Genomic DNA, 72,089 nt, shown 5'->3' with positions numbered 1-72,089 from the left:
ATATTTCCTCAGAAAGCTGAGACTCTGCCCCACAGAAATGGAGGGGTCTAGTCGAGTGTCCAGGATGACGAACCCTAACTTAATGCCTGGCAGTATCTTCTGCTCCTGTCCATCAGAGACAACAAAACATTCAGGCGTTTATTCAACTGTAGCCACCAGCTAATCTAAGGCTAAACCCGTGTTGTGTATTCAACTGTAGCCACAAGCTAATCTAAGGCTAAACCCGTGTTGTGTATTCAACTGTAGCCACCAGCTAATCTAAGGCTAAACCCGTGTTGTGTATTCAACTGTAGCCACAAGCTTATCTAAGGCTAAACCAGTGTTGTGTATTCAACTGTATCCACAAGCTAATCTAAGGCTAAACCCGTGTTGTGTATTCAACTGTAGCCACAAGCTAATCTAAGGCTAAACCCGTGTTGTGTATTCAACTGTATCCACAAGCTAATCTAAGGCTAAACCCGTGTTGTGTATTCAACTGTAGCCACAAGCTAATCTAAGGCTAAACCCGTGTTGTGTATTCAACTGTAGCCACCAGCTAATCTAAGGCTAAACCCGTGTTGTGTATTCAACTGTAGCCACAAGCTAATCTAAGGCTAAACCCGTGTTGTGTATTCAACTGTAGCCACCAGCTTATCTAAGGCTAAACCCGTGTTGTGTATTCAACTGTAGCCACAAGCTAATCTAAGGCTAAACCAGTGTTGTGTATTCAACTGTAGCCAAAAGCTAATCTAAGGCTAAACCCGTGTTGTGTATTCAACTGTATCCACAAGCTAATCTAAGGCTAAACCCGTGTTGTGTATTCAACTGTAGCCACAAGCTAATCTAAGGCTAAACCCGTGTTGTGTATTCAACTGTATCCACCAGCTAATCTAAGGCTAAACCCGTGTTGTGTATTCAACTGTAGCCACAAGCTAATCTAAGGCTAAACCCGTGTTGTGTATTCAACTGTAGCCACCAGCTAATCTAAGGCTAAACCCGTGTTGTGTATTCAACTGTAGCCACAAGCTAATCTAAGGCTAAACCAGTGTTGTGTATTCAACTGTAGCCAAAAGCTAATCTAAGGCTAAACCCGTGTTGTGTATTCAACTGTAGCCACCAGCTAATCTAACGCTAAACCCACAGTGTTTCACCCTAAGTTGGCTAAGTTAAAAACAATCGTTTGTCTAAGTTAAGAACTATCATTTGGCTAGGGTCTTCTTCTTCTTCTTTGTTCTTAATTTTTAGTGCTGAAAGGGATCGAGCCTCATCTTCAAGGAGGTTAGAACTCGATACTTTTTGTTCCGAATTTATCAACCATTAAATTTTGCCGACTCGACCACGCCTCCAATACAATTAAATATACGTGTCAACTGTTAATGCGCCATTGAGGCTATGTCAGCCTGCTTTTCTTTTTGGATTTGCTTCCATAGCCTTTGTCCAACCAAGAACAAACTACAAGGCAGCAGTTGTTTGATTTTGGATTTGTCTTTCCTAGAAGAGGAGCTGTCCCCAGCTAACGAGCCTCGTCTGCCCGAGGGTTCGAACTCGAGACTTTTCGGTTTAGCAACCATGAGCTTTACCGACTCGACCACGCCGACCTCTAGTGCTAGAGTAAGAACAACCATTTGGCTAGGGTAATAACAATCATTTGACTAGGGTAATAACAATCATTTGACTAGGGTAAGAACAATCATTTAACTAGGGTAATAACAATCATTTGACTTGGGTAAGGGTAAGAACAATCATTTGGCTAGGGTAAGAACAATCATTTGGCTAGGGTAGAACAACCATTTGACTAGGTTAAGAACAACCATTTGGCTAGGGTAGAACAACCATTTGGCTAGGGTAAGAACAATCATTTGGCTAGGGTAGAACAACCATTTGGCTAGGGTAAGAACAATCATTTGGCTAGGTTAAGAACAATCATTTGACTAGGTTAAGAACAATCATTGGGCTAGGTTAAGAACAATCATTTGTCTAGGATAAGAACAATCATTTGGCTAGGTTAAGAACAATCATTTGACTAGGTTAAGAACAATCATTTGACTAGGTTAAGAACAATCATTTGACTAGGTTAAGAACAATCATTTGACTAGGTTAAGAACAATCATTTTACTAGGTTAAGAACAATCATTTGACTAGGTTAAGAACAATCATTTGGCTAGGGTAATAACAATCATTTGACTAGGGTAAGAACAGTCATTTGGCTATGGTAAGAACAATCCTTTGACTAGGTTAAGAACAATCATTTGGCTAGGGTAATAACAATCATTTGACTAGGGTAAGAACAGTCATTTGGCTAGGGTAAGAACAATCATTTAACTACGCTTGGAAGAATCATTTCATCAAAGAGGCCCTTTTACATTGAGCGTTTTTTTTTAAATAATTATCTTTAAATAAAAAAATCAATTAAGTAGTTAAGACAGAAGAAACACAGCATGTTCAAATTGTAATAAAGAAATAATATTATATAGTTATAATACACCGTGCGATTGAATGAGAATACAAAAGTTGAATGAGAAATGTTGCAATGAGTCAGATTAGGAGGTCATAAAGTAATTGTTTTCGTATCGTTTTGTATATATTTTCACGCATAGATTGTTTTATTTTATTAGGAAGATTGTTCCACAAATTAAAACCAGAGTAGGTGAAGCTTTATTTTTTTTTTCTGTAAAAAAAAAATTGAACATGGGATGGGTAAACTAAAGGTTAGGTTCAACCCACCTGGGTAGGACCAGTGTGGGGGGTGGGGGTGTAGTGTTGACAATCTTACCTTGTTTATAATGTTGAAAATGTGATCGACGGTCTCTACCAAGCCAACACTATTGAACGGGTGCAGCGTGTACACTTTCCTATCCTCGTTGAAGTAAGTGACGGCGAAGAGACAGCCGATGTTCAGGTCGCCAGGCTTGGCCCATTTGACCTTGGGCAGTCCGGGCACGATGTCTGAGCCCAGGGCCATCTGGGGGGCCAACATCACGCAGCCCAGGAGCGACACGGTGAGCCGCAGGGCTGGCATCGCTGGCTCAAGGCGGTGCCAAGTTCCAGCGGTCATCTTGGACAAATGGGGGCAGTCTGGTTACACACGACACACAGCTAGGGATGGTCTGGTTACACACGACAAATATTTGGTTTCACACAGCTAGGGATGGTCTGGTTACACACGACAAATATTTGGTTTCACACAGCTAGGGATGGTCTGGTTACACACGACAAATATTTGGTTTCACACAGCTAGGGATGGTCTGGTTACACACGACAAATATTTGGTTTCACACAGCTAGGGATGGTCTGATTACACACGACACACAGCTAGGGATGGTCTGGTTACACACGACAAATATTTGGTTTCACACAGCTAGGGATGGTCTGATTACACACGACAAATATTTGGTTTCACACAGCTAGGGATGGTCTGATTACACACGACAAATATTTGGTTTCACACAGCTAGGGATGGTCTGATTACACACGACACACAGCTAGGGATGGTCTGGTTACACACGACAAATATTTGGTTTCACACAGCTAGGGATGGTCTGGTTACACACGACAAATATTTGGTTTCACACAGCTAGGGATGGTCTGGTTACACACGACACACAGTTAGGGATGGTCTGGTTACACACGACAAATATTTGGTTTCACACAGCTAGGGTTGGTTTGGTTACACACGACAAATATTTGGTTTCACACAGCTAGGGTTGGTCTGATTACACACGACACACAGCTAGGGATGGTCTGGTTACACACGACAAATATTTGGTTTCACACAGCTAGGGATGGTCTGATTACACACGACAAATATTTGGTTTCACACAGCTAGGGATGGTCTGATTACACACGACACACAGCTAGGGATGGTCTGGTTACACACGACAAATATTTGGTTTCACACAGCTAGGGATGGTCTGGTTACACACGACAAATATTTGGTTTCACACAGCTAGGGATGGTCTGGTTACACACGACACACAGTTAGGGATGGTCTGGTTACACACGACAAATATTTGGTTTCACACAGCTAGGGTTGGTTTGGTTACACACGACAAATATTTGGTTTCACACAGCTAGGGTTGGTCTGATTACACACGACACACAGCTAGGGATGGTCTGGTTACACACGACAAATATTTGGTTTCACACAGCTAGGGATGGTCTGGTTACAAACGACAAATATTTGGTTTCACACAGCTAGGGATGGTCTAGTTACACACGACAAATATTTGGTTTCACACAGCTAGGGATGGTCTGGTTACACACGACAAATATTTGGTTTCACACAGCTAGGGATGGTCTGTTTACACACGACAAATATTTGGTTTCACACAGCTAGGGATGGTCTGGTTACACACGACACACAGTTAGGGATGGTCTGGTTACACACGACAAATATTTGGTTTCACACAGCTAGGGATGGTCTGGTTACACACGACAAATATTTGGTTTCACACAGCTAGGGATGGTCTGTTAACACACGACACATATTTGGTTTCACACAGCTAGGGATGGTCTGGTTACACACGACAAATATTTGGTTTCACACAGCTAGGGATCTGGTTACACACGACAAATATTTGGTTTCACACAGCTAGGGATGGTTTGGTTACACACGACAAATATTTGGTTTCACACAGCTAGGGATGGTCTGGTTACACACGACAAATATTTGGTTTCACACAGCTAGGGATGGTCTGGTTACACACGACACACAGCTAGGGATGGTCTGGTTACACACGACACACAGCTAGGGATGGTCTGGTTACACACGACAAATATTTGGTTTCACACAGCTAGGGATGGTCTGGTTACACACGACAAATATTTGGTTTCACACAGCTAGGGATGGTCTGGTTACACACGACAAATATTTGGTTTCACACAGCTAGGGATGGTCTGGTTACACACGACAAATATTTGGTTTCACACAGCTAGGGATGGTCTGGTTACACACGACAAATATTTGGTTTCACACAGCTAGGGATGGTCTGATTACACACGACAAATATTTGGTTTCACACAGCTAGGGATGGTCTGATTACACACGACACACAGCTAGGGATGGTCTGGTTACACACGACAAATATTTGGTTTCACACAGCTAGGGATGGTCTGGTTACACACGACAAATATTTGGTTTCACACAGCTAGGGATGGTCTGGTTACACACGACACACAGTTAGGGATGGTCTGGTTACACACGACAAATATTTGGTTTCACACAGCTAGGGTTGGTTTGGTTACACACGACAAATATTTGGTTTCACACAGCTAGGGTTGGTCTGATTACACACGACACACAGCTAGGGATGGTCTGGTTACACACGACAAATATTTGGTTTCACACAGCTAGAGATGGTCTGATTACACACGACAAATATTTGGTTTCACACAGCTAGGGATGGTCTGATTACACACGACACACAGCTAGGGATGGTCTGGTTACACACGACAAATATTTGGTTTCACACAGCTAGGGATGGTCTGGTTACACACGACAAATATTTGGTTTCACACAGCTAGGGATGGTCTGTTAACACACGACACATATTTGGTTTCACACAGCTAGGGATGGTCTGGTTACACACGACAAATATTTGGTTTCACACAGCTAGGGATCTGGTTACACACGACAAATATTTGGTTTCACACAGCTAGGGATGGTTTGGTTACACACGACAAATATTTGGTTTCACACAGCTAGGGATGGTCTGGTTACACACGACAAATATTTGGTTTCACACAGCTAGGGATGGTCTGGTTACACACGACACACAGCTAGGGATGGTCTGGTTACACACGACAAATATTTGGTTTCACACAGCTAGGGATGGTCTGGTTACACACGACACACAGCTAGGGATGGTCTGGTTACACACGACAAATATTTGGTTTCACACAGCTAGGGATGGTCTGGTTACACACGACAAATATTTGGTTTCACACAGCTAGGGATGGTCTGGTTACACACGACAAATATTTGGTTTCACACAGCTAGGGATGGTCTGGTTACACACGACAAATATTTGGTTTCACACAGCTAGGGATGGTCTGGTTACACACGACAAATATTTGGTTTCACACAGCTAGGGATGGTCTGGTTACACACGACAAATATTTGGTTTCACACAGCTAGGGGTGGTCTGGTTACACACGACAAATATTTGGTTTCACACAGCTAGGGATGGTCTGGTAACACGACAAATATTTGGTTTCACACAGCTAGGGATGGTCTGGTTACACACGACAAATATTTGGTTTCACACAGCTAGGGATGGTCTGGTAACACACGACAAATATTTGGTTTCACACAGCTAGGGATGGTCTGGTTACACACGACAAATATTTGGTTTCACACAGCTAGGGATGGTCTGGTTACACACGACACACAGTTAGGGATGGTCTGGTTACACACGACAAATATTTGGTTTCACACAGCTAGGGATGGTCTGGTTACACACGACAAATATTTGGTTTCACACAGCTAGGGATGGTCTGGTTTCACACGACAAATATTTGGTTTCACACAGCTAGGGATGGTCTGGTTACACACGACAAATATTTGGTTTCACACAGCTAGGGATGGTCTGGTTACACACGACAAATATTTGGTTTCACACAGCTAGGGATGGTCTGGTTACACACGACAAATATTTGGTTTCACACAGCTAGGGATGGTCTGGTTACACACGACAAATATTTGGTTTCACACAGCTAGGGATGGTCTGGTTACACACGACAAATATTTGGTTTCACACAGCTAGGGATGGTCTGGTTACACACGACAAATATTTGGTTTCACACAGCTAGGGATGGTCTGAGATTTAAAAAAAAGGTATTATTAAAATATATAAAACTTGTAGTGTGTAACATTCATATGCAAATTGTAATGTACCATTTTTATACATCTTATTTCTAAGTTATCGTACATCTGTTAAATATATAGAAACACTTTTGTTTCTTCAAATGTAAGCTAACACATGTAAAATAATTAAAGAAACCGCTTTAGACCCAGCGATTCATTGGGCAGATGAAGTAGAGTTCAAAAGTTTCTTGGCCTCGGTATATGAAGGTTCGTTTAATACTTTGACCAGCCGCCTTTACTTTCCCTAACATGAGTTAGGTACCCATTTGAGCTGGGTGGACTCAAGCTACCACATTTAGCAGTATTCACTTACTCGACCCATCCAGCCCCACCCCCACATATTCAGCCCCACCCCCACATATTCAACCTGCCAATACATCCATTCAACGTGTTCAAATTGTCTATTTTGCCCCCCCCCTCCCACAATCTAATTGTCTATACAGCCCCCCCCTCCCACAATCCAATTGTCTATATAGCCCACACTTTTAAATTGTCTATAAAGCCACTCATATTCAAATTATCTATAAAGCCACCTCCTCTCCCCTCCCCCCCCCCCCCACGCATTCAACGTATCCAGCCCTACATCAAATAACAATGAGCTATGCTTGGACCTTTCCCTTCCCATTACCTTCTGCCACCAACTACAGAATCTTGTACATAATTGTAAATCGTGTAAATGATACTTTAATAGAGGCGCCTCTGGTTTATGGTGTATCAAATGGTGTATTTATGATGTATTAAAGGAAATCAAATTCTGTAGTTTAAACTACCTTTCGTGTTGTTTTTCAACAACGAAGTTTAAAATCACATGGGACACTATACCATAGGCCAGGGGTTCCCAACCTTTTTTTACTCTAAAAAATATCGGTAGGTTGGCGGGATCCACCTTTTGTAAATCGAAAAACTCCTTCCGTAACTTGTCATTTTACCATAATTTATTTTCTTATTTTCTTATAGTCATAATGTATTAATAAATAATAAACAAAAATGTTTCAAAATAATAAAATTATTTGGCATTTTTTTCAAATTGCATACACAGAGAAATGTAGTTACAAAACGTAAAGAAAGGTTTTCTGCGTGTACAAGGTGTGATGTGCAAATGGCACTAGCCGTTCCAGGCTAGCGTAAATAGTGCAGTCTGGCCCGCCGCTAGACAAGTTGGGACAAGTATCGAACATACTTAATAAACCTAGGCAGTCAAAAAAAATTAAAACTGTAACAAATAAATGAAAATAAATCATATTTTAAAATAATGTTTATGAAAAAAATTCTGTCTCTGTCGAATAGTGAGAATCGTTTAGCGGGCGCCATGGCGCCCGCGGGCACATGGTTGGGAACCCCTGCCATAGGCGGTGTAGAGTTTAATGTTGGTAGGGTCAGTTGTAGTAATTTAATAATACCACAGGATATTATTAATGTATGTTGGTTAGGTTTAGTAATTTGGTTTAACAGTACCACAGAATTTGATTTATGTAGGTTGGTTAGGTTTAGTAATTTGGTTTAACAGTACCAGAGAATTCGATTTATGTAGGTTGGTTAGGTTTAGTAATTCAACACTACCACGGGGGATTACTTACTATTAAGAACACAAACAAGTATAATTGACAACAAATTTACTCATAATATTACTGAGAAACCGAGCAGGAAGTCAACTTTCCGGACAGTTGAGTTTTATATTTAGTTACTGTACTCTAGACTAGACCTACCGCATGAGACTCGGTCGAAATTGATTTTACAAGCTCTATGGTACATGATTCTACAACTAAATCTAGATCTATTTTTTTTAATAGCAGAACAAACTTCACACTATAATCTATTTAGAAGATATAGATCTAGATCTAGTATCTAGACTCTAAATCCTTATCTAGATCTTGATTTGTATCTAAACCCTAGATTTCTTAAATTATCTACCACAAACTCACCTTACTAGTATACTTATGAAAATGACTACTTTAAACAAGACTGGTAGGGTAAGAAATATACATCAAATATTTATCATTTTTAAATGTTACGTCACTTCCGTTTAAGAGATGTTTTTTAATGTTTAAAATTTGTGAAAATTTGTCGTTCTTTTAGCTTTGAAATGAATAGATCTTTACCATGCAGATAAATACAAATCGAATTTGTATTAATCTCCCGATAAACATAGTTTGGAACCAGAATTTATCTTCAAAATCTGACATTTTTACGAAATTGTTTTTCATCTTTTATAACCCTATTGTCTAGTTAAATCATTTTTTAATGGAATCAATCGCTTATCGTTAAAATATATTAAAGCTTTCTTGGAAGCTCAACGATTTTGCTCTCGATTTAAATCTTTGTTTACTGTATGTTGATCCTTATACTTTAAAATTGGTCTCACGAAGTCACGAAGACGTTGTTACGTTTTTCATTTTCAACCTATTCGTATATGTTCGTTGTCAGCGATCCATTGGGCAGACACAGTTCATATGTTTCTTGACCTTGGCATATGTAGGGATGGTGTGGTCAGGACTATGTCCAGCTGCCTAAACTCGGCTCTCTGCTAGTACCTAGCACTTAATTCGCCATTCTATATCTGCTAGTAATGTAAAAAATTCCTCCTTAGACCTATCGATCCATTGGGCAGATGAAGTGGCGTTCATATGGTTTTTACTTTTACTTTCCCTTCGGCTTGTATTTTGCACTTACCTCGCCACTTTAAATCTGCTACTACTATGGCAAGAAAAGTAATATACTGCCACTGGAATTATGGATCACACTACCATATTTGATTCCTGATTTACGTATTGAATTATACTCTTACAAAAATTCTAAATATGATACAATCGCTGAAACAAGTAGAGGCTACAAGTTTTGTACATTGAGGTCTCAGCAGCACAGACATACTGTTTCATATAAACACACAAACACAGACACACTGTTTCATATAAACACACTAACACAGACATACTGTTCAAGATAAACACACTAACACAGACAAACTATTCAAGATAAACACATTAACACCGATATACTATTTAAGGTATACTCACCAATTAAACCAACACATCAATATTTTGGCAAATTTTGTTTATTCTAATTTTGCAAATGATGATAATGTACATATAATGGAATAAAACATCATTTAAAATCATTACACTTATGTACATAACGGTTGATGAATAAATAGCTTTGGGCGTAACGACTATGTACATTTAGACCAGTTGGCTTATACAGACATAGAGCAAGAGATCTTTGATCAAATGAAAAACCTTGCATTCAGCCTCTAACACAACCAAGAGAAGAAATATAAACCTGCTTTCCAATTCTTAGGTAGGTATATAAAAAAGTTAAACCAGTTTTCCGGATGTCCAAATTATAAACAATTTAAACCGGTTTTATGGTTCTATAATTTAAAAAAAATTCAAACCGGTTTTTGTGTTTGTTTATCATTCTCGCATTACCGTGGCATTTAAAAAAAATTCTAATATATTATAATAATTTAGCCCTGGCTGTAGTTTTAATGTAGTATCCTACAAATTTGTTTATGTCTGTCATTCGAATGCCACACAGTCAGAGATCTATGTTGTCATTCTAGGGTTAGACTAGAGTTCTTGCAGTTAAAAGTAGGAGATCTATGTTGTCTTTCTAGGGTTAGACTAGAGTTCTTGCAGTTAAAAGTAGGAGACATATGTTGTCATTCTAGGGTTAGACTAGAGTTCTTGCAGTTAAAAGTAGAAGATCTAGGCTGTCTTTCTGTGTTAACACTAGAATTCTTGCAGTTAAGAGAGATCTAGGCTGTCTTTCTGGGAAATTACTAGAATTCTTGCAGTTGAGATCTACGCTGACTTTCTGGGGTATGACTAGAATTCTTGCAGTTAAGAGAGATCTAGGCTGTCTTTCTATGTTGGGACTAGACTTCCTGATGCTAGACACTACGATATCTAGATAGTCTTTCTGGGGTTAGACTAGAATTGTTAAAGTTAAGACAATAAAAGTTCTCGATTGTCACTCTGGGGTAAGACAAGAATTCCCGAAGATCAGACTGTAAGAGATCAAATGAAATCGATTAGATATTGAGATCATATTTCCATATTAATTCAAACGTTATTCGCTGAATAACGCATACATACGATTTAAGTATACACTAACATAACACACATTTTAGTTCAGATATCCTCGTAATTTGTAAAACTTATCAAGTGATATTCGTTAGATCATTGACGTTAATCTCATTATCACGTCATCATCACAAAATAATCACATTTGTAAAAACTAAAATATTCTGTTTTTTTTTCCACTTTACAGTAAGTTTTGCTTTTCTGCGGCTGTATACAAGACATGTTTATCTTGGTTTCTGTGTCATACTTCTTCTCCAAATAGATTCGCCCTATAAGGCCTATATGCGCATTTTCTCATAATAGTGTTTTGAGTTCGCATATATTTCTATTGTCTCCTTTGCACCAGATAAACGTGAAATGTTTTTTTTTTCGTACTTGCCCTTAGCCTAATCGAAAGGGCCAAAATAGTCTTCTTACTTCAAATACATGCGTTGTATTTTTTGGGCTGTTCTTTATTTTCCTAAGTAATATTTACATTTATATTTTTTTTCAAAACGAATCCGCTGAATTTTCTCCACTTGATCCAAATAGATGCATACAGTATTTATAGACAGTCACTCGATCCAAATTGGAGAAAGTATTTGTTCAGAAAACTGCTAATATTCCACGCAATTAGTGGGGTTATTTCCCCTTCCTTCAACCGCTTGTGTGAGTCCACAACATAACTCAAAGCTTGTAGAATAGTCGGTCAAAAAATTGACCAGTGTTCACAGACGGGGGTCACACCATCACACTAGCAGAGTATCACGTTTTTTTTCTATCACTTTACTCAATTAATGAATCATTTTCCTCAAGCCCGGGTTGAGTTGCTGTGAAGATTTGGGTAGCCGTTTTGTAGCAGTGTCGATGTGTGGGGGAATATCCGATCATTTTGGTACCCCAGGAAACCTGCTAGGTAGAGAAATAAAATAATATCAGGTTCCAGCTTTGAATTGCATGACGACATAAACAAAATGGCGAGAATAGGCCCATGCAAGTTAATGTCTAGTGTTGTAGAGAGTTAACATATTGCCATTAACTTAACTAGATCTATCTTACTGGTAGGGTTAGAGATTAAATGTAATTAACAGCAGAGAGTATGTTATGGCAGGGGTTTCCCAAATGGGAGGTGCTTATCGATAGGGAGGGGCGGACACGTGCCAGTACAGATGCGATATAGTGCCAGAGCAGGTGCGGATTGGTGCGAAATGAGGTGTGTACACGTGTGTGAAGAGTTTGCCCTTCCAGTGTTTACATCAACACATGTATTTGTAAGACTGACCACTATAAACAGGTCAACGATCGTCTCCCTTACAATATGTTAGAATAAGAATATCTCAGAATGATTGTCTCCCTTATCTTCTTTATGAGTGGGGCTCTTTAAAATGGTTGTGTCCCTTGCTTTCTCTTAAATGGGTGTGTCCCTTACCTTCTCTAAAAATGGGACTCTCTAAAATGATTGTGTCCCTTACATTCTCTAAGAATGGTTGTGTCCCTTACCTTCTCTAAGAATGGTTGTGTCCCTTACTTTGTCTGAGAATGGTTGTGTCCCTTACCTTCTCTAAAATGATTGTGTCCCTTACCTTCTCTAAGAATGGTTGTGTCCCTTACCTTCTCTAAGAATGGTTGTGTCCCTTACCTTCTCTAAGAATGGGACTCTCCGCCTCTATGTTGTTCTTGTGCCTCCTCATGTTGATGTAACACATCAGGATGATGACGAGAGTGAACACGACGACGGCCGCCAACGTCACGATAAAGGCGAACACAACTACATCCATTCTGTTGGTGTACAAGACTTACATCAGAATTTACAGCTACACTAAGTAGTTATTTTGTACAAATTATGTATATATATATATATATATATATATATATATATATATATATATATATATATATATATATATGCATAAATATATGTATGTATATATGTATATATATATATATATATATATATATATATATATATATTTGTATGTATATATGTATACATGTATATCTATATAAGTTTATATATATATTATATATATATGTATATATATATATATATATATATATATATATATATATATATATATATATATATATATATATATATATATATACACACTATGCATGTAGAGTTCGATATACTAGTATCTCCTAGCACACTATCTAGCAGGTGCCAACTCACGGGAAAGAGCAGCAGACGTCATCCTTCTTGTCCCAACAACAGCCCCACGTGCAGTCCTTGAAGGCCATCTCTGTGGGCAGGGCCAGACCACGGCCAAAACCACTCTCCCATCTCAGGTCAGATCTGGCGCGGTAACTACAGCGTTCGGCATCGGTGTCTGGGGAGAGGAGGGGATAGGTTGGTGGGTGGGTTCTATAGCAGAGGGTGGGGTGAGGGGGTAAGGTAGGGGTGGTGAGGTAGGGGTGGTGAGGTAAGGGTGGTGAGGTAGGGGTGGTGAGGTAGGGGTGGTGAGGTAGGGGTGGTGAGATAGGGGTGGTGAGGTAGGCGTGGTGAGGTAGTGGTGGTGAGTTAGGAGTGATGAGGTAAGGGTGGTGAGGTAGGAGTGGTGAGGTAGTGGTGGTGAGTTAGGAGTGATGAGGTAAGGGTGGTGAGGTAGGAGTGGTGAGGTAGTGGTGGTGAGTTAGGAGTGATGAGGTAAGGGTGGTGAGGTAGGAGTGGTGAGGTAGTGGTGGTGAGTTAGGAGTGATGAGGTAAGGGTGGTGAGGTAGGAGTGGTGAGGTAGTGGTGGTGAGTTAGGAGTGATGAGGTAAGGGTGGTGAGGTAGGAGTGGTGAGGTAGGGGTGGTGAGGTAAGGGTGGTAAGTTAGGGGTGGTTAGGTTAGGGGTGGTGAGGTAGGGTGGTGAGGTAGGGGTGGTGAGGTAGGAGTGATGAGGTAAGGATGGTGAGTTAAGGGGATAAAGTAGGGGTGGTGAGGTAGGGTGGTGAGGTAGGTTGGTGAGGTAGGGGTGGTGAGGTAAGGGTGGTGAGGTAGGGGTGGTGAGGTAGGGGTGGTGAGGTAGGGGTGGTGAGGTAGGGGTGGTGAGGTATGGATTGCTAGGTAGTGATTTAGAAGTAAGTATTGTGGGGAATCGATTGTGAGGTGGAGGTGGTGAGGTAGTTTGGTAAGGTAGGGGTGGTGAGGTAGGGATGACAAGGAAGTGATAGTGAGGTATGCGTTTAATATGGGATGGTAAATGATATACTGATATGAGCAGGTGTGGGATAATTAGTGACAGTTAGGTGTGAAATAATTAATGACAGTAAATAGTAAGATAATTAGTGACCATAAAGTTTGAGATAATTAATGACGGTAATAACAAAAAACACAAGGGGATATTTTCATGAGAATCCCTTATCTTCTAAGACTGCCATTGGTCAAGATGACCCTAGACTGACCTAACTTTCTGACCGCTGCTAGACACGTGACACCAACGCTTTAACTCAATGAGCTTAAATACTTAACATGCCTGCGTCATCAGACAAAATATTCTTGTAATGATCGCTCAATAAAAAATTATATTCAAAGGTTAATTAAAATATTTTTATTAACACTCGCGTTTATAACAAAGTATCAACAATTGGCATAAAACGGATTCTGTTTTCTTGTAGTTTAACATTTCTGCGGGAGACATTACAGTCGCAGGGTTCTGATTTTAAATTAGATTAAAATAGCTCTCTCCTACGGGAGAGGATTGTGTTACTGGGTTGGGGGGGGGGGGGGGTGTTTGAAAATGTTATATTGGATGTTGAAATCAGATCTCGTGTGGGGGAGCTGATTGTCCTGTTGTGTGTGTGTGTTGTCCTGTTGTGTGTGGGTGTCGGTTCTCCTGTTGTGTGTGGGTGTCGGTTCTCCTGTTGTGTGTGGTTGTCGGTTCTCCTGTTGTGTGTGGGTGTCGGTTCTCCTGTTGTGTGTGGTTATTGTCCTGTTGTGTGTGGGTGTCAGTTCTCCTGTTGTGTGTAGGTGCTGTCCTGTTGTGTGTGTGTGTTGTCCTTTTGTGTGTGGGTGTCGGTTCTCCTGTTGTGTGTGTGTGTTGTCCTTTTGTGTGTGGGTGTCGGTTCTCCTGTTGTGTGTGGGTGCTATCCTGTTGTGTGCGGGTGTTGTCCTGTTGTGTGTGGGTGTCAGTTCTCCTGTTGTGTGTGGGTGCTGTCCTGTTGTGTGTGTGTGTGTGTTTTGTCCTGTTGTGTGTGGGTGTCAGTTCTCCTGTTGTGTGTGTGTGTTCTCCTGTTGTGTGTGGGTGTCGGTTCTCCTGTTGTGTGTGGGTGTCGGTTCTCCTGTTGCGTGTGGGTGTCGGTTCTCTTGATATGTCTGGGTGTTGGTTGTCACGATTTTTCCTGATTCATCATTTGCACTAATTCGTCCTAATTGGTCCTGATATATCATGACGCGGCATGCAACATATTTCAACATCCGGTGTAATTTAAGACAGATGCTACATTGTAAGACTGACATTCTAGACATGGCGGATGGGGTTAGGTGGAGGGAGGGGGGGGGCAGAGATATTGAGAATTTTCTGACATCTCCGAGTGTCACATGACAGTAGAATGTCTATATTTAGGCCTTGTTTGTCACGTGACTTTCGCGTAGCATGTCACCAGCTAGTAGCCTCGTTATATATATATATATATATATATATATATATATATATATATATATATATATATATATATATATATATATATATATATATATATATATTCAAATTAAATTTTTTTAAACTATTTATTCAGATATATAATGTTGAATTTCAAAGAACATGAAACTTTCTTCAAACTAATATTTGACATGCCGTGCGTTTTAAAAAACTCAGTGCTGAAATCAAATGAGAACACCAACTGATTCAGGTGAGATGTTCCATCTTGTCATTCGCTCAACGATTAGTAGTTCCATTATTTATATACTTGAGTTATCTCTCTTGAGCCTAACTACCTGAGTTATCTCTCTCGTCTGTAGACCAAATGTCATTTTCACTCACGACTGTAATATCCATTTTAGTTCGACATTACTCCTAATCTTATTTCTACTTGTTATAAAACATACGGTATTTACCGAGAAAAACAAATATTTAGCATATTAGTTTTTTTTATTATTGTCCAATTATATCCGTAACGGATAATATGGCTTTTGATCATAACAATCATTAATTACTATTGTTAAAGTAATACATTATAGAAAAGAAACTTACATAAAACCAGAGTATAGAAAACTGCCAGGGGAAGTAAACAGGAGATCATTTTTATCCAGAGTTATGTTCGCTACACACGGATGATCCTTTTAATCATGTAAATAATCATCTAACACAGCAACAGTCTATTGTTCAAACCATTCCTTGATATCTTAATCAGCAAATTAATCCTTTAAATTCCACACGAAACATCCAACCTTGCGCGTGATATAAAGATATTCTCCAAAAGACTTTCTTCTCGACTAAGTTTGTTACAAGTCCGGTCTTCTTTTATACCTCAACAATGAACTCTGTCCTTGTGTTATGTTAATTACCTCCCTCAACGAGTCAGGTAATGTGTTTGGGAGTTCAGCCCCCCTGTCAAGGTAAAACAAATGACCCAGGTCAGGCTTTAAGCCGTCAGGTAACTCTCGACCGTCCAGTCAAGAGAATGAATGAGCCTTCAAACCGTGGCACCTGACATCCGCATCAGAGTTCGCGGTTTTTTCGCAAACAGGAAACTCTCTCCGTTGCGGATTTACAACATTGCGGGTATGAATATGCCTATGTGGGAATAAAACCAGGATCGTCAATTTCGTTGTGACACAGTTAATTAAAATGTCAGATCACCTCGAAGATACGAAACAATCCCCGCCGAAAACGTAAATCCAATATTTTGAGTTTTGTAAATGATAAATGAAATATGCCGACATAACTTATTTATCTCTTCGTAATTATAAAATGATTACCTTAAAGGTAAAGCTATTAATTGCATCTAATTAGTGCGAATTTCCCGAAGGATCAAACCGGATATGGTTCAAGAAATTGTATCCGGTAAATGTTTATGTTGGAAAGTTTTGTCTAATGTTAAACGTAGCGTCGATTCTGATTGGTCAATAATAAGAGTCATTGGCTTAACTAGCTAATCCGGTACAGGTCAAAAAGGCGGATTTATTTGTTTCGTGGTCGTTGTTTCTTCCTTTTTACATTTATATAAAACTTGAACCGGTGAGGAAGACGCACGTTTACGGAAACGAATCACAAAAGCAGAAGTTAATAGTTTCAGTTGCCAGAAATCGAACAAAGTTTGCTGCCTCATCCAGATCAACCCCCACTTGCGCCCCCTTCTCTCGTACAAATCATCCAAAGTTTGCTAGATATATGCATATATACATGAGTGTGAGTCTGTGTAGTTGAGTGTTGGTGTGTAGGCTTGTGAGTGTGCTTCTGTGTGTCTGCGGGTATGTGGATGTATGCGTGTTTCCATTCTTCTCTAGTTAAAAACGTCTCAGCCTCATTTGATATAAAAATTCATACGTGTGTGAGTGTATGTGTGTAAGAATAAGAATTTGAGCGTGCATTTATATGTGTAAGTGAGTTTGTGTATGTATGTGTGTCCACCCTTCTCTCGTTTTCTTCTTCTTCGTTCTTATTTTTTTGTGTTGGAAGGGAACCCCCCAATACCAATTTAGGATACGTGTCAACTGGTTATGCGCCATTGAGGCCATTGACTCCGATTTCAGCCTGCTACAAGGCAGCAGTTGTTTGATTTTGGAGTTGTCTCTCCTAGAAGAGCGGCTGTCCCCAGCTGGCCTCACCTGCCCGAGGGTTCGAACTCGAGACTTTTCGGTTTAGCAACCCGGAGCTTAACCGTCTCGACCACGCCGAACCCCTTCTCTCGTTTAAAACGTGTCACTTTCATTTGATGTAAAAATACATACGTGTGAGGATCTCTGTATTTTTATGTTGGTGTATATGATTATGTGTCTATATATGTGTGTACGTGTATCATTGTCGGAATGAATATCAAACTTCGACATATACTTCTCAAGCTCAAGTTAAAATAAACATATAAGTCTCCATAAGATTGTAAAAAGTGTTCATGCGGCCATCTTGTCGCATCGGTCGTCTGCTAGAGCAAGTCTTCAGACACCTGGCGCCTTAGTGTCAGCAGACGATGTGAGTCTTGCTCATCACGTGACACGTAAGTACGTCACCATTTGTTGTGGTTAAGTCCCAGCTGTAAACCACGTTTCTTGGTCGTGAAACTAGGTCCTTAGTCGACTTGTATCTGTCACCTATCTGTTATGGTGTCGCATAAAGGTCCTTTGTTCGTCCAACTAGGTCATTAGTCGACTTGGATCTGCCTCCTCTAGACAGTAGCGTATTAAGGATTGTGTGCTTGAGTTCAAGGTTTTACGAGCAATCGATTCACATATTAAAACCAATGTTTACGTAAGGCTGAAGTATTAAAATATGTAACCTCATCTCTAAAAAGAATAATTTGAAATTAAACGAAAACTAGAATGATGGGAATGTAACTTTCCTACAATGTGGAATGATCTTCAAAAATGTGACTTTCCACCATTAGGGATATACTTTTAGAAATGTGACCAACACCAATGACAAAAGATCTTTAGAAATGTGACCAACACCAATGACAAAAGATCTTTAGAAAATTGACCCGGCAAAAAGAAGTTAAATCGTATTGCACCCAACTTCAGACGTTCCCTAAAAAGCCGGACAGACGCAAAAGGGGTTGGGGGGGGGGGGGGGTATTTGTAATAATGGGAATTTATTTCATTTTAATTATTCAATTATTCATTCATATATTATGCACTTGCCATTGTGTAGAATCGTTTTACATTTCACCTTCAGCACGGAAAACTATATATATATATATATATATATATATATATATATATATATATATATATATATATATATATATACATTATAGTTAGTATTTATTTAGGCTATTTATTTATATATTAGATGTACTATAATAAGCATGTAATATATGTACTGATGCGGTGTTCATTTTTTTCTATATTCGCCACTGTAAAATGTATGTCACACGTCTGTTGGATATAAATACATTTTTAAAAAAATTGATATTTGACGACAGCAGTTGAAAATAATTTCTTGTGATACATTTCGCGAGGCAGGAAATTGCTGACAGAAAATGTGGCCCCACATGATTTAAATATAGCACTCGACAACATAATTTAATTCACGTAAATCTTCGCTTTCCGCTCGGGACAAATAAAATTACGCCCAGTGCAATTCAAACATTTTAATAAGATTATTTTTATCTACAGTTTGGAATTCATTTTTTAATGCACTTTTTTCTATGAAGAAAGGGAAAATATTTTTTTTATGTCTATTTTTGTATTTAAAAACTCGGGATGTTTTCTTTGTATTATTTAAATGTAACTTAAAATACTAATTGTTAATAAAAAAAGTGTTTTTTTATAAAAGGTTTATTTTAATAAAAAGTTTTTTTTATATGTTGTTAGCTTTCGAAACTTGATACTTTAAAAAGTAAACATTTAGATCTACTTCTACTTTGATTTATATCTGTAGAAAAATCCTTTAAATTACTATTTTTAAAGTTCAATTTTCAAACGTCATGTTTTGTACTTGACGCGGATTTTTAAAAATCGTATTCTTTTAATTCTCTTATTCTATTCCAAGCTATTAGCTAAATTTAGCTAAAGTCGAATCTAAAGTTAGTGTAGTTAATTGTTTGTATAAAACACATAATTTTGTTAAGAAAGGAAAGTCTAGTCATACACGCTATCAAAGTTTGGACTTGTCTTTTAAAACAACACTGTGCGAACACATTACCATTGACTCGATGTGCGAACACACTATCATTGACTCGATGTGCGAACACACTAGCATTGACTCGATGTGCGAACACACTATCATTGACTCGATGTGCGAACACACTAGCCTTTCACTCGATGTGCGAACACACCAGCATTGACTCGATGTACGAACACACCCTCATTGACTCGATGTGCGAACAAACTAGCTTTGAATCGATGTGCGAACACACTAGCATTGACTCGATGTGCGAACACACTAGTATCGACTCGATGTGCGAACAAACTAGCATTGACTCGGATAACGAACTCTGTTTCTACATTAATGTTTGCCTTCTCCAACAATATTGCAAACTGTCTTTACATCGCTACATTTGTGAACTTCCATGCGTATGGTTTTATCTAGTAAAAACCTCACATAAGCATTCACTGGTGAGTTTTATTCATCATGGAATGTTGAATGTTTGCTAACACTTACCAAAAGCGCTCCCCTAAAGTACAGGAGGAACTAGTCTTGAGATTCATTGCCTTGAGACCAAGGCTTTCAATCTATCAAGTAAAAGTACAATGGTGCCTTCACGTCCAACAAAGGTCAGTGTCAAGGTCGTGCTTGTGTTAAATGTCACATAAAATGTTTCTTGTGACGAATTACTAAGTTGAATATATTATACCAACATACCATCAGTAAATTAGTTGACGAAAACAGTCAAATGTTTAGAATTTCTCCTACTTAAAAGTACAAACTCCTTTTTTTTTTTTTTTTTTTTTTTTTTTTTTTTTTTTTTTGTAGTTATAGAAATAAACTGTGTGTCCTTGAGTAAAAATATTTTATATTTTAAATGAATTCTAATAAAGTGGAACATTTATTTTCTGTACTTTTGTCTAAGTCATGAAATTACCTTTTATTTTTTCCTTTAAATAATGCAAAATATATCTTACTAGCTCTAGTCATGTCCTACTACAACCATCAAAATAGTCGTGAATAAAAAAAATATATAAACTTCTTCTAGTTAGGGTTAGCACAAAAGTCAGCAAAATTGCTAGACAGATCTTCCAGAACCTCGATATTAAAATCAGTGTTTCTTCCAGACTTTTTTCACCGAAGGGGGGGGGGGGGAGGCACTTGAAATTTTCGGGTGGGGGGCGGTAGACTTTTTTTGGGGGGGGGGGGGGGCGGACACTGTTAAAAGTATATATTTTCTGATTAAAATGCCAAGTTTTGCGGCCACGAGTCGATGTACTGACCAGACTTGTCCATACTTTGTGTGGCCATACTTGACAATACTTTGTGTGGCCAAACTTGTTCATACGTTATGTCGGCCACACTTGACCATACTTTCAGTGGGCCAAACTTGTCCATACTTTGTGTGGCCAAACTTGTCCATACTTTGTGTGGGCCACACTTGACCATACTTTGTGTCGGCCAAACTTGACCATACTTTGTGTGGCCAAACTTGACCATACTTTGTGTGTGCCATGCTTGCTACCCTTTTTTTTAATTTCATGTTTTTTTTGTTTTTATGATTCTGCTTTCGGTTAATATGTTTACATTTTGATATGTAAATAGAGGTATTAAATGTTTTCGTAATACAGCCACATATTAAATTTAATGTAGAGAAATAAAGAATTTTTTTTTTGGCAAAAATTTATTTTCAAAAAATAATTAAGCATACAATCTGTCAGTCAACAACTTTATCTGGCCACTTGATCGCGTGCTAAACCAGCTTACGTCTACATTTTCATGTGATTGTCCTTCAGCTGTCGTCGGCACATGACTCACTGTGTCATTCTGACATCCGCTCTTACGCAACGACAGGAAATTATAAAAGTTTGGTCTACTTTTGCTGTTGCAACTTAATATGTTATACAAGTTTGGACTACTTTTGTACTTGCAACTTTACATATTTATACAAGTTTGGTCTACTTTTGTTGTTGCAACTTTAATATGTTATACAAGTTTGGTCTACTTTTGTTGTTGCAACTTTAATATGTTATACAAGTTTGGTCTACTTTTGTTAGTGCAACTTTAATGTTATACAAGTTTGGTCTACTTTTATACTTGCAACTTTAATATGTTATACAAGTTTAGTCTACTTTTATACTTTCAACTTTAATATGTTATACAAGTTTGGTCTACTTTTATACTTGCAACTTTAATATGTTATACAAGTTTAGTCTACTTTTATACTTTCAACTTTAATATGTTATACAAGTTTGGTCTACTTTTATACTTGCAACTTCAATATGTTATACAAGTTTAGTCTACTTTTATACTTTCAACTTTAATATGTTATACACGTTTAGTCTACTTTTATACTTTCAACTTTAATATGTTATACAAGTTTAGTCTACTTTTATACTTGCAACTTTAATATGTTATAGAAGTTTGGTTTACATTTGGACTTTCAAATTTTATATGTTATACATGTTTGGTCCACTTTTGTACCTGCAACTTTAATATGTTATACAAGTTTGATTAACTTTAGTACCTGCAACTTTAATGTTACATAAAACTGGGTTAAGATTCATTCATTTCAATGTCATACAAAGGCTAATGTGAAGTTCATTGCGTTTATTTTGTGCCAGTAGATAGAAAAATGCTATTGGGTTGTGTTTCACATTGCCTTATTTATCAATAAAACGAGCTTTAAACAACAAGTACTGAGGCGATAGTTTCTGAAGTTAGACTAAAAAAGAATGGGATAAGTTGCTTAAATGAAATCAAATCTTTACAAGGTCATCGGGATATGCTTTTGAACGCTTATTTAAGAAAAATGTTTCTGAGAATGATATAAACAAAAACGTCATGTTTCTGAAACTGAAACCAACAAAAATGTGATTTTTCTGAAAATGAAATCCAAAAAAAAAAATAAATTGTATATGTTTCTGAATGTGCAATTCATTACTTGAAATTAATTTGAATTAGTTTTAATTAACTAATTATTAATTAAAAATCAAAAGCTCAAAGGGAGAGGGGGAGTGCACAGCAATGACGGTCATATGGATGGAGGATAGCACTGGTGTAGCACCGGGTAACAGTCCCTTCTCCATTCCCCCCCCCCCACACACACCACCACCACCACAATAGTTTAGTTTTTTTAACAAAAAACCTTTGCTGGAGTGTGATTTTAGCTTTCCAAAGTTTCTTGGCAATCGAAGTAATACATAAAAAATGTCATGCTTCCAACTTTATCTCTAACTGTAAGCAATAAAAAGTAGATCAGGTTAGCAGAAACATGTTTAGCTTGGTAGATCTGTTTGCAAAAAATAAATATTACTTAGGCCTACGCGCTCACTTATGGAATCTACAAGTATATATATATATATATATATATATATATATATATATATATATATATATATATATATATATATATATATATATATATATATATATATATATATATATATATATATATATATATATATATATATATATATATATATAGGCCTATATATGTTTATTTATTTATTTTTTTTTTTTTTTTTTTTTTTTTGCAGCAAAATATAATTTTTTTCATTAAATTTTAATAATGCATTTATAATGTCTAATCAGATCATTCACATGGTATAAAGTTTAATTTTCTGTGACTTTATTTCAACTGAAACTTGCCTGTGGATTGTCCTACATCGAATCGAAAAGCGGATAAGTGAATGTGGATATCAATCAGCGAGTATTTTGCTTTGTCATCACTAGTTCTCTAACATTGTTTTTGAATTTTTCCATATTTCTCTGATGGTATTCTTTGGATGACTCTAGAACTTTAATTTTTTCAGCAAATGTCTGTTGTTTATTTAATAAATCTGTAATTATTTCATCCTTGCTTTGAGACAAAAACATTTTCCCAATAGTCTTGTAAACAGGAACATCAGATGGTAGACTGGTCACCTCAGATTCAACAAGCTGGGAATGCTGAATTTTCCTGTTTAAGCTTTCAATCTGTGCATTGGATAGGCGGATCTGATTCTCTGCTTGAATCTTTTTCATGGACAACTCAGCAAAAGCGTTAGCAAGTTCAGGATCTGTGATTTGGCCGGTTGCTGCGATTTTGGCTGAACAAGTATATATTATCCCTTCATGGGGAGTTCATTGATAGGTTTATATTGCTCCAAGAACAATCTAAAATAAAAACTGCAGTTTCTTTTTAAATTTTGAGTTTTCTCTCTTGGGTTGTTGTCCCTAACTATGGAGACTCTTCTACCGGGTGAGTTCGAACTCACGACTTTTTGGTTTAGCAACCATGAGCTCTAGTAACCCGACCACGCCGACTCGTTCTAGTGAGTGAACGTCAACTGAGGTGGATGAAATAAACGCGGTGTCTCGTCATAAACCTCAGGATATAATGTCTGCGCGTCATTGTCTCCCTTTCCCGTGGACACAGTAAGTAGAAGGGACGTAACTCTTCCATTATTCAGTCTAGTGTGAGGGGTCATAACTCTCCCATTATAAAGTGTAAGATGAATTGTTGTCCCTGAACTGAAAACTCATCTGCTTTAAAAAAAAAAATGAAAAAAAAAATGCTAAGGAATAATTAGTTTATGTTTGTTTTATGATGGTGTTGTTTGTGCGTTGGTCTGTTTTTGTTAATCGTGATTTTGTTTTTTTAAGTTTTTTTTTGTGTTGTGTTATTACATTTCTATTAGTTATATTTTTGTTGTTTATTTTTATATTCTTTGTACTTTTTGTTTCTCTAATTGTTTTGCTGTTGAATAATTCGTTGCATAGCAACAAAAAACAAAACAATAACAAGCACATATACTATTTGACACCCCTACAATACAGAACGTTCAAGTACAAACAAACAAATCTCGGAATGGCGCAAATGTTTACATACTGGCTTTCACCAGACAAAAGTGTCACCGGTTTATTTTATTTTTCTGTGAATAAAACGAAACGAAATACCGTTCTATCTCTGCCAACCTTTCAACCCCCGCCATAATTCAGCCTTGACCCACCAGCGGGCTGCATAACTTCCTGTCTACCTCGACCCAGATTACAGCTACAGCGGGGCTGGTAATGGATGACGTCGAGCCACTTCCTGTTTCAGGATCTTGTTCACTTGACATAATTATTATTTCTTTATTCTCGAACATCACATCGTCCCTCCTACATCAACTAGACATCTTTTTTAAGATCATCCTACATAAAAAACGTCCCTCCAACATCACTCCAAAATCTCTCCAACATCACCTCAACATCCCTACAACATCACCTCAACATCCCTACATCCCTCCAACATCAACTCAACATCCCTCCAACATCACCCCAACATCCCTCCAACATCCCTCCAACATCCCTCCAACATCCCTCCAACATCCCTCCAACATCCCTCCAACATCCCTCCAACATCCCTCCAACATCCCTCCAACATCTCTCCAACATCCCTCCAACATCCCTCCAACATCCCTCCAACATCTCTCCAACATCTCTCCAACATCCCTCCAACATCCCTCCAACATCCCTACATTATCCCTACACCATGACTTCAACATCCCTCCAACATCTCTCCAACATCCCTCCAACATCCCTCCAACATCCCTCCAACATCTCTCCAACATCCCTCCAACATCCCTCCAACATCCCTCCAACATCCCTCCAACATCCCTCCAACATCTCTCCAACATCCCTCCAACATCCCTCCAACATCCCTCCAACATCCCTCCAACATCCCTCCAACATCCCTCCAACATCCCTAGAACATCCCTAGAACATCCCTATAACATTCCTGCAACATCCCTCCAACATCCCTCCAACATCCCTCCAACACCAACTTAACATTCCCCCAACATCCCTCCAACATCCCTCCAACATCCCTCCAATATCCCTCCAACATCCCCCCAACATCCCCCCAACATTCCCCCAACATCCCCCCAACATTCCCCCAACATCCCCCCAACATTCCCCCAACATCCCTCCAACATCTCTCCAACATCCCTCCAACATCCCTCCAACATCCCCCCAACATCCCCCCAACATTCCCCCAACATCCCTCCAACATCCCTCCAACATCCCCCCAACATCCCCCCAACATTCCCCCAACATTCCCCCAACATTCCCCCAACATCCCACCAACATCCCTCCAACATCCCTCCAACATCCCTCCAACATCCCTCCAACATCTCTCCAACATCCCTCCAACGTCCCACCAACATCCCTCCAACATCCCTCCAACATCCCTCCAACATCCCTCCAACATCCCTCCAACATCTCTCCAACATCCCTCCAACGTCCCTCCAACATCCCTCCAACATCCCTCCAACATCCCTCCAACATCCCTCCAACGTCCCTCCAACATCCCTCCAACATCCCTCCAACATCCCTCCAACATCTCTCCAACATCCCTCCAACATCCCTCCAACATCTCTCCAACATCTCTCCAACATCCCTCCAACATCCCTCCAACATCCCTCCAACATCCCTCCAACATCTCTCCAACATCTCTCCAACATCCCTCCAACATCCCTCCAACATCCCTACATTATCCCTACACCATGACTTCAACATCCCTCCAACATCCCTCCAACATCCCTCCAACATCCCCCCAACATCTCTCCAACATCCCTCCAACATCCCTCCAACATCCCTCCAACGTCCCCCCAACATTCCCCCAACATTCCCCCAACATTCCCCCAACATTCCCCCAACATCCCCCCAACATTCCCCCAACATCCCTCCAACATCCCTCCAACATCCCCCCAACATCCCCCCAACATTCCCCCAACATTCCCCCAACATTCCCCCAACATCCCTCCAACATCCCTCCAACATCCCTACAGCTTCACTTCAACATCACTCCAACATCCCTCCAACACCAACTTAACATTCCCCCAACATCCCTCCAACATCCCTCCAACATCCCTCCAACATCCCTCCAACATCACCTCAACATTCCCCCAACATCCCTTCAACATCCCCCCAACATTCCCCCAACATCCCTCCAACATCCCTCCAACATCCCTACAGCTTCACTTCAACATCACTACAACATCCCTCCAACACCAACTTAACATCTACCCTCCACTATTTACACATCATGACTTTCTACACCTCCTAAATACAAACCTAACCTCCAGCACCCACAGACCATACAGCCCCGAAGCGCCGTCACATATCCCACTTGCATCCTTTATACAGCCCCGTAGCACCATCACATATACCACTTGCATCCTTTCATCACCTTATCCTCGACGGTAGGCACAACAGAACCTGACAAAATGCCCGGATGTTTATATTTTAGAAATTAGCTAATTATGAAACTGTCCCATTGAAATCTTTCTTGTTATGTAATATTGTATAAGATTTCTTTGACAATATATATACATATATATATATATATATATATATATATATATATATATATATATATATATATATATACATTTAAGTATATATATATATATATATATATATATATATATATATACATAAATGTATATATATGTATATATATATATATATACATTTATATATACACATTATGGAAAGACATGAGAAACATAAAACAATAAACGCAATCAATTTGTAGCTTATATTTATTTATTAGTGATAGCTAACAATTAAATATTAAGGTTGTATAAATTTAGAGTAGTATTTTTAATTAGGGTGATTATGTAGGAAATAAACCTGTGTAATTTATGAAATATTACATAACAATTATTTTAGATGTTTCGAAGACGAATAACAATTTCCAAACAAAACAACTTATGAAATGACTTATTATTAAAAACAAACAAATGTAAAATGAAAGAAAAATTAAGATAAAAAGACATAATTGAAATAACTGCTTATACTTATTAAACGAATAAATTCCATAATTAATATTACAAAATACTTTAAAATGTAAATGATATCACATTAAGTTTAATTCATTAGAGCATTTAACAAAATAATATTAAATCAAATTAACATTCTATTTTTAACTTAAAGAATTCAAATAAGCAATAAATAAAACAGATTAAGCACATGATAATTGCACATGTAAATTCTAATGCAAGATAAAATAGATTTGTAGTGTAAATAAAACAATCGTGAATGTATTAACATAACAACGTTGCATCATTATAAATAAATTAACCTATAAAGATTTGATGATGATACATTGTGAAAGCTATTGTATAATCATGTGTGAAATATTTTCTTTTATTACATAAGGCCCTACTTCACGTTCTCGGGCGATTTAGTTGTTTAATGGAGGAATTGGTACATTTGCACACACAAAAATGAATGCCAGTAGTGTTAAACACCCTCCCCCTTCCACACACTACACTATACACATTAACACACACACACACTCACACCAGCCCAAATCTATAATGATCGTTTTTGTCTCCCATGGCTAACTGTTTACGTTTATTCTGTCTCACAGAGTAAACATTTAGAAATGTCAAAGGTTAAATTAATCAGACCATCTTATCAAAGTCTGTGTTCAATAGGCAGACACATCTCATCAATGTCTGTGTTCAATAGGCAGACACATCTCATCAAAGTCTGTGTTCCATAAAACAGACACATTTGATAGATGTGTGTTCAATAGGCAGACACATCGCATTGGTGTCTATGTTTCTATACACGGACACATCTCACCAAAAGAGTTTCTTCCAGGCATCTATAGGGGGGGGGGGGGTTCCGTCCCCCTTCCCCCCCGCAGAAGTGTACGTCCCCCCCCCCCCCAAACGAGATGGATTGTATATAATAAACATACACTTTTACTAGTGTCCGCCCCCCCCCCCCCCCCTCCATGGAAATTTCAAGTGCCCCCCCTCCCCCCGGAGAAAAAAGTCTGGAAGAAACACTGCTCACGAATGTCTTGAGTTCAATAAATAGACATCTCAATATTCGACCAATGCTGTCTTTCACTTAACTACAACTCCTAAAGTAAGGTTTAGCCGACAATAATTATTTCCAGTGATTGAGTTCGTGATATCTTTATTTCTAATACAGACCTACACAAACACACGCATACACATAATACAACCATTATACAAACAGTAACACATTGTAAAGTAACCATACACAAACATACATCCCACATAGTTCACAATCCGTACACATGTACACACATTAAAAAATCAGTATACGCACAATCCAACCGGAGATTCAACATAATCGGAGATTTTAAGCGCATAAGTTCAATGTGTTAAAATCAATAAAAAAAACTCTTACATTGTGAATATTTGTTAGGCTAGAACTCTTTGCAGTCTGTTGGAGCGGCTTTTATCTTTGTTTACAATTTTTTTCACACAAGATTTTTTTTCAGCAAATTAAAGCTTTTAGCATGCTTTTAGCATGTAAACCTTTAGAGAGTTAAATAATGAATTTTTAAAGTTGCACAAAGAACGCTGAAGTATTTGTCTTAAATGTAATTTTAAATTGTGTTCTAAACAAATAGAGTAAGACCATTGTGACAGATGGTATTTTTGGAAATAAACATGATATTGAACAGTTGAATGGTAGTTTTATATGCTATACTCCTTTTTATTGAGTAATATTTAATCACACACACACGCATATATATATATATATATATATATATATATATATATATATATATATATATATAATATATAGATATAAATATACATATAAGTGTTTGTGTGTGTGTTTGTGTGTGTGTGTGTATGTTTATGTGTGTGTAAAGATGTTACGTTTCTGGCCCAGGATCAACACATGAAAACACGTGACGTAAAGTACTGTTGTTTGTGAGTGCTGATCATATAAACTGACGAAAAAATGTTGATACTGTTTTACTTATTTTCTTGTTTACCTACATTAACTAATATGTTGTTTGTTTTTATTTTGTTTAGTGTTGATTCTAATTAGCCGTTCATTTGTTTATTTTGTTGATAAAATGATACTAACAATGTATTGTTGTTTGTTATTCGGGAATTTTACAATAAGTATTATGCAACAAAATTGTTTATCAAAACTGACAAAAATTAATTATACTTAATTAACGTGTGCTGGTAGTAAACACTAAACACGACGCATGCGGTATTGGGAGGCTGTAATGTAAACGCGCAATAGTCGCTTTGTATTTTTTTTGTGTCCGTGTTTTATCCTGGCCCTGACGTCATCGTTGTACAAACGTCACTGTACGTCAGCTCAGGTACACTAAGTGGACTGCATGTACACTAACACCTGCGTAGAGCACCTGTGTTACCTGTTTACCTACAGCTTGCCAGGTGATACGAACTAGACATGTATGTAGACCAGCTTTTGCAGCCGATGACTGTTATTAGGAGCTGTTTACAATTTTGGAGATGGATACACGAACTAGATTGACTTGTATGTAGACAGACCGACTTTTGCATGTGATGACTGCCATTAGGAACTGTTGACAATTTTGGAGCTGGAGACACAACCTTTTAAAAACACTTAAAACTGTTATGCACATTCTGCACATGATGGGAGAAACGTATCACAAAAACTTCTCTCCTTACAAATAACAACCACCCCTTCCTTACAAAAATATGACAACCACTTCCCTCCTTACTAACAAATGACAACCACCCCATCCTTACAAACAAATGACAACCACCCCATCCTTACAAACAAATGACAACCACTTCCCTCCTTACTAACAAATGACAACCACCCCATCCTTACAAACAAATGGCAACCACTTGCCTCCTTACAAACAGATGACCACCACTTCCCTCCTTATAAACAAATGACAACCACTTCCCTCCTTACTAACAAATGACAACCACTTCCCTCCTTACTAACAAATGACAACCACCCCATCCTTACAAACAAATGACAACCACCCCATCCTTACAAACAAATGGCAATCACTTCCCTCCTTATAAACAATTGACAACCACTTGCCTCCTTACAAACCAATGAAAACCACTTCCCTCAATACAAACGAATAACAGCCAACCCCCTCCTTACAAACGAATGACACCCCCCCCCCCCCCCCACCCACACACACCTACACTCACACACAAAACCGAGCTGCTCTAAGAATGCACATGCATAATGAGACGAGCAATATTCCCTAATGGCGTGAATGAATTCAATGGACGGAGCTGAATGATAAGGATGTGTTTTCATGAATGAATTCAGTGAATTACGAGCTCATAACTCAAGCTGTGAATTCTTCTAGTATAAAAAAGACCCTGTTCGATGTGTATTATCCTATTAGGATATGTAGTTGCCTGATACACATAGTGCTGTCTGGGAATTAGTTTAAAATAGTAGGATATTTATTTACAGTCGACCCGATAGTCTGACGATACCATGAAGATCCAGGGTTCGAGTCCCGGCTAACCCTATTTAGGCATGACATAGATATTTTGTATCTACAATTTTAGTTGCACTTTTTACAATAACAGTCTTCATTTTTCATTTCTTCTAAGGTGTACATGTTCAAATTCATGGTCTATATAAAAATATATCATATATACAACATAACCAACTAATATACTTAGTATTTTTTTTGCTGTATATTATAATGAATATAGTCTAGTACACTATATTTAGATATAGAAGCAATAGTTAAAGCAATAAACAAACATAACTTCAAAATTAAAACTGTATGACGTAATACTTTGAGAAACAAATATTGTTTAACATCTGTAGTGATAAATTAATGGGAACCAGTGTCAAGTTGTAGGCTGGTAATGCGCATGTCACTCACGAATAACTGGCTTACATATCAGGTAAACATGCAGCACACCTGACAGGTAAACTACAGGTGTGAGGATACAACAATTGTGTTGTTGTGTGTGCAGGTGATGACATTTGATATGATTGGCTCAAACATTACGGTAAAGCTTCTAACAGAACGGATCATTTTTTTCACAAAAAAATGATGCTGCAACTTTACTGAGATTGGAAAAATACACATATAGTTCGGTATACGTTTGGTAGGATACAAAGAAACATCGGTAAAAATTTTGAAGAATTAAAAAATTGTCGGTATAAGAATGGAAAAAGATAAAGAAACGTCGGTATAACATAAAATAAACGTCGGCAAATCCTACAAGAAACGTCGGTACAACATAAATAATGTGTAGATGTATGTTTGTATAAATAAATGATGGTGTAAATTAAAAGCTGAATTGGTGGGTGTTAAAACAAAACAAAGATATACATTATAAAAAACAGAGTGGTATTTTTAAAAAAAGAAACGTCATTAAAATAGAGAATCTGTACCGTTGAATAATACAATGTCGGCTTTTATAGAAACAGAGTGTATGTATCTTTAAATAATGAAATAATTTCAGTAGGCCTATAACATCATTATAAAAATGTGTGGATCTACTTTTAAAAAAGTAAATATCATATAGGCCTATAACATAAAAACAGAGGAACTGTACCGTTAAATAATACAATGTCGGATTGTATAAAACAAACAGAGTGAGAATATCTTTGAAAAAAGAAATGCCGGTCTACACAAAAAACAGAGTGGGTGTAATTTGAATAAAGGATTCAAAAGCTGATGGATAAATGTGGACTTGGGGGGACAGATGGACATTTGTTTTAACGGCTCTCTGATTGTCAGGAGTACGGTAATCGATGGGACTTCATTTAAATCCTGCGAGATTCCCAAAGTAACGAGATCTTCTACGAGATTTCCAACGTAACGAGATCTTCTACGAGATTTCCAACGTAACGATATCTCAAATTTCGACCAGATGAAATATACGCAACATGAAGCTTTCTTTTAGCCTTCCAAATAAAAGTGTGTGCAGGTTGTTTTTTTTTTTTTTTTTTTTTTTTTTTTTTTTTGGGTTTCTTAAAATAATTTCATGCTTCATGTTGAGCGGCAATCTTGTAACGATTTTAAAATATTTTTGTCTAGATTGAAGAGTTGGGGGGGGGGGGGGGTTAGGCCGATTATATCAACAAGAGGGAGCGTATAAAAAAACCCTCACATTTCCAACGAATATGTGTGTGGTTTGCTTGTGTGTGAGATAGAGCTGTATGTGTCTGCTCGTGTGTGTGTGTGTGTGTGTGTGTGTGTGTGTGTGAAGGTGTTCTTGTGTTGTATAAGATATTTATGTACGTTTGAGTGTTGTTGGTGTATGAGTTGGTGTGGTTGTGGGTGTGTGTAGGTGTATGTGTTCTTGTGTTGTATAAGATGTTTATGTAAGCTTGAGTGTTGTTGATGTGTGTGTTAGTGTGTGTGTGTGGATGTGTGTTAAATAGCCAATTAATAAACACAAGAAAATTATTGTGGAAATGGAAATCGAATAGCAGCTTTAGAAATTTGAAAAAAAAAAAACTATTACAATTTTTAGACAGAGAAGTGCAGAAGTAGAATACTCGGGTTGTGAAAAAAAAATTATCAGCGATTCCGCTTGAATAAAATTAATGATGTAATGTTGTATGACAAGCGGACTTAATAACTTAAAAATCAACAGAATAAATTAAAATCTTAAGCTCCAGAACATGTAAATATTCGAGTGAAATTGACAAGTAATGCAAGTTAAATTTAGGTGACTAAGTCGAAGGCTGTGTGTGAATGGTTTTAGTGTATGTGTGGCTGTTTCCTGTGTGTGTGTGACTGTTTCCTGTGTGTGTGTGTGTGTGACTGTTTCTTGTGTATGTGTGACTGTTTCTTTTGTATGTTTAACTGTTTCTTGTGTATGTGTGACTTTTCGTGTGTATGTGTGACTGTTTCTTGTGTATGTATGACTCTTTCTTGTGTATGTGTGGCTGTTTCTTGTGAATGTGTTACTGTTTCTTCTGTGTGTGTGATTATTTTTGTGTATGTGTGACTGTTAATAGTGTACGTGTGACTTTTAGTTGTGTGTATGTGTATTTCTTGTGTGTGTGTGTCGTTTCCTCTATCGTACCCTACGTCATTGTTAACGTCATGTATAGTTCCTTCCAAATGCTCGACTTATTTATCTAGTTACTAAGTCTCTAGTGTGTATGACGTCATCAGCAAACATGACGTCCACAGTTACGTCAGCATCACGTGCGTCACCACATGGTTCACCACGTTTTGAAAGCTTTAGATGTCGGTGTGTAAGCAGCTATATCACATGATAGCTATAAATAAATCGGTGTCAGCTAAAAATGGAAACAGAAGAAATCTATTCTTGCGCATAGAACAACCGCTTGATTTCAAAGTAATGTTTCACAATACATTTTAAGTAGGTATCAATATAGGCTTTTTCCTGAATATTATATTTGCTAAGTATTTAATACTGTATTGGTATCGTTCTGAATTTTGTATTCGATAATGATTCGGTACGTGATCGAGTAGATGAGGTATCGGGAGACAACCCGTCCTCAGCTAGACTTGCTGGTATAGCTGACCTGTGTACTAGGGCCAACCTGGGAGATTTGAACACAACTGACCACAGTTGACCCGTCGGGACTAGAAGCCTGCACGCCTTCTGCAGACGGTTCCACATTAACGGCGTGGACTTTGTTCTTTTTCCCGCCAATTTTTCCTCTCTTGTTCTCGTCCAGTTTCCTGGCTCCGTCAGATTTTTTGGCGCCTTTTGGTTTGGATGGCCCCTCGACGTCTGACTCTTCAGACTCCGGCTCCTCCACGGCCTCCTGCTCCTCTTTGAGGAGGGAGGCCTTGAGGCCCTGACAGGGTAGCATCTCGTACAGGGCCGTTCTCATTTGTTTGTTGGTCGCCACGTAGATTATAGGATCGAGGAGGCCTGGAATAGTTAACATCAACCCATCAAACCATCAAAACATCATAAAAGTCAAAACATCACAAAAGTCAAAACATCATAAAATTAAAAACATCATAAAAATAAAAACATCATAAAAATAAAAACATCATAAAAAGAAAAACATCATAAAAAGAAATAAAAACATCATAAAATAAATTAAAAAATCATCAAATTTCTTCACGTTTTCCAATTTTTAAAATTTACGCCTACAAAAAAATTAAATAATTAATTTCTTTTTTTTTCTAAAAATATTCTGTTCTACTTTTTAAAAGTTTAAAATGGTGTTAAACGAAGCCACATAGAACACAGAACATCCGAAGCTAGCTTATAAAAAAAACGATAATTGGAACGTTAATACAATAATGACATTTTAATTTTTTTTTTTTTACATTTCTGTGCAAGGCCCATAACATACAAAACACAGACACCCATATATGTGAAATCTACTTTAGACATAGCGAGCTAGACCACACCTATACAATAAAAACAAAACTAATTTTATTATGTTAATAATTTCCCTATTCAAAATTCCCGTTCAACTTTTTATTGCCTGATTTTAACGAGATGTCAAATGTTGATATTTGATGCCGGCGCAAACGTCAGCTTTTAAACCAGATATTTCAGACACAAAAATTATATATATTTTTTCTTTCTTCTGAAGTTTGTTTCAAGTTTGCATTGTGATTTGAAAGTAAGACAATATGTTGATTAATTTGCTCTCGGAATATCTGGCAATAATACAAATGTATGGCGAAGTTTAACACCCAGAAACTTGACCACCGCGAGACGTACGTGACAAATGACGGTCATAATACATTCCTACCTGCTCATACGACGCGAGGGTCAGTAAAGGAGGGGGGGGGGTAAAATACTGGTCTATTTACAGCTGGTATTAGTGCCAGGTATAATCATAACTGGCTCATGCAATATGCCATCAGTAAGAGGTCAGCTAGAAGAAATATGAGATGACATTTGAACCATAGCTGAAACAATCTTCTCGATGAGTTTGAAGCGCGATAGTACACTGAAATATAATAAACAGGCGGGTCATAACCTATTCTGTAGAAGGTGAGGTCAAAGATTCGACCAATGAGATGTAGTTTTACTGTACTAGTCGGGGCGCTGCTAAATATCTGACAGGGGAGGAATTATGACAGGGGCGTTGCTAAATATGTCATGGAGGGAGAAACTATGACAAGAGTGCTTCTAAATATCTGCAACAGGATGTGGCGGGTAGGAGATAGAGCTATGTTAAATACACAATTCCTCATCATCACCATCCCAAAGAAACACAACCTACCACTTGCCTAAACTGCCGCACCTATGACTTTCAAGCCATTCAGAGGAATTCCAGGCAAAAATCAAATATGATAGATTTAAGATTTAAGCTGCAAAAATCATCCAAAGAACTGTCAGGTTTCAGACAGGAACGAATTACAACTAAATAAATCATTAATCTCAGATTATTAAATACCCGCAGTCTTAAAAAAAATCTAGACCAGGTATCTGTAGACGTTTAGTTGCTTTTAAGAGAGTTTGGCTTTGGGGATCTTTTGCCCAGAGTGAGAAAAAAAACATAAATAATAGAGAAAGCAAACTAAAACATATGTGTCAAAGAAGCAAGCGTCGTCTATTTCAATAACAGTGTTAAACAATATTTAAAAACAGTACAGTTGAAATGAGGCGGTGATTTCCACTTGCACATATCTATGGGCATTTTATTGTAAACAAATAATGGCAGATACTTTTGAAAATAACAAGGTGTAATTAGCCTTGGCGTCAAAAGAATGACGGACTTCTATATTGCTGAGAACATAGAACGAACGAAGCAACGACGGACGTAGTAAACAACATTGACAAACTGTTTCAAAATGGAATAAGGGGTCGGCGTGGTCGGTTTAGCTCATGGTTGCTAAACCGAAAAGTCTAAGGTTCGAACCCTCGGGCAGATGAGGCTCGTTAGCTGAGGACAGCCCCTCGGAGAGACAACTCCAAAATCAAACAACTGCTGCCTGGTAGTTTGTTCTTGATTGGACAAGGGCTATGGAAGCAAATCCAAATAGAAAAGCAGGTTGAAATCAGAGTCAACAGCCTAAAATGGCACATAACCAGTTGACACGTATACTTAATTGTGTTGGGGGAATCCCTTCCAACACTAAAAATAATTGTAGAAGAGAAACTACATGTACAAAATCTCCAACTTCTCGGATGTACTGTCCACGTCTGCAAATGCTCGACAAAGCTACGCATGCGCAGACTTAAGATCCGCCCGCTAGCCCATAAAAAAAAACGAAAACATAAACACTGCATTAAAAATCTGGCTAACATAAACTTTGATCAAAGCCACTGTCCTGTCTCTCAGCTCCCAAAATCTAGACACAAACAGGAATGCATAAACAAACATATATCCAAGAAAATGATAGGTTATAGAGGGCTATTAGGAATCTCGTATAAAGAGAGCATCTTCAATAACGTACGTAGTTGATTGGGCATCATTATAAGGCCGCTTGCTGAATGAAAGAGCAGATGTAAAGGACATGTCATTAGGACATGTCATCAGGACATGTCATCAGGATATGTCATCAGGATATGTCATCAGGTCTGGCGAGGATGTTCCTATAATGCACGGAACTGTAACGGAACCAAGCGAAAAAAAACAGAGTTTTCTAAAGATCAGTTGAGTAGATATAACAGGTAGGTAACAGCCAGGTCTAACGCGGAGTGAGAAAGACGGTGAAGGGGTGGTACAGAAAAAATCCGCGTCAACAATGGACTTGACTACGTGGTAGATAAAATGTCAGTATCTGGTAAACAGATTTTCCAGCAAATAATTATCTCAATTACTCATCTAAATAAAACTTTCTATCATTTTTTTTTTCAAAAAATTATCTGTAGAGACACATAATACACTCTGACACCTGAGCGAACTTGAGATTTTTAGCAAAATATTTCTCAAAAAAATCTAATTATTCTTTTTCATATCGGTTCATTTTTGTTTTATTTAGATAAAAGGTCGTTGATGATTTCATACTTGAAGGAGTTTAAAAATAACAAGAGAAAGGTCGCACTGAATCCGAGGCTATGAATATACATAAAACATGAGAAAAAAAGTGTAATAATATGAATTTTTAAGGCAACTGCGATTTTTTGTGTTTATTTTTCTGGTGAATATTTTTTTAAAATATTAATTAAATTAGTGAAATACTGTTTAAATTTCCGGAGAAATTATTAAAAATATTATTGATATTCCGGGTATTGTAAAGTTAAAATAACACAACTGAAAAATAACTAAAAAATTTAATGTAGCCTATATTAATATTGAAATACAGAAAAATATCTAGCAGCAGAATAAAAACGAAATGATGACAAAAGTAAAGAAAAAAAACTATAAATAAGCAAACAAGCTACATATTAGGCAGGGAGTAGGGTACAAAAACAACATAGCATTGTAACATTACCGACATACTCATTAACAACATACTCATTAACAACATACAATTAAACATCTATGTTTATCTATATTGACGGGCGGATTTCATTAATTTATCGCGCGGGACCAGTTACGTATCGTGCTCAATAAAACATGTTACAACACGGGTATCACGTGATAGTGTCTACACAACAGCTGGTGACCTATATTTAGTCACTGGTTGCTTCAGAGACGAAGACTTATAGCTCCGCCCCTCCCCTCTGTTTAAGATCTCAAATTATACGACCCCCTACCCCTAGTTCTAGTTAGGGTGTAAATTTTATAGCCGCCGACCCCCACCTAATTAATGTACAGCCTCCTAAAGCCTAACCGCCCCCCCCACACACACACACACACACACTCACAGCTCTGTTTAAGATCTCAAATTATACAAACCCCCTACCCCTAGTTCTAGTTAGGGTCTAAATGTTACAGCCCCCGTCCCGTACCTAATCAATGCACAGCCTCCCAAAGTCCAACCTCCTCCCCCCCCAACCCCACCCCACCTCCCACCCCAAAAAAAATACCCCCACTTTTAGCTAATAAATATTTAAAATCTCATCTGGTTGTGACAGCAGATTGCTCGCCCTGTCTCAAATTTCGCGAATCTGTCCGGGTACAGTTCTGTTCCCGTAGCGTTCCTCTAGATCAGTGGTTCTTAACCTGGGGTCGATCGGACCCCAGGGGTTCGCTTAATCAGTCTCAGGGGTTCAGCGTAGCTCAAGACACACACACCCGACTCATATAATTCGCGAACAGATTTTATTACTAAGGATTCGGAAAACGCGAATAAGAAACTGGTGGGGTTCGATACCCCAAAAAAATTTAAGAACCACTGCTGTAAATACTCTGATATACTTTATAAAAGTCTTCATTTTATTTTTTACACCTCTAGCAATCTATAACCTACGGGCAGTAAAAAGTTTCAATGTCTCTGATTTTAAAACAAATATAAATCTCCATTAACAATAGTCGCGTCACAACGGTCTTACTTCAATGACTCTCTCTGAAAATTCCGTTCGCTTTTTACGCCGCCTCTGCACGACAAAGGTTGCGAAAAACGCCCTTTGAAAGGCTCTGTGCCTAGAGACAAGGATGATGGGATTAAGCAGGCCTTGGCGGGATAGAAAATAGAGAAAAATTAGTCGGGGATTCATAAAAATATACAACTTAATGGGCTGAAACAAAATAAAAAAAAAAATGAAATAAAATAAAAGTTTAATAAATGAAACTGAGTGTAAATGATTAAATAGAATCTATAAGCAGAGAAAAATGTCACAGAAAAATATTTTTATCTCAACTGTAAGATATTATTTTTAGTTTTATTAGGCTGTAGATTTCGGTTTTAATGAAATAACAAAAAGTGCGGAAATTTGAAATAAACATATGTATAAAAATTTAGCAGTTTTGAGAGAAGAGGTGAGATAAAGAGATATCGTAGAGATATATTGAAGTAAAGAGAGATGGCACCCAAGTAAAGAGGTATTGAGGTAAAGAGAGATGACGCAAAGTAAAGAGGTACTGAGGTAAAGAAATGGCCCCAAGTAAAGAGGTACTGAGGTAAAGAGAGATGAGTCAGGTACTGAGGTAAAGAGAGATGGTCCCAAGTAAAGAGGTACTGAGGTAAAGAGAGATGGTCCCAAATAAAGAGGTACTGAGGTAAAGAGAGATGGATAGAATACTTTTAAGAGTCGGAAATCTGAACAGCAACCGTCTACCAACCTCAGATAGGAAACAGATGGTCAGAATACTTATACGACTATAGAGATAGAACTGAGAGACTGTGACGTAGATGTTTATATAAAGGGGTCAGGTGTAACAGAGACTGCCTCGACAGACAATGAGGAAAGATATTAAAGCCCCTCTCTTGTTCAAGACACAGACTATGTAAAACATCAACGTGTCTTTTAACCTAGTATTCAATGATATTTGTTTCTAAATAGCTACAAGAAATGTCTGCTTGTATATTATCGCGATTGTCTATTCGATTATGATTTCTTTTTCTGTGACTTTTTTTTCTTCAAAAGGGTTGAGGCCTGGAATCTAAGCAGCCTAGTGGTCTTACAACTAAATGCAGGATCTATTTAACTACTGGGTGTATGAAAATGGGAATAGCATGGTAAAATCATTTGTCAAAATTTACGGCAATGAACATTTACTTGCTCATTAGCCAACCCACATTACTCTATACAGTAGGTATCGTATATAACTAAAGTATATATACTTATACACACACAGATATACATACATATTATATATATATATATATATATATATATATATATATATATATATATATATATATATATATATATATATATATATTATATATATATATATATATATATATATATATATATATATATATATATATATATATAAAAGTATCTAATAGGTTGCTGTGGTATATTTTGATACATGTATAATGAGTACATTCGTCAAATTGACTGATTCCATACAGTGCCACAGACATACACATTGGTTTGGTGACACGGGTGTGTGATGGTGTAGGAGTTAGAGCGTGTGAACATACCGAGGTGTGAGAGCGGAAACAGGTGAAGCGTGACCAGCACTCACCTTGGCACTTGGCTATGACGGGTGGAATGGTGGAGAACAACGGCGGGATGATGTCACTTCCGGCGAAAGCGACGATGAAAGAGACGATGGTGTAGGGCATCCAACACGCCCAGAAGCTGGCTGTGGAGGTCAAGGTCATTAAGTGGGGGCATTGTTTTTAATGTAGGGTCAAGGGCACCGTTTCAAAGTCGGGGTCAAAGGCATTATTTCTATTATAAGGTCAACATCATTAGGAGCATTGTTTCAGATACTAAGTTCAATTTAAAGTAAATATCTAATCAATTTTTAAAGATATTCCATGAATAACTATAAGAATAGAACAATATGTATGATAGTTTCTTTTTTTGTTGCTTCTTTAGCGGGGAGTAAAGAGGTGAAGTAGAGTTAAGCAGTTTCTGCTACGATGACTTGCGAAGAACTGTATGGTCGTGTAAAAATTATTTAAAATGCAAGAGTTAGGTACAAATAAGAGCTGGGCCCAGGGACCAATGAAGGCGTTTTCAGACTTCGATGCTTAGCTGACCAGATAGTAATGCTTAGATTTCATAGAATCGATAAAGAAATGACATACTTATCGCATGACCTATATTAAACACGACTTATATAAGACTTGACCTTCATAAGAACATATGACGTATATTCAATCTAACCTATTTTACTATTGTCCAATTTAAGAACTGACCTAAGTAAGAACTGACCTACATACGACACGACCTAAATAATACACGACATTCATTACACCTTAGCTATATAAGACGACCTACATAACAACTGGCCTTAACACAACTAACCTGCATTAGATCTGACCTAGATTTGGCCTACTTCAGAGCTGACCTATTTAAGACTTGGCCTACATAAGAACTGACCTTCATAGAACATGATCTACATTAGGATTGCTTACGTAAGAACTGACCTAAGCAACAAGTGACCTACATTTTATTTGACCTACATAAGAACTGGCCTACATAGGAACTGACATAAATCACAAATGACCTACAAAAGTACTCACCAATAACAAAGTAAATTACTCACCCACAATGAGCACAGCAGTTTTAAACATTTTTTTCTCGATGGCCAGATTTTTCTTGGCCACCCGGCTGTTCATGTCCCAGACTGAGTTCTTGTTCAGGGACCGGAGCTGTCAATGTGAACAAGTCAAACATTCAGTTCATGTAAGTATGACATTCGGTCATGTTGGACTTGGTAAAATATCTTTGAGGGCAGTTTGGTGAATGGGCGGGTCTCGTTTGGACGGGAAAAAATGTTTCGTGCCGGAGGGAGGGAGGGTGTGGAGAGAATCTTTGTGAAAAAATTTTAAAGTGACCAGTCTAAAGTGTGGAAACCATGATGCCCAGCGAGATGACGTCACTTACCCAGTAGACCAGTAGACCAGGGGTCTCCAAACTTTTCAGCCCGAGGGCCGCATTAACTATCAAATATCAGTTCGGGGGCCAGAGTTTCTTTAAGGCATCTCTTCAGGGTCGTGGCGCCCCACCCCCCCCCTCCCCCAAAAAACGTCTACCGCCCCTCCCCCCAACGAAATATAATTTATATAGAAATATATGCAAATTTCAAGTGTCCACCCCCCCCCCCCACCCGAGGTCTACGTGTGTTCTCAAATTGTTCTTCACGTATTTCATTCTTGAAATTTTTTGTTCACACAGGTATGTTGTTCGAAAATTTGAAAGGTATTTTGATACAAAAGTTTTTATGTTAGGAAAGTCTTCCTTGTGCAAAACCGTATGAAAACCCATCCGCCCTTCTTTGAACGTGTCTCTAAGGAAGTCATTTTCCTGCAATTCAATGACCTCCCGCTGCAGTTCATCTTTGCAACTGGCCACATTTGCTTCAAATGGGCTTTGAAACAGTCTCACTTCTTCTGCCTTTGAATCCAAGTCAGAAAACCGCTACTGAAACTGCAGCTGGAGGTCTTTAACGATCTCGTATGTAAAGGACGTGCGGGACTCAGTGGTTGCTTCAGCCGTAAAGACCTTGCACTGCTGAAAGTGTGTCAAGTTGTTAGCCTGTACTTGTTCCAAAAACATGACAAGTTTGTATCTAAAGGCCTTTAGGTGGGTGTATAGATCATAAACTAGATTTCACTCTCTTGTAGTTTTAGGTTCAGAAAATTTAAATCACTAGTTATGTCTGCAGCAGAGGCCAATTTCTATACCCACTCTTCATCAGACAATAATGGCTGTGATTTGCCTTTACTATCAGGAAGTCACCTATTTCTTTCAAGCTACATTTTCAAATAGTTTTGAATTTTCCGTGCAAAGCTCCTCAGCCACCTCCAACAAACATTTATTCAGTGGACAAAAAGATCGTCGCGGGCCGGATAAAATGACATCGCGGAGCGTAGTTTGGAGACCCCTGCAGTAGACCATGATGCCCAGCGCTATGACTTCACTTACCCAGTAGACAATGATGCCCGATGACGTCACTTACCGTGGGATGGCGTCACTTACCGTTGCCATCACGCCCCAGTATGAGTAGACCATGATGTCCAGCTGTATGACGTCACTTACCGTGGCCAGCACGCCCCAGTACGAATAGATCATGATGCCCAGCGGGATGACGAAGCAGGCGAAGAAGATGGCCCAGATGTAGCTGGTGTAGACCGGGTCGGGGTTCTCCCAGACGACACTGCAGGAGATGCCAGCGCCCTCCAGGTCGAACTCGTTCCAGCCAAACGCTGGGGGGATGGCCCAGACGAATCCCAGGAAGTAGCAGCCGGCTGTGGGGACAGTACAGGTATAACATTCAACATCAGATGTAATGGCTATTCAACAAGGCATTTAAGTCTACTGCCCCCCCCCCCCCCCCGAACGAGATGGATTTTATATAGTAAACATACACTTTTACTAGTGTCCGCCCCCCCCCCCAAAAATTTTGACCGCCCCCCCCCCGAAAATTTCAAAAGCCCCCCCCCCCCCCCCCGGAGAAAAAAGTCTGGAAGAAACACTGACACGCACTCGTAATAAAACTAAAGTAAAATAAATATAAATTGCTTTGTACTTTTGTTGAAAAAGATTCCAAATGTTTTAGATTCAAAATATTATTTTTTTTTATATTAAGAATGCAGCATATAGTCTGAAGGTTTTATAAAAAAATTAAGTCTTGAATAACATTTTATATTTGGAATAAACAAAATACACAGACAAAACTTTTTAACACTCGTGTCCAGAGGCGTAGCGACCCTTCCCGGCGGCCGGGGACCAACTTTTCGATTTGCACCCCCCCCCCCCTCAAGATTTCGATATGCAAACCCCCCCCCCTCAAACTTTCCATTTGCACCCCACTCAACCTTTCAATTTATTTTTCCAACCCATTTTGGCGCCCCCTAAGGTCGCCGCCCGGGGACATATGTCCCCCCCCCCATCGCTACGCTACTGCTCGTGTCTTATGAGACCAAATGTTATTGTTAGGTAGAGATTAATCTTGGATGCTAGGATTGCTTGCTTTTCTGAATACTTCGAAACACACATTTATTATAGTAATTATTTACAAATACATGTGTTAGGTAGTTATTAATATGTCGTGAAATCATACATTATCACCAGTGTGGATTGTTTACTTATCGAAAAGTATGTTCGTACAATCAACATGAAGTTGAATAAAATGTGTATGCCAGAAGTATTGTGATCTACCCATCATGTTAGGTGTATGGTGACCTAGTTACCACAAGAACTGGTCGCCAGGTTTTTGTAATGTACTCACCGCAAGAGATGTATGCCAGGTGTATGTCAGGTAATGTACTCACCACAGGAGATGTATGTCAGATGTATGTCAGGTGTATGTCAGGTGTATGTCAGGTGTATGTCAGGTGGATGTCAGGTGGATGTCAGGTGTATGTCAGGTGTATGTCAGGTGTATGTCAGGTGTAAGTCAGGTGTATGTCAGGTGTATGTCAGGTGTATGGCAGGTGTATGTCAGGTGTATGTCAGGTGTATGTCAGGTGTATGTCAGGTGTATGTCAGGTGTATGTCAGGTGTATGTCAGGTGTATGTCAGGTGAATTTCAGGTGTATGTCAGGTGTATGTCAGGTGTATGTCAGGTGGATGTCAGGTGGATGTCAGGTGTGTGTCAGGTGTATGTCAGGTGTATGTCAGGTGTATGTCAGGTGTATGTCAGGTGTATGTCAGGTGTATGTCAGGTGGATGTCAGGTGTGTGTCAGGTGTATGTCAGGTGTATGTCAGGTGTATGTCAGGTGTATGTCAGGTGGATGTCAGGTGGATGTCAGGTGTGTGTCAGGTGTATGTCAGGTGTATGTCAGGTGTATGTCAGGTGTATGTCAGGTGTATGTCAGGTGTATGTCAGGTGGATGTCAGGTGTGTGTCAGGTGTATGTCAGGTGTATGTCAGGTGTATGTCAGGTGTATGTCAGGTAATGCACTCACCACTAGAGGTGTATGTCAGGTGTATGTCAGGTGTATGTCAGGTGTATATCAGGTGTATGTCAGGTGTATGTCAGGTGAATGTCAGGTGTATGTCAGGCTTATGTCAGGTGTATGTCAGGTGTAAGTCAGGTGTATGTCAGGTGTATGTCAGGTAATGCACTCACCACTAGAGGTGTATGTCAGGTGTATGTCAGGTGAATGTCAGGTGTATGTCAGGCTTATGTCAGGTGTATGTCAGGTGTATGTCAGGTAATGTCAGGTGTATGTCGGGTAATGTACTCACCACAAGAGATGTATGCCAGTGTTTTGGTTATCTTGGCTCCCATCAGCGGTTTGCTGATGGCGATGTAGCGATCAAAGGCGATGGCCATGAGCACGTACATGGAGGCTAGGCCCAGAAAGTAGACGATGAAGGCCTCGATGTCGCACATCGTGGCGCCCCAGATCCACCTGTGGGACCACGCTGACGTCATGGCCATTGGGATACCTGAAAGTATGTCATTATCTTTGAGGGTGTCTCTCTACTCTCAGAGTGTTTCTTTCTCTCTCTCTCTCTCTCTTTCTCTCTCTCTCTTTCAGTCGCACTCTCCATGCATCTAACTCCTCTTTTTCTTGCATGCTCTTTCTCATCCTCCCTCTCTTTCTCCATCCCTCTCTCTTTCTCCCACTCTCTCTCTCTCTCTCTCTCTCTCTTTGCTTAAGACAAACAATGGCTTAAAGCCAGTGGCGAATTATTGAAAAGAGTGAGGGGGGTCAAAGGTTAGCATACTGGGAGCCTACAGTTTCAAACAACTCCACAATGACTAGCTACAACAAAATGTACATAGACCCTAAGGTACACCCCCCCCCCCCATGTTAACATGGACAACAGCCCGCGAGTACAAGTGATCTAAACCCTCGCTGTTAACTTAGACAACAGCCCACTTGTGCACACTGTAGTTATGCCATATGTCTAGACCCTGCCTCATCCCACGGACTTCCACATCCACATGACCCTGGGGCGTCAAGTGGAACACAATTACAAGATCTCCTCCCCCGGCCCCTTGACGATCGTATTCTCCCCACTCCTCCCCAGCAAGACGATCGTATTCCCCCACCCCTCCCTCCTGTCCGTCATACACGCCGAGTGGGTCAGAAGATGAAGCCCCAGGGTGGGGCAACACCAAACTGTACGGATTTTGATTTCTTAATTTGTATAAATTACTTTGTCACTTTATTCATACAGTACTTTTACAGTGTCCTGTTATATTATCTCTGTCTTTCTATGCATAACAATTATAATTGGATTTATAATAGTTGTCTTACAAGGGATAAAATTTGCATCATTCTATCTCAAGTCGGGAAATGATTAATATGTTTATACATCATGTGTAAATATAATCATCTAGCCTACCCAAGTCAGATCATGGATAATCTTAGAGTGTATCACGGCATATTGTATCGCGGACATGGTTTTTGTTTTGACATTGGATGATAAATTGGCCTTGTATTTGTACTGTGACTAATAAGGCACTAGGTTTAATCTCTGTCTAAAACTAGTTGGAATCTTCAGGTAATATAAAAAATACATGAGGTGACCCTGGAGTGGAATATGAAACTAGGAGCGAAATAGGTGTCGCTTCTTCTTCTTCGTTCTTAATTTTTAATGTTGGAAGAGATTCTCTCCAACACAATTACGTATACGTGTCAACTGCTTATACGAAATTTAGGCTGTTGACTCCGATTTCAGCCTGCTATTCTTTTTTTATTTGCTTCCTTAGCCTTTGCCCAACCAAGAACAAACTACATGGCAGCAGTTGTTTCATTCTTGAGTTGACTCTCCTGGAAGAGTTGATGTACCAAGTTATCGAGCCTAATCTGCCAGGGCTTTGGAATTAGAGACATTTGGTTTAGCATATACATATCCTTGATTAATGCTCATCAGTTACAGGGTAGCTCAACGTGTTTAATATCATCCCAGCATAACCAACAAAGTATTTGACCTCATCCCAGCATAACCAACAAAGTATTTGATATCATCCCAGCATAACCAACAAAGTATTTGATATCAACCCAGCATAACCAACAAAGTATTTGACCTCATCCCAGCATAACCAACAAAGTATTTGATATCATCCCAGCATAACCAACAAAGTATTTGACCTCATCCCAGCATAACCAACAAAGTATTTGATATCATCCCAGCATAACCAACAAAGTATTTGACCTCATCCCAGCATAACCAACAAAGTATTTGACCTCATCCCAGCATAACCAACAAAGTATTTGATATCATCCCAGCATAACCAACAAAGTATTTGATATCATCCCAGCATAACCAACAAAGTATTTGATATCATCCCAGCATAACCAAAAAAGTATTTGATATCATCCCAGCATAACCAACAAAGTATTTGACCTCATCCCAGCATAACCAACATCTGAACGAAGCAACATGTAATTAAAATCTTTCTTAAAGACAGCATTAGAAACATGCATTGCATGTTGCAAATTGTCAAAACCGTTTAAGAAATAAATGTATTGCAATCTCATTAACATTCATTAAAGGTTGCAATAAATTTTCTTAACGGATTTGAAAATTTGCACCAATAGTGTGCGAGGAAAAAAATAAAATCCTGAACGTTTTTGACCCCACCCTAACAGGAAATGTCAGTTAGCGATAAAAGCCATTTTTAATCCGGTACTTTCTAATTGTGTAACTACTTCCGTTTTCGCTTTCTATCGTCATATCCGGTGCAGCTAAAATTAAGTCTCGGTCTTCAGGTGCTAAAGGGATCAGGTAGAGGTGATTGGGATGACGTCAGCGGGAGCTTTTCCGTTAGAGGGATACACTGAACAAAAGGTGTAAAGGTATTTTAAATGCTTGACGTGCGTATTAATTAGGGTAATTACATTAATTGGGATTTCCTGTTTAGACGCTTTGTGTTTTTTTTTAATCAAATTAATGAGAGTAAATGACAGCAGATTATTTTAGATAATTATTTACTGACATTGTCGTATCATACACTTTTCCTTTGTTCTAAAATTGTACAACTGAAGGGGTTTCCCCCAACACAATTAAGATTTACGTGTTAACATGTTTTGCGTCATAAGTCATGTTGACTCTGAGATTAACCTGCTTTTCTTTCTAGATTCGGTTCCATAACCTTAGTCCACCCAAGAACAATCTACAAGGTTGAGGTTGTTGGATTTCGGAGTTTTCTCTCTTAGATGAGTTTTTGTCCTTAGCTATTTAGTCTCGTTTGTCTAGGATTCGAACTTGGGACTTTCGGAGTTGGCAATAACTCGCTCTACTTCCTCACCACGCTTCCCCCATTTCATTCATATTTACATTCATTTACACCGCTTGCTGTTGTTTTTTTTAGAATCCACTGTTCACAACTCTATAAGTAGCACAATACAATGTTACTGGTTAATAATAATTTGCTTTCAAACACAACAAAAGACAGACCGCTACAAGATTAAAGGATGAGCGAATCGTTCTGTTTTATCGATTACATTAGCTATTCAGCTTTGCTATTTTATTTTTTAATGTTTTTTTTTTGTAGTGTTTTGTTTTGCTCTGTTGCATAGTGTTTTGTTTTGTTCTTATTTTTGTAGCGTATGTATTTTAGAGAGTAATTTAGTACGGCCTAAAGTATATGGGCGTGGGTGTTTTACGTGACGCGTAGAGGCTAACTATGGTGGATACGAGAGTGGTTAATGTGGATAGGAGAGACCAGTTAATGTGGATACGAGAGAGTGGTTAATGTGGATAGGAGAGACCGGTTACTGTGGATAGGAGAGAGTGGTTAATGTGGATAGGAGAGAGTGGTTAATGTAGATAGGAGATAGTGGTTAAGTGTGTATAAAAGAGAGTAGTTAATGTGGATACGAGAGAGAAGTTAATGTTTATACGAGAGAGGCCTGCTCCTGTAATTAAGGATGTATTCCAGTAGAGCTTCTTTGATCCAGAAAGTTCCTTAACTCAGCTTGAAGTGAATCCTAGTATGTATTTAATCCTAAGAAAAAGGTCAAGCTACCCTTTCAAACCAGACGGTCAATGGGGCAGGTAAAGTAGAACTTAACCTGTATATCTAACCTCGGTGTGTCATGGTCACTGCTATACCTGACTGCCTTTCTTTTCTTTGAGTCAGGTACCCACCGTAGCTGGATGGACTCATGGACGTTCTACAGACTTAACATCGGGATTAGAACTCGAGACTTTCGGATTAATATTCGGGATGGCTGTCGTGCGCTCTACTACCACACCTCGCCATCACTTACTACAGTTGCACGTTCATCTAATAGGTCATTGAGTACACCACAAAGACAGAAAATCCTCAGTCTAGATCCAACTTTCAGATCCTACCCTGGTGCACATGAGATAACTGTTTGTGTTTCACAGAAATGAACTCATTAAAATCGCTCAACCATGAAAGAGAGAAGCACTTAAAATGTGACGGTCTGATAATGTATTGAAATGACTTGCAGATTCGCTCAAGTTTTTTGATGCGCTCAAAGGAAAGTGTTGCATTGTGGGTTGAGCATGACTGATTGGCAAGAGGGAATGGGAGTGACATGACTGTATGACATGACTTAATGACATGCTTGTATAACATGATTTTATGATATGACTTATGACATGATTGTTTGGGATGATTGTATAACATGACTGGATTTTATGACTGTATGAAATGACATAATAACAAGATTTTTATTACATGATCGTATGAGATAATTGTATGGGATGATTGTAGGACATGATTGTATGACTTGTTTTTATAAGATGCTTGTATAAGATGATCGTATAAGATGATTGTACAAGATGATTGTACAAGATGATTGTACAAGATGATTGTACAAGGTGATTGTACAAGATGATTGTATAAGATGATTGTGTAAGATGATTGTATAAGATGATTGTATAAGATGCTTGTATACAAATATTGTATGACATGATTGTATGACATGACTATTAGACATGATAGTATGAGATGATTGTTTGGGATGATTTCACGACATGTTTATATAACTTGATAACTGTTTGACATAACTGTATGTCGTAATTGCCTCAAACGACTGACTTAAAAAATTGTATGACATGACAGTATGACATAATTCTACATGATAACCGCTTGTCGTGACACTAAGACCAACTGACACGAACAAAAGAGCCACTTCAAACGGGTGATGTGTCAGTACACACGTAACCCCTCGCTTCGACAACTCGGTCAGTGACAGCACGAGACTTAACGTCACTCGTCCGTCCCCCCCCCCCCACCCCACTGACGATCTACGCGCCCGTAACCTGATGTTTAAATCCGTCTGACTGTTCCTTTAGTTTCTGATCGAAGGTTTTCCCGGGGGGAGAGTTGAAAAGTTCTGACTCGGTTGGTTCATCAAAGAACATTGTACAACTTTATAAAACACAACTTTATAAAACACAACTTTATAAAACAATACTTCATAAAGCACTTGATAAACACACCACTTCACAAAACACTATATGAAACACAACTTCATAAAACAAGTTTATAAAACACAAAGTCATAAAACAACTTTATTAAACACAACTTCAAAAAACACCACTTTGCAAAACACAACTTCATAAAACACTTGATAAACACATAACTTCATAAAACACAATTTCACAAAACACAACTTCATAAAACACAACTTCATAAAACACAACTTTATACAACGTTGCGAAACACAAATTTATAAAACACAACTTTATAAAACACAAATTTATTAAACACAACTTCATTTCCATTTATCCTAGCTGATATTAAATACCTGTATTTGTATGTAAGTAAGTATGTCTCAGGTTGAAACCCAAACGCATGATCAGAATTTGATAGTGTTGTTCATTCATCATTGGCATAATCAGAGAAAAATGCCTAAAGCCACGTAAAGTCTACTAGATCTAATACAAATAAATCCATTAAAATTGTTTTTGAGTTAGAAAATGTAAAAACGATGATATAACACGCCAACTTCAATCACCAATTTGAGACACATTCTGTTTTCATCTTCCTTCCATTTTAGTAACAAATTAACACCCCACACACGATTTTTCAATGCATTCAATCATTTTTCAGTAAATGTAGGTGTTTTTATTTTAGATGAGACTTTTGCCATGGTTATTCTACTGTTCTGTGTCGTAAAGAATAATAAAAGTCGTGTTTATGCTTTAATACGAGGTAAGATTTTGTTGAAGTTCGTGTTGGATTAAGGTTCAATGCTCTGATATGATGTCTCAGGTATCTGTGAATAAAATCGAGTGCAACTATGTTTAACCCAGTTTAAGGACTTCCTGTCGGTTAAATAGTTTTTAGTCAGGTAAAACAATACCGTCTCGTTTAAAGGAAATCTTTGAACTTGTTTGGATCTTTGAACTAGTTGGGGTCTTTGAACTCGTTGGAATATTTGAACACGTTGGATTATTTGAACTGATTTTCAGACCACTCACTGAGACTCCATGTGATTGTATGCCTTTGACGTCACTGAGAAACTACTTTAGTTTATGACGAAATGTTGCCTCCCCCCCCCTTCCTATCTCACAACCCCATCCCCCCCCCCCCCCCCCACCCACCTATAATGCTTTGTGCTGAAGACTGTATTATACTGGAAGTCTATACCCTCCAGACCATGGGGAGGTGGGGGCGACTGGGGGGTGACCTAGTTTAGTCTGAGATATCAAAAGAAATGAAGCATTATTCCCCCAGACGTGTACTTAATTAGAGCATTGTTAGGTCTTTGTGTGCTTCATCGAACAATCGGGGCTCGGGACGAGGGGACGGGCGCATACAAAAGTTACGGACATTTATTGGGAACATTCGGGAAATATTCTGGAAAATCGGGATGTCTTCAGAAATACCGTAATGTGCGGGACAAATAAGATTTTTTTGGACGGGTGGGGGATTAAAATGCTAATTTCTTTGAATAACTATGTACATTTAAGATTCTCAAAGCTATTATAAATTGTAGAATGTGTAAGAATGAGGAACTCGTGATTTAGTTTAAAAAATTGACTAGATTTGTTTAAAGTATAGTACCCTTTTGAATATTTCGGCCCACGGGGCGGGTGTAGTAGAGTTCAACTCTTTCTTTAGATGCAGCATATGTAGTGAGATTGTGTGATGTACTAACTCCAGCCTCCTTTACTTTACCTTTCCAGAGTTGGGTAGCTTCGGAGACGTCTTACGGACTGGAGCTCGGGATTCAAACTCCAGACTTTCGAGTTAGCTGTTGTACGCTCTACCACCCGACCACGCCGTCTCTACTAGATAGGTAGCATCGTTCGAATAAATCTGTTTCTTAGTTTTAATAGTTATAGCCGTAAAGCCCAGCAACTTTGGGGCACACTTTCATTAGCACTCATTAGCCCAACATCATTAGTGCACACTACCATTAGCCCTTACTTAAAAGCCCGATTTCATTCTACACAAAACCAATAGCTCACCCAACAAAGCAAAACATAGTTAGGGCTTAAAACCAGTAACATGACCCAGACAGTTTAAGGGGCTCAAAATCCGACCAAAAATAACAAAATATGGGTGGTGGGGGGTGCAACTTGATAGACTAATGACTAATGGTTTAAAAAAAAAGATTTTATACAACAGTGATAGTTCTTGAGTAACTAGCACACACTGTTGCGTAGAAAAATAAACTACATGAGCAAACCTTCAAACCTCTTTCATGACCTATAACACCTCATTAAATAGTCTAATAAAAGCGCATTTTAATAGTTTTCTACTAAAAAATGTAAAAGCATTTTTTTTTCTTTTAATTATTATTAAAATAAAAATGACAGCTATAAAAATGGAACGTTCTCTAAACTATCAATATAAATGAAAAAAAAAACATAAGAATAAATCTAGCGCGGGAAACTTTAAACTTATCAAACAACCGTGTTTAGATACCTTGGGCAGGGTTGCCAGGTATTATGTTTCACAATTTACGGCGGGTATAAATAAGATAGAGACGGTTTTAAAACACGATTATATCAACCCCGAAATGTGTTAGAACATATTTTTGTGTGATTTGTTGTCTCACAGTGGATATACCTTGCGTAGAAATAGGTTAATTTACTAAATTGGGAAAAGGTTTAAATAATAAATCTAAAATTAAGTGAGACAGAGTACTAACAGATATATATATATATATATATATATATATATATATATATATATATATATATATATATATATATATATATGTATATATATATATATATATATATATATATATATATATATATATATATATATATATATATATATATATATATATATATATATATATTTATATATATATATTTATATATATATATATATATATATATGGGTGGAAAAAATTGCGGGGGAAGGGGAGTCTTTTTTTCTGGTTCCGACACAGTTTTTATTTCATCCATTTAGTGCATATATAAAAGCATATTATTATAACTGTCTTTATTTTTGAAATGTCTTCCGAAATGTGCTTACATTTTCCTCTAGCTAAACCGGAAGTGTGTAGAGGACATTTGAAATGTCTCGAATGTCTATCATCAAGGCCGATGACGTTAACTTTAATAGGAGCTGATGTTTCCATTTCAGCTATTCCCAGACAAAAATCATCTGGAAATTCCCTTTGCCAAATTTACCTCGATTTAAAATTGATTGAGTCTATCTTATACGAATCTATTTTGCGGCTGTCCTGGATTTAAAATCTAAGAAATAATGTTAACTTTACATTCATTCAATGTAATTACTTTCGTAATTAAAATATACCTATCAAGTCCATTGAGCGTTTATAGCTTATGAATGTAGTGCTCAAGTTTCAGAATGATTTTCTGCCCACTATAAAAAAAACAACGGTCAGCTGTTTTATGTGTTGACTAGGTTTGATAGGGTGATATTACATGCTCTCCTATAAGTAACTTTAGCGTTGAAGTAAAACATAGTCTTTCGTAGCCTTGAGGCTAGTATAGTCCATGGAACTGAGAGTTGCTGATTTCTCCATAACTGATGGTTCGTTATGTTTTCATGACACAGTTGGTGTAAGATATTCCTATAGACTCGTGTAATAAGAAAACAAATCTTTCTTTAACTTAAATCTACCAGTTTCATTATTTTCGTCCTACTTTATCGATGATTTAAAATGTTTCAGCTAATCAAAGTTTGACCAACAGTGGTGGACTTTCTAATCAAACTTGACAACATTCTTAGACAAAGCCTCCTTACTTATTTAGACAAACCCTATTATATATATATATATATATATATATATATATATATATATATATATATATATATATATATATACATATATATATACCATCCTTACTTATCTAGACAAACACGTTATATATCTTTTTTACCACCCTTCCCCTAACAAAGCCACAGACATTCCAAACAAATTTGATATCCAATCCTCTTTTTCCATCACCAAAAATGCTCCCATTCAAACTTACCCCCTCTCCCACCCCCTACTACTTATACCACCCACATCTAATCACCCAGCCCTTCCCCCTAAACCTTGTCCCCATTCTCTTTTAGCACCGAAACTAATGCAATTGACCGCTTTAAGTAACAAGTAAAATCCCCCCGCCCCCGCCATAATACTATTACCCTGAAGCCAAATCGTCACACGAGTGCCATTTTGTGGTTTGACGTCTGGCATGACGTCACCTAACTGCCACCTGTCACCAGGCACGATCCCGACACGATTATCCCCTCCTCTGATGTCTGTTACAAGCCTGGTGCCAGTCTGATAGTGTTATCGTCACCAGACAGTCAATCAGACTTGACCCCACCCCCTGATCTAAAACCATTTCATCCTAAGGCGTTGTCTGTAACTGGTACACCATTAAACATCAGTAGGGCGCTATCCGAGTTAGTTTTTTACAGCATCGCAGCCTAATCTTTAACCCGAAACCTGAGCACAACTCAAATTTTGACCCAGCCCTTACCATAACTTGAACGCTGAATAATATAGCAACCTAATCTTTGATCCGAAATCTGAGCATAACTCTTATTTGGATTAACATAACAACCTAATCTTTAACCCTATCCCAGAGGCGTAGCGAGGGGGGGGGGGGCGGGGGGGGGGGGGTGCGGACCGCACCGGGTCACACCATTTATGGGGGTGACGTCAAGGCAAAAAATAGCAAAATATATAGAGAAAAACTTGAGGGGAGGGTGCAAATCGAAAGTTTGAGGGGGGGGGGGGGGCAAATCGAAAACTTGAAAGTTTGCCCCCGGGAAGGGTCGCTACGCCTCTGGGGGGGGGGGTGACACCATTAAGTGCCGCACTGGGTGACACCCGACCTCGCTACGCCACTGCCCTATCCCAATCATAACTGGAACACTGAATAATATAACAACCTAATCTTTGACCTAGCCCTAACGGTAACTCTAACATGGAATAGTATCACAACCTAGCATTAAACCCTAGCCCTGACCATAAATCTAAATTGGTCTTCTCAGCAAGTCCTCACCCTAGCAACGATACTATCGTAAACCTCTGTTATCAAGCATCGCCCTAGCTCGCTTTACAAAACTCGTGAATATTTAATGAGATGCGATGTGGTAAACAAAAGCTGAAATTAATGGTAATGGAATGAGAAAATTTAATATAGTTGTTTTATGTTTCTCGTCTCGATTTAAATGTCAGAGTTTTAGTAGCAGGATTAGTGTTAAATCGATGTTTTCATGCATTTTTTCGCAAATGTGTATATTCCAATATCATACCTTACAAGATTATCTTGAAATTAGAGAAAAGTTATATGTCCTTTTGTATATAATTAACTTGTTCTTATTCTTCGTTTTTACTTTTTATAGAGTAGTGTATCCCCCCCCCCTCCAACATAATAAAGTAGAAGGTGTCAATATGTAATGCGTATATGGTTCGATGACTCCGACCCCAGCATACTTTTCTTTCTAGACGTGCTGAACTTCCATAGCCTTCACCCACCCAAGAACAATGTTATATTTATAAAAGTTAACGTTTTGATACATCCAACATAGGGCACATTAAGTCTTTTAATTCCACTGTCTTCAGTCCTGTTTCTTTTTTTATATTTCGGCGCTTAACATTATATTATTATTTGCGATGAGCGTTCAACAATGTTCTGAAGTAGTTACAGTAGTTGTGTCCCATCTTTCTAGTGTTAGTAGTAACCCATCTTTCTTGTGCTAGTTTCTCCAACTGTCCCCAGTGGTAACCCATCTTTCTTGTGCTAGTTTCTCCAACTGTCCCCAGTGGTAACCCATCTTTCTTGTGCTAGTTTCTCCAACTGTCCCCAGTGGTAACCCATCTTTCTTGTGCTAGTTTCTCCAACTGTCCCCAGTGGTAACCCATCTTTCTTGCGCTAGTTTCTCCAACTGTCCCCAGTGGTAACCCATCTTTCTTGTGCTAGTTTCTCCAACTGTCCCCAGTGGTAACCCATCTTTCTTGCTCTAGTATCTCCATCTGTTTCCATGGTAACCCATCTTTTTTGCTCTAGTTTCTCCAACTGTCCCCAGTGGTAACCCATCTTTCTTGCGCTAGTTTCTCCAACTGTCCCCAGTGGTAACCCATCTTTCTTGTGCTAGTTTCTCTAACTGTCCCCAGCGGTAACCCATCTTTCTTGCGCTAGTTTCTCCAACTGTCCCCAGTGGTAACCCATCTTTCTTGCGCTAGTTTCTCCAACTGTCCCCAGTGGTAACCCATCTTCCTTATGTCCCTGTCATCAACTTCCTGAGGTATTTCCTGGGTGGTCAGTTTTTGAATTTGCCCACGGCAATTCCTGTGGTGGGCGTGTCTTTTTATTCTGGCAGCAAACTTCTTACGGCTATGTCAGATCCGGAGTACATTCCTTTGTTATATTTCATCTTCTACTAGCCTACACCTATTATAGACCTTACGTCAGCGTCCGACTTATATAATATATGCGATTATCGCTCAAAAATACTCTGCTAGCTGATAAAATCGAAAACATTTGTTATAGCATTAACCCCAGACAACAAACAAGCTTAATTCTAATCCCAGCGATAGAGATAAACATTCTACATTTCTCAGTGATCAGATTTGACATGACTATCCGACAACGGACGATGGATAAAAAGATTGTAGACAATGAAAGGCCACAACCCAGTAGAATAGAACAGTATCAAGCGAGTGTTGTTCTAGCTGTTCAAAGGTTCAGCAATCAGGAGAAAACACAAATCCTTCTCCGGCAAGTTTAAGTACTTTAAGTGGTTTAGTTGCCACTAGTCTGTCAGAGGGATTTAGTTAAAGTGTATTGATTGACTTGGTCTAATAAAATCTGTCGAGTGATTTATTTACAACGTCCGGTACTAGAGTCACTCGTCTACACAATGGTTGGTAGAGTCACACATTGGTTGGTAGAGTCACAGACTGATTGCAAGAGACGCACTATGATTGTAAGAGTCACACAATGATTGGTATAGTCACACAATGGTTGCAAGAGTCACACAATGGTTGGTAGAGTCACACAATGGTTGGTAGAGTCACACAATAGTTGGTAGAGTCACACAATGGTTGGTAGAGTCACACAATGATTGCAAGAGTCGCACTATGATTGTAAGAGTCAAAAGAGTCACACAATGGTTGGTAGAGTCACACAATGATTGGTAGAGTCACACAATGGTTGGTAGAGTCACACAATGGTTGGTAGAGTCACACAATAGTTGGTAGAGTCACACAATAGTTGGTAGAGTCACACAATGGTTGGTAGAGTCACACAATGGTTGGTAGAGTCACACAATAGTTGGTAGAGTCACACAATGGTTGGTAGAGTCACACAATAGTTGCAAGAGTCACACAATGGTTGGTAGAGTCACATAATGGTTGGTAGAGTCACACAATAGTTGCAAGAGTCACACAATGGTTGGTAGAGTCACACAATGGTTGGTAGAGTCACGCAATGATTGCTACAGTCACACAATGCTTTCTAGAGTCAAGAGAGTCACACAATGATTGCAAGAGTCACACTATGATTGTAAGAGTCACACAATAGTTGGTAGAGTCACAGAATGATTGTACGAGTCCCACCATCATTGCAAGAGCCACATAATGATTGTAAGTCACACAATTATTGTAAGAGTCACACAATGATTGTAAGAATAAAAAAATGATTTTAAGAGTCACACAATGGTTACAAGAGTCACACAATCATTGAAAGAGTCACACAATCTATTTTTATTTGATCGAGTTCGTATCATGAAACTTTCGACCTATCAAAAGCGGTTTTTACCGCTCGGCAACACCGTCTTTTTAAACCACTCAACAACATGATTACTGTTCAGGATTACTGTTCATGATTATTTCAACTGCATTTCTTTTTTTTTTCTCAAACATGCTACGCTTTAGGCCTCAACATTTTCCTTTCAACCACTTATTGTAATAACATCACTCAATTTTATTTTTGTACCGTCCTCCCAAGAAATACAGGGCAACACAGACTATTTATACCGACTGACGGGGTTAACTAAAACTACGACAAAGGTTAAAAGGTTAATCTGACCTAACTCTAAAAGCAGACAATGGCACAGGCGCCCGTGGGGTGGGGGAGTTGAAAACAGCTTTAGGGACTCGAAGAAGAATGACTGTCGTCGTCTGCGAGTTTAACTATCGATTTCTTTTTTTCGATCTCCCTCCCTCCCCCCACCCCCACATAGTCAGTTTATTAGTCAATTTGTCAGGGTGTTGCGTTGGACTTGTTATCCCCTGCCCCACGGGATGTGGTAGTTAACGAACCCATTTTCTTGTCGCCATGTTAGAGAAGGCGGAAGTGTCTTCAATAATCATAAGCCATTAGTGGCTTTTCTCAAAGCAATAGAAATGCAGTTTTGTTATATTTTTTTTAAAAGACTCCTTACGTAAAAACTCAGTTAATGTAACGTTTGCTGTGATTAACTAAATTATACAGAAAAGCTGGGATCAATGCACGTTGATTCACTGAAATAGAAAATCGTGTGGTCGGGTCACGGGTTCGAATCCGGAGAAGACCATGCCCACTAGGATGGGATGGGTACCTGACTTACGTTAGTGTGACGTTAGTGTGACGTTAGTGTGACGTTAGTGTGACGTTATTGTGACGTTAGTGTGACGCTAGTGTGACGTTAGTGTGACGCTAGTGTGACGTTAGTGTGACGTTAGTGTGACGTTAGTGTGACGTTAGTGTGACGTTAGTGTGACGTTAGTGTGACGTTAGTGTGACGTTATTGTGACGTTAGTGTGACTTTAGTATGACGTTAGTGTTACGTTAGTGTGAGTAATAAGTGCTAGGATAGTGCAGAAAAAGATGAACTAATCTTTATCTGCCCCGTGGATCACAAGATCCGAAAGGACATCTTTACATACTTACATAGCATATACTAAGCCGTATATATATATATATATATATATATATATATATATATATATATATATATATATATATATATATATATGGGCCAGTGCATGAAGTTTATCCTTCTCTAGCTCAAAAGGTAAAGTTTATCCACCTCAAGCTCAAAATGTAAAGTTTATCCTTCTCTAGCTCAAAAGGTAAAGTTTATCCACCTCAAGCTCAAAATGTAAAGTTTATCCTTCTCTAGCTCAAAAGGTAAAGTTTATCCACCTCAAGCTCAAAAGGTAAAGTTTATCCTTCATTAGCTCAAAAGGTAAAGTTTATCCACCTCCAGCTCAAAATGTAAAGTTTATCCTTCTCTAGCTCAAAAGGTAAAGTTTATCCACCTCCAGCTCAAAATGTAAAGTTTATCCTTCTCTAGCTCAAAAGGTAAAGTTTATCCACCTCAAGCTCAAAAGGTAAAGTTTATCCACCTCAAGCTCAAAATGTAAAGTTTATCCACCTCAAGCTCAAAATGTAAAGTTTATCCTTCTCTAGCTCAAAAGGTAAAGTTTATCCACCTCAAGCTCAAAATGTAAAGTTTATCCTTCTCTAGCTCAAAAGGTAAAGTTTATCCACCTCAAGCTCAAAATGTAAAGTTTATCCTTCTCTAGCTCAAAAGGTAAATTTTGTCCGTCTCTGATAAAAAAATGTTTCTTTTCTCCAGATCAAAAGGTTAAGATTTTTTTTGTCTAAATCAAAGATTAAGCTCTCCCGTCTGTAGCGTAAATGCAACATTTGTCTTTCGAGCTCAAATTGTAACGTCTGCTGACCCTCGCTGTGTGTCTGAAATGGCGAGGCTCACGAGCAGTTAATCTGGCGTCGGTTACGTCATTGTCTGGACATTAATCTCGACATGGGAAACCTGGAAGATATTCCAAGTCTTGCGAGCCACGGAATGGACATGAACATTTAAACTACAAAAATATCCAGGTCTTGCGAGCCACGGAAAGGACATGAGAATTTGACACCGCGCAATAGGAAGGCATTAGATAAAAACTAGAGCTATTAAAAATGTATGAACATACAGTCATTTAATTTCCGTAATAAGGAACTCTTCAGATTAAATAGTTTTAAGAAATTTTAATTTACATCAAATTTATTTTTACAGTCACGAGATCTGCGTTTTCAGTTACATGGTTTTGATGACGTCAGCAAAGGAGGTGTTCGACCTAGTTTAACTATTTTTAAGAGATGCACTTTAAATTTAAAAACGTCTTTTTAACGGTTTTGTAATAGCAAAATTAACTCATGAATAAAATATTTAGTAGCCTCGATCTAGCATTTTAATTGGATGTAGGCTATGAAATACATTTTTGGTGATACATTATATAGGCATATATATATATATATATATATATATATATATATATATATATATATATAAACTATTGGGACTTTCGCATCGGTAATTAACAAAACAACTTAATAATAACAATAGAGCGGTGATTTAAATGTGTATCTTTACCTACAGAAGTTTGTTAATTTATTTCTCAATGTGACCTACATTTTCTGAATAGCTTTGGCCTATAACGTATTTGACGTCCCAAGTTCGAACCTTCAAGCAGATCAGGCTAGATTGCTGGGGACAGCAACCCATCTATGAGAGACAACTCCAAAATCAAACAAATACTGCTTTGTGGTTTTTTTTTCTTGGTTGGACGAAGGCTATAGAAGCAAATCCAAAAAGAAAAGCAGGCTGAAATTGAAGTCAACTGCCTAAATGGCGCATAATAAGTTGACACGTAATACTTGCGTTGGAGGAAATGCCTTCCAACGTTATAATTAAGAACGAAGAACAAGAAGAGAGTTATATGACGTCATAAACTACATCAGATGGTGTAACGCTGTATACGTCATTTATTTATTTCTACATCTAATGCACTATACGTCATGACCTACATCCAATCAGCTTGACCTACTTTCTACCAGACGACAATAAAAAAGGCCGAACATTGTTTACCACTTCTGCTTAATTTTGTTTTCGTGATTCCGAGTGTTTGTTTACAATGATTCGCTCCAAACGATCTAGTGCAGACATCCGAACATGCGCAGTTGTCTTGTGTTTTTCGCGCGTTTAATAGTTCCCCCTCCCCTACCATGTCACTGTCACCTGACCTTTCATCTGACCTTCTGACCATTGTTTACCCCCAAACCAGTGTAAACAATGAGACAGCAGTTAAATGAACTATTATTGTAGTTACGTTTAGTCCATATGGGCGTCGTCATATTGTGGTCACGATTCCCAAAGTTTGAAATTCCGTAAAGGCCGCACAAAACAATAGTCTCGAAACGACCGTGTGTAACCTTTGTATACAAAAAAAAACGCTAAAATGTGGTTACCGGAAGATAATTCAGACTACTCGGAGTTAAGATCAATTTATATTATGAGCTAAAATGTTAATCTCCGGAGTTAAAATATGGGAGAAGGGTCGGCGTGGTTGAGTTGGTAAAGCTCGTGGTTGATAAACCGAAAAGTCTCGAGTTCGAACCCTCAGGCAGATGAGGTTGGGGACATCCACTCCAAAATCAACTGCTGCCTTGTAGTTTGTTCTTCGTTGGACAAAGGCTATGGAAGCAAATCCAAAAGGAAAAGCAGGCTAAAATCTGAGTCAATGGTCTCAATGGCGCAAAACCAGTTGACACGTAATACTTAATTGTGTTGGAGGAAATCCCTTTCAACACTAAAATTAAGAACGAAAAAAATGTGGGAAATCGAGGTCGGTGTGATTACTTTCCCGGATTCGAACCTGTATGACGTCCCTGATTCCACCCAACTGATTGGTACTTGACTCGCTTAAAGTAAAGACAGCTGGGCATAGTATTGTGCACACAAACCCCTTCAACTCACAGAAACAGATGCTACCTGCCTACCTGTACTTTATTTTTACGGAGCTGCAATGTGTAATCCCGGAGTTAAGATTGTGTACATATGGAGTTTAGATGTGTAAAAAGGTGTGTAAAAAATAAGATGTGTAGCCTACTCGAAAGCAAAAATGTGTACATCGGGATCTATGATGTGTTCGTATTATTCGACTTATCATATGTGCATTCATAGCTTGAAATTTATTAAAATGTAGCATGCAACGAAAAAAATGTGTACATCAGTAGCTGAGATGCGTACAAAGGGAGCCAATATGTGTACGAGATTAGATAAATTTCGATCACCAGGCCCTTAAAAACATAAGTGAAATCATTAAGACAATGTCACCTGACTTATACATCTTTTCATTTATCCAGGCCCTTAAAAACATAAGTGAAATCATTAAGACAATGTCACCTGACTTATAAATCTTTTCAATTATCCAGGCCCTTAAAAACATAAGTGAAATCATTAAGACAATGTCACCTGACTTATAAATCTTTTCAATTATCCCAACACGTAGACGTATTCAATCATTGTCTTAAATCTAATTCTATGAGACAGGTGGCGCCCTGAGATAACACTATTCTTCATCATCATGAATAATTGAACAGCTGCTTCATTTGTTTTAGAATTCTCAAAAATATTTTTTATACACTTAAACCAGACAGATCTAATTGACAGTGACGTATCTGTATCAGTAATTTCATGAAATATTGAGTGATTTGTTTTTAAAAATTTGGCAGTGTATGTAAAAATAATAAAAACACTTGCGTACATTCGCTCAAACAGTGGCATTCCGAAGGTTGGATATAGAGTTATGTTTTTTATTGTGTCGATACGTTTTATTCTACACCCCCCCCCCACCTCTCCCTCCACAAGATGATAATTTTAAAAATTAGGTTAGACAAAAACGTGCAGACATTTGAATGACGTCACAATCTGAGCAGTGGGTGGGTCAGACTTGTGCAATGTGCGGGGAGGTGGGGGGGGGTGATGTTCATGAACATTTTATTCAGCATATCTTCGATGGCGGGCGGGGGGGAGGAGGTAGACACACATCTCCCCCTCGTGAGCACATCTACCCCCCCCTCCCCTGGTTCAAATGGAGAAATTATATACCATATATAAAAAAATAAATACTTTAACACGTGTCAGCCTACCACCCCCTTCTGAAATTTAAGTGCCTCCCACCCCCTTATCCCACTCGAAAGTTTCAAGCGCCCCCCCCCCCTTCCCTCCTGCTCCTGGAATTAAATTTCTAGAAGAAACACTTAAAGAATTGTGACGTATTTAATATTTAAATTTTAAAAATACAAATAAAATAGAAAAAGCATTTAATTAGGTTGAGCTATTTTTATTTGTGGGAGAAATAATTTGTTTACAGGGATCAGATTTCTAGTGACGACAGTGTGGTGAGTGGGGGAGGGGGGTGGGGGTGGTCTTAATCAGCAAAAACTCACTTGTAAGATATAAGCGTATTTTAAATATAATATGTACCCTTATATTTTTTTTATTTTGTTGTGATTATTATTGTCTTGTTATTGTTGCGACATTTTGTGAATTATTTTTCTTTTACTTACATTTGTTTTGAAGTAATGACATTAAATGTCATGTGACATTAAATGTCATGTGACATTATTGAGAGTGTGACTAAGAGTGAAAGGTAGTGGGAGATCCACAACACCGCTTTAGCCGGTGGGCAGTGACGTCATGAGAGAGGTGTGCGGCGACCCCCCCCCCCCTCCCCACTCCACCACTTGCTGTCCGTAAACAATCGTAAGGACATTAATGTGTATGTAAGGACATTAATGTAAGGAAGTGTGAGTGGTTATGAATTGGTATACATAGGTTTATAAAAGAATAAAATTAGTTACAATAAACAATTAAATCTTCATGTTATATATTTCACCATCCATCTCCTGTCAGTTGGCTAGCAGCGATCCTTGTACTGAGTACTTTACCAAATCCGACACGTACTTGATTAGAGATCTTTGAAGGTGTTTGTATATGTCGCATATCTTATCTGTTGGTAGCAGCGATCCTTGTACTGAGTACTTTACCAGATCTAACACGTACTTGATTAGAGATCTTTGAAGGTGATGTATGTATCGCTGTCTGTCTAATGTGTCGCAACGTCACACTATGTCACAAGGGGTACTGCCCTTAGAACTAACAAGTTCAAAGAGGCTAAACTTCGATTTAGTCGACCTTTTGGGGTGGCTTTAAAATACACCCTGTAAATTTTGTCATTTCTCTACTTTCCTGTATAGAACTTACTGAACTTACATAATAAAGTTGTATTTTCTTTTATGTGCATTAACCGACACTTTGATTCTACAACTGAAGTTAAATGTAGTTTTTGTTTTCGTGTAGGCCTACTTTGTGTCGTAAATTTCCACACTTCTCCGACCTTTACTTTATGATTAATGGCCGTATTGTTGACAAACGAGTGCGACAAACGCTAAAATCACATTGCAGTGCTATGTTAAAAACAAAACTTGTGAAAATGACGTCAACATTGTGCCGGCGTTATAATTGATTGTCGTCACGACCTTACGTTATATCGCTGGCTAGACGTCTGTTTTTATACACGTAATTGCGGAAAGTGCATGTAGAATTCGTACATTCGCATGAAGGGCGTTACACATAGGGGTGCAGGGGGGGGGCGGGTAGAGTACAATGTATTGCGCACCTAACGCCCTGCGCGTCAACGCAGCTAGAAATACACGCGGCTAGAAATACACGCGGCTAAGCTTTTGCAATTAAGGAAATGTATTTTAAGTAATTGACGTCGACAAACGTAATTAACACACACCTTGACATCTAAGACACGATCTTTCGTCGGGGTGTGTGTGTGGGGGGGGGGGGGGGTAAGGTTAAACTAAACTTAGTGTGCCGCCTTCAAATGCGTATATACCTCTCAGACCTACGCGTGTTTAAAAGCATGAGGCCCACATGTACAGATGTGCATTCCTTTGATTGTTGTGTTGTCGTACTTTTACGATGTTTACTTTCTTAACTCAGCGGCGTGCAAGTGGGACTTTTCTTAGGTTCACAGAACAATGACAAGAACATGGCATTTTAAAACTCAGTACAATGCGAAGAAACATGAAATTTGAGAACACAGCACAAAGACAAAAACATGGCATTTGAGAACAGAGTACAATGACAACAAACATGACAATCGAGAGTAAAGGACTATGACGTGACAAGTAACATGAACATTAAAGTTCTAGGAAGGCGGCATTCACTTATTTTTCTCGTTTTTTAAGGCATCTGATTCTGATAAGGATGTTTAATATGTAACGTGGCAACTATATGGTCTTTGAGAAAAGAACTGTGACAGAGAACCAGTGGCGTATCTAAGGGGTGTGTTGGGGGGGGGGTGGCGAAGACAGCAGATAATATAAATGATAGTCTCTTATCCTAAAACACTAATTACAAAGACACAGGACTAATTTGTCCACACTTTTCGGCTCGAGATGATCAAACGTGATTCAACCGACTTCAGCCACTCCCCCCCCCCCACGCCTGCTCCCCACAAACACTTTCTCAATCGTCACAAGTCAATAGAACTAAGTCCGACGCCATCTTAAACTAACAACACGCATCACCCACTCGACTTGCACAACTCTAGTCTATGCATCCATTAGGTTATAAATCAGTCTTGTAACCGTCTGCATTAAAATATGGGACAACAGTCTTATCATGTTGGAAAAAAATCTATAAGGTTTATCTGGCGGAAAATAGAAAACAAAAAATTGTTATGGTTTTTTTGTTATCACACAAAATAATTTAGACAAGTAAGTTTCTCTACGCTAAATTTTTAAAAATATGTCCGGAAAGTAAAGTTGTAATATTTTAGCTCTCGCATGTTGCATGTGTTTTTATTTTAAAATGTAATTGAAACTCTGAAGTATTTTTTCTCCGCTTTAAAAAAATTAATTATCTTATTCTAAATTTTAATAATCCGGCCCCTAATGCGGGTATTCTTTTCTTGTAGTTTTAGCATCTTGATAAGTAGGTTTTCTTTTTAATCCTCGTCAATAATAATAACTTAAAAAGTGCGGAATTTTTTAGTTTTTAATCTGTTTTTTGGAAATAATAATTGGTAGTATTAAGAGATAGTGGCTAACTTGGGAAATTCTATATCCTCAAGGGTTAGTTAAGTAAGAATTAGTTTTACGACCGAATGTAACTTTTACCTCCGGGGAATTAGAGTGTTGGTTCATTTTCTTTGTTCTGTCCAAAAATAACTCCGTTTGGACGTAATGATGTTTATACTTGGATATGTAAGAAATTGTGTTTATAAAAAATGAAAAAAAAATCAATTTATGATGTTACAATTTTCAAAATTTCCCTGGTTTTAAAGAGCCACTAATATTTTTCTTATTTCAAATATTTTATTTTTTGATTAAGATTATTAGTGTTTGTTCAAGGAGCTGGAGAGCCGCATCTTGATATCAAAAGAGCCGCATGCGGCTCGCGAGCCGCAGGTTGCCGACCCCTGGCCTATCCGTACCACAAGAATCGTTTAAGTAAAGCAAATCTTAGCATAACCAAACAAAGTTCACAGAGGCTTAAGGATTCGTATATCACCTTGATTCATCGCGGTTGCCGACCCCTGGCCTATCCGTACCACAAGAATCGTTTAAGTAAAGCAAATCTTAGCATAACCAAACAAAGTTCACAGAGGCTTAAGGATTCGTATATCACCTTGATTCATCGCGGAAACTTGCAAGGGTTTTGTTGTGATATCGGACCTTCATATGGGGAGGTGAGAACATAAGCCAGCCGACGGGAGAGGAAATTACCAGCGGTTAGGTCACAATAAAGTTGGGATTAGGATCCAGGACAGACGGGAGGGGAAATTACCAGCGGTTAGGTCACAATAAAGCTGGGATTAGGATCCAATTACCAGCGGTTAGGTCACAATAAAGTTGGGATTAGGATCCAATTACCAGCGGTTAGGTCACAATAAAGCTGGGATTAGGATCCAATTACCAGCGGTTAGGTCACAATAAAGCTGGGATTAGGATCCAATTACCAGCGGTTAGGTCACAATAAAGCTGGGATTAGGATCCAATTACCAGCGGTTAGGTCACAATAAAGCTGGGATTAGGATCCAATTACCAGCGGTTAGGTCACAATAAAGCTGGGATTAGGATCCAATTACCAGCGGTTAGGTCACAATAAAGCTGGGATTAGGATCCAATTACCAGCGGTTAGGTCACAATAAAGCTGGGATTAGGATCCAATTACCAGCGGTTAGGTCACAATAAAGCTGGGATTAGGATCCAATTACCAGCGGTTAGGTCACAATAAAGCTGGGATTAGGATCCAATTACCAGCGGTTAGGTCACAATAAAGCTGGGATTAGGATCCAATTACCAGCGGTTAGGTCACAATAAAGCTGGGATTAGGATCCAATTACCAGCGGTTAGGTCACAATAAAGCTGGGATTAGGATCCAATTACCAGCGGTTAGGTCACAATAAAGCTGGGATTAGGATCCAATTACCAGCGGTTAGGTCACAATAAAGCTGGGATTAGGATCCAATTACCAGCGGTTAGGTCACAATAAAGCTGGGATTAGGATCCAATTACCAGCGGTTAGGTCACAATAAAGTTGGGATTAGGATCCAATTACCAGCGGTTAGGTCACAATAAAGTTGGGATTAGGATCCAATTACCAGCGGTTAGGTCACAATAAAGTTGGGATTAGGATCCAGGACCGACGGGAGAGGAAATTAACAGCGGTTAGGTCACAAGAAAGTTGGGATTAGGATCCAGGACCGACGGGAGAGGAAATTACCAGCGGTTAGGTCACAATAAAGTTGGGATTAGGATCCAGGACCGACGGGAGAGGAAATTACCAGCGGTTAGGTCACAATAAAGTTGGGGTTAGGATCCAGAAACCGACGGGAGAGGAAATTACCAGTGGTCACAATGAAGTTGGGATTAGGATCCAGAACCGACGGGAGAGGAAATTACCAGTGGTCACAATGAAGTTGGGATTAGGATCCAGGACCGGCGGGAGGGGAAATTACCAGTGGTCACAATAAAGTTGGGATTAGGATCCAGAAACCGACGGGAGAGGAAATTACCAGCGGTTAGGTCACAATAAAGTTGGAATTAGGATCCAGGACCGGCGGAATTCAGTTATCAGATAGGAGCGATGTAGATGTATATTGGCATTCTGCTATGTCGTCTAGACAGGGGAAGGTGGGCTAAATTGGGCTGATAAGCCGCTGGGGATAAATTGGGTTAATATGCCGTTTTAAGATTTGAACGTCGTTTATGGCTCAAGGTAAATTTCATGAATTTCTGTATGAGTCTCGAACATGGGTTAACAAGTGTGTTATTTAGACATGATATTGTGTTTCACATCCTTGCGTTCTCTATTTTTAAATGAATGATAAATATGAGACACATATAGAATTCAGGTTTTGGAAATGTATTTACTTTGATATAAGCAAATATAAATTCACAGTAATAGATTGTAATTCATTCACTGAAGTTTGGCTTAGTGGGACCTTTCAATATTGTGGCTAAGCCAGAGGACCTTTCAATAAGCCATATTGTGGGTTGATCATGTGATCTCTGAGTAAACTCACTGTGGATTAGCCAGGGATAAGGTTCCTTAATTCTTAGTGAACAGAAGCTTATTACAAACGCATAAAGTCGCATCTAGCTCTTCTCGTTATAGAGGAAATGTGGTCGGAGTGGGTATAAATAAAACACCCACATAAAAATATATCAGTCAACTAAATGTTGGCAGATAACATAGTGATGTACTCACCAATAACACACATCTAAAACCCACTCAAATTGAGCTTAATATAACGATGTACTCAGCAATAAAACACATCAAAATGTCACACAAATTGAGCCTATATAGACACCAACATATCGTTGTACTCACCAATAAAACACATCAGAAAGTCACATAAATTGAGCCTAATATAACGATGTACTCACCAATGAAACACATAAATTGAGCCTAATGTAACGATGTACTCACCAGTGAAACACATCAAAAAGTTACATAAATTGAGACTAATATAACGATGTACTCACCAATAAAACACATCAGAAAGTCACATAAATTGAGCCTAATATAACGTTGTACTCACCAATAAAACACATCAGAAAGTCACATAAATTGAGCCTAATATAATGATGTACTCACCAATAAAACACATCAGAAAGTCACATAAATTGAGCCTAATATAATGATGTACTCACCAATAAAACACATCAGAAAGTCACATAAATTGAGCCTAATATAGACACTAATATAATATGTACTCACCAATAAAACACATCAAAAAGTCACATAAATTGAGCCTAATATAATGATGTACTCACCAATAAAACACATCAAAAAGTCACATAAATTGAGCCTAATATAACGATGTACTCACCATTGAAACACATCAGAAAGTCACATAAATTGAGCCTAATATAATGATGTACTCACCAATGAAACACATCAGAAAGTCACATAAATTGAGCCTAATATAATGATGTACTCACCAATGAAACACATCAAAAAGTCACATAAATTGAGCGCCATCACGAAGACGTTGGTCGGCGACCTAAGGCGACGGTTCCTAGCGAAGACGAAGAGGCAGAGAGCGTTGATGAAAGAACCGACGACAAAGGTGAAGCTGAGCATGCAGCCGATGAAGGTGAAGCCGGCGTTACTCAGGGGGACGAAGTGTCTGCCCCCTGTGACGTTGTGGCTAGCGGTGACCAGGTCGCTGGACATGGTCGTGTCCATCTGGACGCTCCCCGGGCTCTGCATGGTGCGTGTCAGAACGAGGCTGGTCTTGGGACTGTGGGGGTCAGTTATCCACTGGAACTAATCCTAGAAGTCGGGAAAACAAAAATAGATTCAATGTTAAAATGAACAAATTTCGCTGAATTTTTTTTTAACTTTCAATTATAAAGTGTCTGTGACGGCGTGGTTGAAAGTCTCGAGTTCGGGTCCCTGGCTAGAGTAGTAGCACTTCCCTGAGTCTACCCAGCTCTAATGGGTACCTGGCTCACGTTAAGGAAAGTAAAAGCGAATGGGCATATTGCTGACAACACTATGCCGAGGTAGCTAAAACAGGTGAACTCTACTTCAACTGCCCCATGGACCGATAGAGGGGGGGGGGGGGGAATTGTATTTTATTTTTTAAAATTCGACACTACACATGGCATACGACTCTTGACAAACCCGAATCTGTCGTTTTATCCTGATGTTCCCAGCCATTTTAAAGTCGATATCAATGTGTATTTTATATGTGCACGTAAAAGTAAACACTACTTTAAAAACATGAATTGCGCTTTTAACTACAAATTTAAATTTCTATAATTAAAACATTTTGTTTACAAAATAGCATTACTTTCTAATTTATCCCGTTAAATTTTATCTTATCATACATTTTCATACAGTTATTTTGCTTGAAGCGAACTTTAAATTTACCGTTCATGCATTTAAGTGAAAGTTTGAAAGTGTTAAAGTTACTTAATGACATTGTTTCCCTTGAACTTCAACCATTTGATGGTAATAAGTCACAGTTACTTTTGATGTAGGCTACTATACGCAAGCGTTAGTGTTAAAGTCACTTAGTGACGTCGGTTTGCCTTCAACTATTTGATGGTGCCTTGCCACATACGTCACCGCGTAAATTTCCCTCCTAACTCCCCCACCCCACCCACCACCCCCACCTCGTCTCCCCTCCCCACGACACCTCCCCTAGAAAACCCGATGGACATGGTTATTAATTATGTCTGACTAATTGTGTTAGAACTACCTGTTCCCTCATAGCTGATTGGCTAGTTTTTTGATGGCTTTTCTTCGCGCGGGCTTCCGACTTGGTAATGTAGGTCAGGCTAGTTTGACCTTGCACGGTTAAGTCAGCTTTTCTCTATTTTCTTTCGAACTGTACTTGTTGACCCGGCTGTACATACGTCACAGACACGGTGTTAAGAGACTTCCGGTCATTTGGTCCAGAGGGGGGAGGGGGGGGGGCTTATGGTCAACCTCTCCGGGGATCAATACATCGCGACAACTTCATTTTTTTTCCTACTTGTCTTGGCCAGGGGATTCAATATATTCCCACACTCCCCCCACCCCCACCCCCACCCCCCACGTCAACTCCCCCACCCCCTAAACCACCCCCCCAACTCCACCCCAACTCCATCCCTCCCCATTAACTTTCCAACCTACACGTTGTTAAGAAATGTCACAAAAGTATTACTCCGTTTTATTGCTTTTTTTTAATTAATAGATTATCTAATCATAAAGGGCACAAGGGTCGAGACAATGTTTAAAAAAGAACAGATTATCTAATAAAGATGAGCAGAAATACCGCCGCAATAAAAAATTTCCAATGCCTGGGAATGTCGAACGAGTTTTGCCAGTTTCATTGGTCTTCATACTAGCCTTACACCACACAGCCTCTATTAAGCAGCTTTATCATCTCCTATTCCACGTTAAGTTTTACATTTTTTAACTTAATTTAAAATATTTAACCCCTTGAACATCATCAACTAATCAGTCCTTTACCATCCTGATCACCTAATTTGTTCACATAGAAATAAAACTGTTTATCTTTTTCTTCCACTGTCGTTGACAGTAATTTGGCTAATTAATATTAATTACTAAGCATTGGTCGATAATTGGGGCGTTGATTAGATGAACAACCGTATTGCAAGTAGGTCCAGTTTCACATGATAGAGTACATTTTCAAGCTTAAAAACAATATTTTAACTCACGTAACGTGGTATCTGAACAACACATTTTGAAGGTTACAACAATCAATATTTTAACTCACATTACAATAGATTTAAACAATAATTTTTCGCGGTTAAAAAAATCAATATTTTAACTCACATAACAATAGATTTAAACAATAATTTTTCGCGGTTAAAAAAAAATCAATATTTTAACTCACATAACAATAGATTTGAACAATAATTTTTCGCGGTTAAAACAATCAATATTTTAACTCACATAACAATAGATTTAAACAAATGTTCGAGTTAAAACAATACAATTTAACTCATACAACGATGGATCTAAACAATAAATCTTCGCGGTTTAA

At 38.4% G+C, this 72,089-nt stretch overlaps 3 protein-coding genes across 3 annotated transcripts in view; all 3 read right to left on the bottom strand.

The window, feature by feature from the left end:
* LOC131941948 (metabotropic glutamate receptor 8-like) overlaps positions 1 to 3,034 on the bottom strand; it is a 14,398-nt gene extending 11,364 nt beyond the window's left edge. The window contains exons 1-2 of the mRNA XM_059301582.1: positions 2,753 to 3,034; positions 1 to 105 (exon numbers count right to left, since the gene is read on the bottom strand). The exon at positions 1 to 105 is cut by the window's left edge and continues 1 nt beyond it. Of these exons, the coding sequence (XP_059157565.1) occupies positions 1 to 105; positions 2,753 to 3,034 (387 nt within the window). The remainder of the gene's footprint in view (positions 106 to 2,752) is intronic.
* A 20,285-nt stretch (positions 3,035 to 23,319) lies between these two features.
* On the bottom strand, positions 23,320 to 23,913 carry LOC131941939 (prefoldin subunit 1-like). The gene is made up of 2 exons (XM_059301568.1): positions 23,892 to 23,913; positions 23,320 to 23,723 (listed from the first exon to the last, which is right to left on the bottom strand). Exons 1-2 carry the CDS (start codon positions 23,911 to 23,913, stop codon positions 23,338 to 23,340), a joined length of 408 nt encoding a protein of 135 aa, XP_059157551.1. The 3' UTR covers positions 23,320 to 23,337.
* A 9,823-nt stretch (positions 23,914 to 33,736) lies between these two features.
* Positions 33,737 to 69,764, bottom strand: LOC131941969 (pinopsin). The gene is made up of 6 exons (XM_059301605.1): positions 69,529 to 69,764; positions 45,049 to 45,252; positions 42,894 to 43,102; positions 41,398 to 41,503; positions 40,366 to 40,485; positions 33,737 to 34,301 (listed from the first exon to the last, which is right to left on the bottom strand). Exons 1-6 carry the CDS (start codon positions 69,761 to 69,763, stop codon positions 33,919 to 33,921), a joined length of 1,257 nt encoding a protein of 418 aa, XP_059157588.1. The 5' UTR covers position 69,764; the 3' UTR covers positions 33,737 to 33,918.
* Positions 69,765 to 72,089: the final 2,325 nt, after the last annotated feature.

This window comes from Physella acuta, unplaced genomic scaffold, assembly GCF_028476545.2.
Source record: "Physella acuta isolate Inbredline_101_S28 unplaced genomic scaffold, ASM2847654v3 ptg000378l, whole genome shotgun sequence".
NCBI classification, from domain to species: domain Eukaryota; kingdom Metazoa; phylum Mollusca; class Gastropoda; family Physidae; genus Physella; species Physella acuta.
This window is presented reverse-complemented; position numbering and strand designations above follow the sequence as displayed.

Coding starts and splice junctions, on each gene's coding strand:
- LOC131941939 (XM_059301568.1), bottom strand. CDS start 23,913: ATGGTTGCTAAACCAAAAAGTC. Junction 23,724..23,891: donor GGTTGCTAAACCAAAAAGTC/GTGAGTTCGAAC, acceptor ATACTTGTTCAG/CCAAAATCGCAGCAACCGGC.
- LOC131941969 (XM_059301605.1), bottom strand. CDS start 69,763: ATGTCCAGCGACCTGGTCACCGCTAGCCACAACGTCACAGGGGGCAGA. Junction 45,253..69,528: donor CTTTTTGATGTGTTTCATTG/GTGAGTACATCA, acceptor ACATACTTTCAG/GTATCCCAATGGCCATGACG. Junction 41,504..42,893: donor ACTGGGGCGTGCTGGCCACG/GTAAGTGACGTC, acceptor TCACATTGACAG/CTCCGGTCCCTGAACAAGAA.